At 43.4% G+C, this 72,089-nt stretch overlaps 5 protein-coding genes across 5 annotated transcripts; all 5 read right to left on the bottom strand.

The window, feature by feature from the left end:
• Nucleotides 1–12,550: 12,550 nt before the first annotated feature.
• Nucleotides 12,551–14,099, bottom strand: LOC106563812 (claudin-4). The gene has a single exon (XM_014129677.3). It carries the CDS (start codon nucleotides 13,952–13,954, stop codon nucleotides 13,319–13,321), a length of 636 nt encoding a protein of 211 aa, XP_013985152.1. The 5' UTR covers nucleotides 13,955–14,099; the 3' UTR covers nucleotides 12,551–13,318.
• A 6,046-nt stretch (nucleotides 14,100–20,145) lies between these two features.
• On the bottom strand, nucleotides 20,146–23,709 carry LOC106563813 (claudin-3). The gene is made up of 2 exons (XM_045690165.2): nucleotides 23,107–23,709; nucleotides 20,146–20,874 (listed from the first exon to the last, which is right to left on the bottom strand). The coding sequence occupies exons 1-2, from the start codon at nucleotides 23,578–23,580 to the stop codon at nucleotides 20,296–20,298; spliced, it is 1,053 nt and encodes a 350-aa protein (XP_045546121.1). The 5' UTR covers nucleotides 23,581–23,709; the 3' UTR covers nucleotides 20,146–20,295.
• A 5,039-nt stretch (nucleotides 23,710–28,748) lies between these two features.
• Nucleotides 28,749–29,670, bottom strand: LOC145859271 (claudin-4-like). Its single transcript, XM_082958290.1, has one exon. It carries the CDS (start codon nucleotides 29,524–29,526, stop codon nucleotides 28,882–28,884), a length of 645 nt encoding a protein of 214 aa, XP_082814416.1. The 5' UTR covers nucleotides 29,527–29,670; the 3' UTR covers nucleotides 28,749–28,881.
• A 13,554-nt stretch (nucleotides 29,671–43,224) lies between these two features.
• LOC106563809 (claudin-4) lies at nucleotides 43,225–44,293 on the bottom strand. The gene has a single exon (XM_045690164.2). The coding sequence runs from the start codon at nucleotides 44,122–44,124 to the stop codon at nucleotides 43,477–43,479; it is 648 nt and encodes a 215-aa protein (XP_045546120.2). The 5' UTR covers nucleotides 44,125–44,293; the 3' UTR covers nucleotides 43,225–43,476.
• Nucleotides 44,294–66,678: 22,385 nt separating this feature from the next.
• Nucleotides 66,679–69,100, bottom strand: LOC106563818 (uncharacterized). Its single transcript, XM_014129712.3, has one exon. The coding sequence runs from the start codon at nucleotides 68,987–68,989 to the stop codon at nucleotides 67,937–67,939; it is 1,053 nt and encodes a 350-aa protein (XP_013985187.3). The 5' UTR covers nucleotides 68,990–69,100; the 3' UTR covers nucleotides 66,679–67,936.
• Nucleotides 69,101–72,089: the final 2,989 nt, after the last annotated feature.

The following is a 72,089-nucleotide window of genomic DNA, read 5'->3' as shown; positions in this document are numbered from 1 at the left end:
TTTGGAAGCTACTTTATTAACCAGAAATGATAGAGCGAGGGAGAGCAGGTGGAGGAGGGGCCTTGCAGTGTGTGTACTGTGAGTGAGTGACACAAGAGCAAGGAGGAGGGAGGAAGAGACAGAGAGACAGCAACCAACCATATCAAGCCGACTCTCGCTAGAATACTAACTTATAGCTTGTCTTAGCTAGGTTATTAATGTGATTATTTAGTACCTGTCTTGACTACATCAAACCAAGAGAAGCTAGCTGTCTAAGATAGCTAGCTAAGTTAGCGAACCAGCTAGCTAGGCTAATTGGGTCACTGCATGCACTTTGTTCCTGTCTTACAGTTACAAATAACAACACCTCTATTCAGATGATTAAATAGCAGCCTACCTGTTGGCTCTTGGTCATTGTACCATATACTTCTCATTTAACTTTTATTTCCATCATTTTAATTCCATCTTCCGTTGATTAGTTCCCCGCTGCGCCTCACAAAAGGATCATTCAAAATCCGCCACTTAAGATTAGAATTTTGATTACACGGTGAGCTAGGCTGCAGTGGTTTTAACGGAATAGCCTTCAATATTTTTCAGCTCAGATTTACTCACGAAGCAATGGTATACAACGCATGCGTAGACATAGCCTATAAGCTTAGTGTTTTCATAAAAAATGTTAAATTATTGATATTAATTCGTGTTCACTGTGCGGACCAAACCGAAGTCCCTGTACCTAACGGTTCGGTACGAATACGTGTGTGCCGTTACAGTCCTAATACAGACACATTACAGAGATACAGACAAAAAAATGCTCAACCTCCAGATGAGCGTGAGGGGGGAGTTTACGTACAAATCTTACAAGCTTGTTTGGCTGGTCTGTAGCTATAGGCTATTCTTTCAATGTTTGGGGCTGCTGGTGAAGCATGGTGTGCAGGCCTATTCGCAGTGACACTGGACTAGCTAACTTGCCATGGTCTTTAGGGTGTCTATAGCTAGGTTTCCATCCAATTGGAAACCGATATTCGTGTGAATATTCCAAAATCTGCATAAAAACAATATGCGAATTTCGGATTTTCCTTTAGGATAATTTGCAGCAGGACAACGTGATTGTGAAGATTTTAATTTACCGGACATTTAGGAAATGTACTAGACATCCATATGCGTTCAGATCCGACTTGGCACAATTAGCGCCATTAATAAACAAGGGATATTTGCCAAATTAGCCACATTTACGTGTCCTTAAAAACAGCAAAATAAAATTGTTTGACAACTCTCCCCTATTTGGGATCACCCCTCCCCCAGTAAATTGTGATCTGTCCCTAAACAGACTCAACTCTAACTTTTAAGATAGTGATAACCATCTTGTGTCCAGAAAGCCCACCCGTATTTTACCTACACACAAACACTATGGTGGGGGTCAGTAAAAACATGGTGGTATCAACACTGTGGTGTGGGTCAGTAAAAACATGGTGGTATCAACACTGTGGTGTGGGTCAGTAAAAACATGGTGGTATCAACAGTGTGGTGTGGGTCAGTAAAAACATGGTGGTATCAACACTGTGGTGTGGGTCAGTAAAAACATGGTGGTATCAACACATACTATAGTGTATATACTATGGTAGGAATACTAGTGTTCACTGTAGTGTTTTTGCGGACTTTACTGTAATATTCAGTGTAGTGTTTTTGTCCACAAAAGTCCACAAAAACACTACAGTGAGTATGGTAGTATTTACTGTAGTATACTGTAATATTTACAGTTGATTATAGTATAAATACTGTAGTAAAAACAATTGTAGTATATATTAAAGTATTTACTGTTGTGTTTTTGAGGACATTACTGTTGTATTTACTAAAGTGTTTTTGTTTTATTACCTTTGACATAGAAGTGGGGGTCTTTCTCCTTGAGGAAACCTACTGGAGAAATACTAAAATATAACATTTTCCATAACCTCTAGGTAGGTAGGACATTTTCTACGATTTTTAAAGTCTTTATTAAGTTCAATGCAAGCATAACATAGATTCTCACGTCATACTATCCATACAATTTCATTACAGTCAAGGTCGACATTATCATAAACACTGGCATAAATCCTATATCACATTTTTTTGATGTGCTGTATTACGGATTTTCCATATAACTTGTTCAGATTTAATTTATCCAATGTAATCTCGTAAAGAATTAAAGCTGACTATTATGACCATTTTATGTGGGACACAGTATTTCTTGAAGGCCATTACATTTCTTGCTTTCCATAAACCCTCCTTAACGAAATGTACAACTGCCCACCATCTGTTCACATTGTCCAGTGACTTGCCCTGTAAATAACCATATACTATGTTTTCATAGCCTGAAGGAGCCCTGTACATAACCAATCAGCCACAAGGGACCATACTTCTTTAGAAAAAGGGCAATACCAGAACAAATGCTAGACTTTCAATACTTTCCGCAAAAGGGTCTTGGACACATGGCGCTATAGTGCCTTTTTTTAAGGGAGGTGTCTTTTGGACAAGCACTGATAGGCAGTTTGCCACGCTGAGTCTTGACATGTATTTAACAAAAAGTCACTATTTACATGAACCCATACTAATTTCAACTTTATTTCGGTAGGATGCTCCTTTGCAGAGAAAGGATAACACTTCTCTGTATATCTTAGAGCAGCACTCTGCTTGTGGTGGGCAAAAGGATAGTCTTCTGCCCCAGGTGGTAAAAATATTACGCCCCACCCAAAATTTGGCTAAATGGCAAACTTTCAAGGTTGGAGTAAAAAACATTGCCTTCAGCTTGGCCTCCTATGTCAGCAACAGCTTTCACCCCTTTATCAAATGGCCTGTACATAATGCCCCTTTTCAATTTCTCTTGTTGTCCACTCCAAATAAACTGAAAAATAATTAATCACATCCTCTTTCAACTTTGCAATTTTCACGCTCAACAGTTTCCCGTGTGTATGAAGAATGGTCCACCACTCAAAGGACATGGAGCCAACTTGACACAACTCTGGGAAGCATTGGAGTCAACATGGGCCAGCATACCTATAGAATGCCGTCAGCACCTTGTAGAGTCCATGCCCCAATGAATTGAGGCTGTTCTGAGAGCAAAGGGGGGGTGTACCTCAATATTAGGAAGATGTTCTTAATGTTTTGTACAACTCAGTGTATATCCATTCTCCTTTCAATCACTTTTTGAAGCTTTTGGATGTGAAGGAGCGACCTCTGAAGAGAATAGCTACCCCTGAGGACCTGGTTTTGATGTCACCTGACCAAACAGATCAGAGGATGTCGGAGGATGGTCTGACATCAGAGTTCCCAGAAGCTCCTGGGCAGAGGTCGCAGGTGGTCTTGTCTCAGTGCCATCTGACTGCTGTTAGCTGGTTGATTATCTCTGGTCGATCTCGGTGGCTGGGCTGGATGGTTGGGTGCAGAAGTCATGCAGGTCTCCTTTTTATCAACTGGGATGAGGGTTGGGTGAGCTCTCCAATCTGCTTGACCTTTGCTGGTTGTTGCAAGGCTGTGCTGTATGTCGTCAGCAGAAGTTCCGGGTGCACTCTGTTGGTCGGATTCATCCTGGTGAGGGGTGTGACTTGGTGGTTGTGGGGGAGGAGGTTGGTTGCTCTCAGGTGGAGCATCTGGCCTGTAGGGGTCATGCTGTCTTGTCCTGTTAGCATATTTTAGATGTATTTTATTTAACCTTTATTTAACTAGGCAAGTTCTTTAACTAACAAATTCTTATTTACAATGACAGTCTACCAAAAGGCCTCTGGCGTGGACGGGGGCTGGGATAATATATATATATATATATATATATACAGTGCTCAAAAAAATAAAGGGAACACATCCTAGATCTGAATGAATGAAATAATCTTTTAAATACTTTTTTCTTTACATAGTTGAATGTGCTGACAACAAAATCACACAAAAATAATCAATGGAAATCCAATTGATCAACCCATGGAGGTCTGGATTTGGAGTCACACTCAACATTAAAGTGTAAAACCACACTACAGGCTGATCCAACTTTGATGTAATGTCCTTAAAACAAGTCAAAATGAGGCTCAGTAGTGTGTGTGGCCTCCACGTGCCTGTATGACCTCCCTACAACGCCTGGGCATGCTCCTGATGAGGTGGCGGATGGTGTCCTGAGGGATCTCCTCCCAGACCTGGACTAAAGCATCCGCCAACTCCTGGACAGTCTGTGGTGCAACGTGGCGTTGGTGGATGGAGCGAGACATGATGTCCCAGATGTGCTCAATTGGATTCAGGTCTGGGGAACGGGCAGGCCAGTCCATAGCATCAATGCCTTCCTCTTGCAGGAACTGCTGACACACTCCAGCCACATGAGGTCTAGCATTGTCTTGCATTAGGAGGAACCCAGGGCCAACCGCACCAGCATATGGTCTCACAAGGGGTCTGAGGATCTCATCTCGGTACCTAATGGCAGTCAGGCTACCTCTGGCGAGCACATGGAGGGCTGTGCGGCCCCCCAAAGAAATGCCACCCCACACCATGACTGACACACCGCCAAACCGGTCATGCTGGAGGATGTTGCAGGCAGCAGAACGTTCTCCACGGCGTCTCCAGACTCTGTCACGTCTGTCACATGTGCTCAGTGTGAACCTGCTTTCATCTGTGAAGAGCACAGGGCGCCAGTGGCGAATTTGCCAATCTTGGTGTTCTCTGGCAAATGCCAAACGTCCTGCACGGTGTTGGGCTGTAAGCACAACCCCCACCTGTGGACGTCAGGCCCTCATACCACCCTCATGGAGTCTGTTTCAGACCGTTTGAGCAGACACATGCACATTTGTGGCCTGCTGGAGGTCATTTTGCAGGGCTCTGGCAGTGCTCCCCCTGCTCCTCCTTGCACAAAGGCGGAGGTAGCTGTCCTGCTGCTGGGTTGTTGCCCTCCTACGGCCTCCTCCACGTCTCCTGATGTACTGGCCTGTCTCCTGGTAGCGCCTCCATGCTCTGGACACTACGCTGACAGACACAGCAAACCTTCTTGCCACAGCTCGCATTGATGTGCCATCCTGGATGAGTTGCACTACCTGAGCCACTTGTGTGGGTTGTAGACTACGTCTCATGCTACCACTAGAGTGAAAGCACCGCCAGCATTCAAAAGTGACCAAAACATCAGCCAGGAAGCATAGGAACTGAGAAGTGGTCTGTGGTCACCACCTGCAGAACCACTCCTTTATTGGGGGTGTCTTGCTAATTGCCTATAATTTCCACCTGTTGTCTATTCCATTTGCACAACAGCATGTGAAATGTATTGTCAATCAGTGTTGCTTTCTAAGTGGACAGTTTGATTTCACAGAAGTGTGATTTGACTTGGAGTTACATTGTGTTGTTTAAGTGTTCCCTTTATTTTTTTGAGCAGTGCATATATATATATATATATATATATATATATATATATATATATATATATATATATATATATATATATATATGTATGTGACAAAACATACGTCAAGACAAGAGAGACACCACAATATTACATAAAGACAGACCTAAGACAACAGCATAGCATGGCAGCAATACATGAAAACACAGCTTGGTAGCAACACAAAACATGGTACAAACATTATTGGGCACAGACAACAGCACAAAGGGCAAGAAGGTAGAGACAACAATACATCATGCGAAGCAGCCACAACTGTCAGTAAAAGTGTCCATGATTGAGTCTTTGAATGAAGAGATGGAGATAAAACGGTCCAGTTTGAGTGTTTTTTCTAGCTCGTTCCAGTCGCTTGCTGCAGGGAACTGAAAAGAGGAGCGACCCAGGGATGTGTGTGCTTTGGGGACCTTCAACAGAATGTGAGTGGCGGAATGGGTGTTTATGTGAAGGATGAGGGCTGCAGTAAGTATCTCAGATAGGGGGGAGTGAGGCCTAAGAGGGTTCCCAGTGGGTCCTGTATGTGGGCAGGTTCTAAAGGAGTGGCTGGGCAGGTTCTGAAGGAGTAGTTGGGTAGGTTCTAAAGGAGTGGTTGGGCAGGTTCTGAAGGAGTATTTGGGCAGGTTCTAAAGGAGTGGCTGGGCAGGTTCTAAAGGAGTGGTTGGGCAGGTTCTGAAGGAGTGGTTGGGCAGGTTCTAAAGGAGTGGTTGGTGGCTCTACCCATGTTGCACTTAATTCCTTGGTCTCTCTAGGATATGTTCAGAGCTCCTGCAGAAGGTGAGTGTGTTTTCAGCTGCAACACAGCCTAGGGAACCACACTTGCTGCAGTCTTTGGGCTGGTTTGCATTGAAGATATGGCCCCTACAATGTCCTAATTGGATAATTGATGGCATGTACTGCAATCTTCCAAAGTTTTTTCTAAGGCAGACAACAAAGCGCATAGCACCTGTTCTAATAACATCCTAATCTCTTAATTAACTCTATGCCCAGTATCACAGTGCAATGGAAGGAAAGCCAAGTCTGGATGTCTTTGGTGCAGATCTTTTCTGAGTACATGATTACTGGGATTGTTCTTGTGTCTCTTTCAAAAAGTAATGTCGTGGAAATTCACCACTAAGGACTTAAACTCAATATAAATGAATCAATCTAAATTATTATGGCCGGAGAGGTTCACAAACTCAATACAAGCTTGATGAAAACCCTGAAGAGGGTGTTCTCTTTCAGTCCTTATATAAGTCTACACAAACAAGTCATATAAGCATGATTTATATTATTAATTATTAATGTTGGTTCCTGCATGTGACTGACGAGGCTTCTTCTCTCAAAGCTGAGACCTTGATACTGAGATACTCCTATTGGTTCCCAGAGCAATGTTCTGGGTGTACTGCCAATTGGTCTGAGGAGGTCGTCACAGTCACCTGCATGAACCAAGATAGAGTGAGAGGAGATGCTGTGTACAATTCAAGGTTATCTCTTCAGACAACAACATTTTCCCTCCTGTTCTCTCCTTTTATCACTCAGTGATAATTATTGTAAAATGTTAGGGTAAGCATTAGATTATGGCTTAAACTATCAAAGGATGTTCTATACTGCTATTAAAGTAAGCTAAATCAACACATAAAACCAGACACTTTATCCTTTCAAACCCTTCACTCTGGGTTGTACAATCTAAAATACACACACATACACAAGGGATCTGTAGACTCAGAGGTAAATACATCTCTCAATGTATATCCATTGTTTCCATAGTTCTTACCACAATCAGGTTGCTTTGACCTGTTCTGTACTAACTGTCCCTGGGACATCAACTAGTCAAAATACAAAACCTGTTGTTTAACAAATACAATAGGGCCTTCAAAAAGATTGGTCTACTTTTTATCTGTGGGTATTGCTGTATTAAAGATGTTGTCTCCCCTGAGGGGCGTCCCTATTGTGGCTGGTTAATTTAATGTAATTCTTGACGAAGCCTCTGATTTAACATGGCGATGATATTTTGCATTGGAAGTTGTTTTAAAAGCATAGAAAATGCACCAGTCTTTGTCTGAGGCTTTATTTCCCAGAACCTTTAGACAGTCATACTCATCAGAAAACTTGGTAGTGGCCATTCCATCAGTCCTCTTGAGGGCCCAGCAGGGCTTCTCCGATTACCAGCTACAGCTGAAGTCGGAAGTTTACATACACCTTAGCCAAATACATTTAAACTCAGTTTTTCACAATTCCTGATATTTTATCTTAGTAAAAATTCCCTGTTTTAGGTCAGTTAGGATTACCACTTTATTTTAAGATTGTGAAATGTCAGAATAATAGTGGAGAGAATGATTTATTTCAGCTTTTATTTCTTTCATCACATTCCCAGTGGGTCAGAAGTATACATACACTCAATTAGTATTTTGTAGCATTGCCTTTAAATTGTTTAACTTGGGTCAAACGTTTCTGGTAGCCTTCCACAAGCTTCCCACTAAGTTGGGTGAATTTTGGCCCATTCCTCCTGACAGAGCTGGTGTAACTGAGTCAGGTTTGTAGGCCTCCTTGCTCGCACACGCTTTTTCAGTTCTGCCCACACATTTTCTATGGGATTGAGGTCAGGGCTTTGTGATGGCCACTCCAATACCTTGACTTTGTTGTCCTTAAGCCATTTTGCCACAGCTTTGGAAGTATGCTTGGGGTTATTGTAAATTTGGAAGACCCATTTGCGACCAAGCTTTAACTTCCTGACTGATGTCTTGAGATGTTGCTTCAATATATCGACGTAATTTTCCTACCTCACGATGCCATCTATTTTGTGAAGTGCACCAGTCCCTCCTGCAGCAAAGCACCCCCACAACATGATGCTGCCACCCCCGTGCTTCACGGTTGGGATGGTGTTCTTTGGCTTGCAAGCCTCCCCCTTTTTCCTCCAAACATAACGATGGTCATTATGGCCAAACAGTTCTATTTTTGTGTCATCAGACCAGAGGACATTTTTCAAAAAAATTCCATGTTTGTCCCCATGTGCAGTTGCAAACCGTAGTGTGGATTTTTTATGGCGGTTTTGGAGCAGTGGCTTCTTCCTTGCTGAGCGGCCTTTCAGGTTATGTCGATATAGGACTCGTTTTACTGTGGGTATAGATACTTTTGTACCTGTTTCCTCCAGCATCTTCACAAGGTCCTTTGCTGTTGTTCTGGGATTGATTTGCACTTTTCGCACCAAAGTACGTTCATCTTTAGGATACAGAACGTGTCTCCTTCCTGAGCGGCATGATGGCTGCGTGGTCCCATGGTATTTATACTTGCGTACTGTTGTTTGTACAGATGAACATGGCACCTTCAGGCATTTGGAAATTGCTCCCAAGCATGAACCAGACTTGTGGAGTTCTACCATTTTTTTCTGAAGTCTTGGCTGATTTATTTTGATAGTCCAGCTGTTGTTTTCACAGCTGTCCTTCCTCTCTCTCCTTGGCTGCTAAGTGTGTGACTGTGAGTGAGTTGGCTCGGACCTCCCTCACACATCTTTGGTTCATTGGTTGACACTGCGTGTCTGATTGACAGGAGCAACAGATGAGGCTGTTAGTCTGAGCAGACAGTCAGAACGAATGTGTGCGCTTGAGCATTTAGGCCTATATTATTTTATTTCTTTTTTCCTTCTTTAAATTAGTTCATTCTATTCATTTAAATCTTTTGATTATTCATATCTTAATTTTTTATTTTTTTTATAAATAGATTCGGCTCTTCTGATATGCAAGCCAGCTCCCAACGTTCACCTACAAGAGCCGGCTCTTAGAGCCGACTCGTTCGCGAATGACCCATCACTAGCTGCCAGTTGTAAAGCTTTTGGAAAAAGTTAAAATAAGTGCATGTGACAGATGGGAGAAATAACAATAAAAAAATATATATTTTGCAATCAAAATTGTCTTTTTAACTTTCATTCAGAACCTAAAATGAACCTAACTTCAACGTCTGAAAAATATGTATTTTCAACATAATTTAGCTTACTGGGATGGCTCTCTGGGATGTGCATGCCAGAATCTAAAGAGGTGGCTTTAATGTGTTTTTTCTCAGGGCTGCTAACACTACTTGAAACCTCTTAACTCGCACCTCTCTGTTTCTACCTCTTCTACTTCATCTCCCCCTCTCTGTTTCTACCTCTTCTACTTCATCTCCCCCTCTGTTTCTACCTCTTCTTCATCTCCCCCTCTGTTTCTACCTCTTCTACTTCATCTCCCTCTCTGTTTCTACCTCTTCTTCATCTCCCCCTCTCTGTTTCTACCTCTTCTTCATCTCCCCCTCTGTTTCTACCTCTTCTACTTCATCTCCCTCTCTGTTTCTACCTCTTCTACTTCATCTCCCCTCTCTGTTTCTACCTCTTCTACTTCATCTCCCTCTCTGTTTCTACCTCTTCTTCATCTCCCCACTCTCTGTTTCTACCTCTTCTACTTCATCTCCCCCTCTGTTTCTACCTCTTCTACTTCATCTCCCTCTCTGTTTCTACCTCTTCTTCATCTCCCCCTCTGTTTCTACTTCTTCTTCATCTCCCTCTCTGTTTCTACCTATTCTTCATCTCCCTCTGTTTCTACTTCTTCTACTTCATCTCCCTCTGTTTCTACCTCTTCTTCATCTCCCTCTCTGTTTCTACCTCTTCTACTTCATCTCCCCCTCTGTTTCTACCTCTTCTTCATCTCCCTCTCTGTTTCTACCTCTTCTTCATCTCCCCCTCTCTGTTTCTACCTCTTCTTCATCTCCCCCTCTGTTTCTACCTCTTCTTCATCTCCCCCTCTGTTTCTACCTATTCTTCATCTCCCCCTCTGTTTCTACCTATTCTTCATCTCCCTCTCTGTTTCTACTTCTTCTTCATCTCCCTCTGTTTCTACCTCTTCTTCATCTCCCCCTCTCTGTTTCTACCTCTTCTACTTCATCTCCCCCTCTGTTTCTACCTATTCTTCATCTCCCCCTCTGTTTCTACCTCTTCTTCATCTCCCTCTGTTTCTACCTCTTCTTCATCTCCCCCTCTCTGTTTCTACCTCTTCTACTTCATCTCCCCCTCTGTTTCTACCTCTTCTTCATCTCCCCCTCTCTGTTTCTACCTCTTCTACTTCATCTCCCTCTGTTTCTACCTCTTCTACTTCATCTCCCCCTCTGTTTCTACCTTTTCCTCTTCTTCATCTCCCCCTCTGTTTCTACCTCTTCTTCATCTCCCCCTCTGTTTCTACCTCTTCTTCATCTCCCCCTCTGTTTCTACCTCTTCTTCATCTCCCCCTCTCTGTTTCTACCTCTTCTTCATCTCCCTCTCTGTTTACATTTTACATTTACATTTTAGTCATTTAGCAGACGCTCTTATCCAGAGCGACTTACAAATTGGTGCATTCACCTATAATATCCAGTGGAACAACCACTTTACAATAGTGCATCTAAATCTTTTAAGGGGGGGTTAGAAGGATTACTTTATCCTATCCCAGGTATTCCTTGAAGAGGTGGGGTTTCAGGTGTCTCCGGAAGGTGGTGATTGACTCCGCTGTCCTGGCGTCGTGAGGGAGCTTGTTCCACCATTGGGGTGCCAGAGCAGCGAACAGTTTTGACTGGGCTGAGCGGGAACTGTGCTTCCTCAGAGGTAGGGAGGCGAGCAGGCCAGAGGTGGATGAACGGAGTGCCCTTGTTTGGGTGTAGGGCCTGATCAGAGCCTGAAGGTACGGAGGTGCCGTTCCCCTCACAGCTCCGTAGGCAAGCACCATGGTCTTGTAGCGGATGCGAGCTTCGACTGGAAGCCAGTGGAGAGAGCGGAGGAGCGGGGTGACGTGAGAGAACTTGGGAAGGTTGAACACCAGACGGGCTGCGGCGTTCTGGATGAGTTGTAGGGGTTTAATGGCACAGGCAGGGAGCCCAGCCAACAGCGAGTTGCAGTAATCCAGACGGGAGATGACAAGTGCCTGGATTAGGACCTGCGCCGCTTCCTGTGTGAGGCAGGGTCGTACTCTGCGAATGTTGTAGAGCATGAACCTACAGGATCGGGTCACCGCCTTGATGTTGGTGGAGAACGACAGGGTGTTGTCCAGGGTCACGCCAAGGCTCTTAGCACTCTGGGAGGAGGACACAAGGGAGTTGTCAACCGTGATGGCGAGATCATGGAACGGGCAGTCCTTCCCCGGGAGGAAGAGCAGCTCCGTCTTGCCGAGGTTCAGCTTGAGGTGGTGATCCGTCATCCACACTGATATGTCTGCCAGACATGCAGAGATGCGATTCGCCACCTGGTTGTCAGAAGGGGGAAAGGAGAAGATTAATTGTGTGTCGTCTGCATAGCAATGATATGAGAGACCATGTGAGGATATGACAGAGCCAAGTGACTTGGTGTATAGCGAGAATAGGAGTGGGCCAAGAACAGAGCCCTGGGGGACACCAGTGGTGAGAGCACGTGGTGCGGAGACAGATTCTCGCCACGCCACCTGGTAGGAGCGACCTGTCAGGTAGGACGCAATCCAAGCGTGCGCGGTGCCGGAGATGCCCAGCTCGGAGAGGGTGGAGAGGAGGATCTGATGGTTCACGGTATCAAAGGCAGCAGATAGGTCTAGAAGGATGAGAGCAGAGGAGAGAGAGTTAGCTTTAGCAGTGCGGAGAGCCTCCGTGACACAGAGAAGAGCAGTCTCAGTTGAATGCCCAGTCTTGAAACCTGACTGATTAGGATCAAGAAGGTCATTCTGAGAGAGATAGCAAGAGAGCTGGCCAAGCACGGCGCGTTCAAGAGTTTTGGAGAGAAAGGAAAGAAGGGATACTGGCCTGTAGTTGTTGACATCGGAGGGATCGAGTGTGTTTCTACCTCTTCTACTTCATCTCCCCCTCTGTTTCTACCTCTTCTTCATCTCCCCCTCTGTTTCTACCTCTTCTTCATCTCCACCTCTGTTTCTACTTCTTCTTCATCTCCCCTATCTGTTTCTACTTCTTTTCCCTCTCTCTGTGTGTTGATTTGTAGCATTCCCTCTGAAGTAGGCCACATTGTCACATCTCTTAGTATCATACCTGTTTGCACAGATTCCTTCATGCACAAATATTTGAGTGCAGCACTGCCCAACAAGTTGTTTTCGGTGCGTCACACTACACATACTTTCGGTGTGTACGTATGTGTGTGACACACATACATACACATTGTGCTATTCCCCGCAGGAAAAGAAACAGCCATTATGAGTTCAAGTTTAAAAAAGGATCCAACAATAATAGTCTGACTTTGAAATATAATTGTTTATTAAAACATTTACTTGGAATAATAGAATACTAAATATATTGGTTTTAAATATGTCTTAGGATGTGGATAATATAGAATAATATTAATAATAATATATGGTAGTACTGAGTGATAAAAACAAAACAAATCCATGTGAGTCGGAAGGCGACATACAAAAACAGAAAACAATATTAATCAAACAGTTAAATCCAACCTTCCCTAATTCATGAACGTGCCAATTGTTTTACAACTAAAATTCTAGAAAGAGTCCAAAAACATGCTTTCAAATTAATGATAACAGTGTGTTCAAAAGTGAGTGGAATTCTGTTTTTACGATGCTTGATTGTAGACTTTTTGCTGAGGCCTTAGAGAAGGATTCTTCTACATTTGTCTAAATGGGTTGCACAGTAACTGACATCACATTTTACACTAACTAGAAAAGTACATACTTTCGCCAACACACTGTCAACACACTCATACATTGACTCTTATATTTCACTTTGGTACCACAGTCGAACATGACAGTAAAAGCAAAAAACTCCATCAGCAAATTCACACGAGAGAAACTTCATTACTGCAAAGAATGTGGCAAAAGCATCAGTAAAAACATGAAAACAGCAGAGTGAACAACCTGGAGAGTCCCATTTTCAACACCACCTCCCTTCAGTCCTCTCACCCAGGCAGGCTATTCATCCCCTCATCCCCTGGTGCTGGTCTGTGGTGGTCTGGTCTGTGGTGGTCTGGTCTGTGGTGTGTCAAACCCTCTAGACGTAGGCCTTGCTGCTGCCAGCCACGGAACTAGCAGCCTTGGAGTACTTGACATTGTGGTTCTCATCTTTGGGGGGGCAGGAGCAGCAGAGGAGCGCCCCGCCCAGGATCATCAGCCCCGCGGAGCCCCAGCCGATGTAGAGTGAGGCTCCCAGCTCCCTTCTCTGGGCCTCGACCAAAAGGGGGTTGTAGAAGTCTCGGATGATGGTGTTGGCCGACCAGCAGACAGGGACCAGAACCAGAAGGGCAGCAATGAGGAAGATGACTCCACTAGCGATGGCTACCTTGGCCTTGGACCTCTCGTTATCCACGAAGTTAGTGCACTTCCCGCCGGCGATGCCCAGCAGGATGGCGAACACGCCGGCAATTATGGCGATTATGATCAGAGCCCTGGCGGCCTGCAGGTCCTGGGGCAAGGCCAGGAGGGAGTCGTAGACCTTACACTGCATCTGTCCCGTGCTCTGGGTCACACAGTTCATCCATAACCCTTCCCAGATGACCTGAGCGGTGACGATGTTGGCTCCGATGAAAGCTGTCACCTTCCACATGGGCAGAGCACAGATGATGATGCTTCCCAGCCAGCCGATGATCGCCAGGGCCGTGCCCAGCATCTGTAGCCCAGCTGACACCATCCTGATGGAGCCCTGGTAGAATGGATGGATTGAGTTGATGGAGGGAGAGATAGAGAGAGAGAGACAGGAGAGTATAGTCTGAACAGGGTAGATGTTGACAATGAAGAACTCACCTACTCTACGTTTCTGACTTATAGGGTTTACTGTGAAAAAGTGACGGAATAGGGAGGAGTTTTTTCATTTCTCTTTCTTTCTTTCTTTCTTTCTTTCTTTCTTTCTTTCTTTCTTTCTTTCTTTCTCTCTCTCTCAACTACCAAGTGAAACTGGTTTCCTAAGGTATGTCACCTGACCCGAAACTCTCCTATTGTTTATACATCTATTTCTGTCCTAAATCCTGCCTTCGAAACTCCATGTTTGAAAATAAAACAATTCCTGATTTTTGTATTTAAGACTATTATTTTAATAGAACATATTGAGTTGTCTTACATTGAAAGACACTGATCTAATTAGTAGTTTTGTTTATTTTTAAGCATCTTCCCTCAAAAGAATGCAGTCCCACCTTGTGATGTCACCACCGAAACACACGGGCACACTCAGACACTCGTCTGAGTGTGCCAGAGCACAGAATAACTGACGAATTTACGAACGCTCAACACCTGTTGAATATGGCCGGTTCCAGTAAATGTCGGCAAAAAAGCATAATTAAATTGTTGCCAGCAGCAGTTACAGTCACCAACACTCTGGATAACATAAAAACAGTCTAACCAGCTCTGCTAGGGCAAGTAAAATGGTCAGAGTGATGTGTTCTCTCATTTGTGTCTGGAAGTACCTAGCCAACGTTAGCCAGTTAGCTTGGGTGCTTGACTGTCGCTGTGAGGCCAGCACGCTCGGATCAACCCTACTCCTCAGCCAGAGCGTCCAGTGTGCCCTCTGTCCGTTCGTAGGAGCGCTCAATCTGACAACGCTCTCAATTTACGAATGCCCCTTATTTCCCTCATTAAAATGCAAATCAATTTATAAAAATGTTCTGGATTTTTTTGTTGTTATTCTGTCTCTCACTGTTCAAATAAACCTACCATTCAAATTATAGACTGATCATTTCTTTGTCAGTGGGCAAATGTACAAAATCAGCAGGGGATCAAATACTTTTTTCCCTCACTGAAAGTTTGGGAAAAATAGAATACAAATTAGATTTTTTTTTTCCAAACCCCAATTTCCACAGCTTCTGTAGAATTGTATACTGTGTGTACAAAACACTAAGAACACCTTCCTACTATTGAGTTGCACCAAGGTTAAAAATCCTTCTTTAACCTGTCTCCTCTCATTCATCTACAACAGGGATCATCAACTATATTCTGATTTATTTTGTTGATCGGAGGGCCGGAACATAATTACAAATCATTTGTAGACTCCAAATGACTTCCAGAAGCCCAAACATATATAATGTTTAACAAAAACATAATAATTTCAAACCTTGATTACATTTATATATAATCACGTGTCTCTCTATTATGCATGGGAATACTTGGTAAAATATTTATTCAATAAAAATCCATTGGAGCTGATTTCCTGGTTTCTTTAGTCTTTTATGTCCAACAATGGAAAGAATATACACATACAGTATGTGTATATATATATTTATTTTTTTCTGAGCAAATGTTTTACTATATATATATATATATATATTATATATATATATATATATATATATATATATATATATATATATATATATATATTGTGGGGCCAAATAAAGCCACCCATGGGCTGCCAGTTGGGGAACCCTGGACTAAGATTGAAGTGGATTTAACAAGTGACATCAATAATGGATCATAGCTTTCACCTGGATTCACCTGGTCAGTCTATGTCATGGAAAGAGCAGGTGTTCTTAATGTACATACAAACATACATACAGATTTTTCCATATTTTGTTGTATTACAAAGTGAGATAATTGTCATTTTTGGTCAATGATCTACACAAAATGCTCTCATGTCAAAGTGGTAGAAAAATTCCAACATTTATAACAAATTAATAAAAAATAAAACACGTAATATATCTTCATTAGATAAGTATTGACCCCCCTGAGGCAATACATCTTAGAAACCGCTTTGGCAGCAATTACAGCTGTGAGATTTTTTGGGGGTGAGTCTATAAGTTCAAAGCACACCTGAATTGTACAATATTTGCCCATTATTATTTTTTTTATTATTCAAGCGCTGTCAAGTTGGTTGTTGATCATTGCCATTTTCAAGTCTTGCCATATATGTTCAAGCCGATTTAAGTCAAAACTGTAACTAGGCTACTCAGAAACATTCAATGTCATCTTGGTAAGCAACTCCAGTGTAGATTTTTTTGTGTCAGTGTCCGTCTTTGCGAGGCATTGAAAAACCTCCCTGGTCTTTGTGGTTGAATCTATGCTTGACAGTCAATACTCCAAAGTGGGTCGCGGACCTGCTAATGGTGGGTCGCGACGTGCAGTGTAAATGTAGAATTATTTCATTAATTACTGGAATTGATTTGGCCAAGTGTAACTGCGGTCTCTGTTCAGGGTGCTATCTGCTTAGGAGCGGTCTCTGCTCAGTTTGGCAGCTGTGCGAGAGGGAGATGCCTGTGTACTTTGCGGTTAACCGCATCTTTTTTATGCAGTTTTCTTGAAGATCACTCTAAGACACACGCTGCAGCGCTGTGGTTCAGCAGCAGATGATGCGCTGTGAGCCACTGACTTGTCATTCCCACTCGCCATCACTCACCGCTGTCATCAAATGGACTCATGCTAGCCACAAGTTCTGACTGAGCTCTACTGTCATGAAACGCATATTCACCGATCAGTTTCTCTCTCTTTCATACTAACTTTGAGAAATAACAAGGTGCGCTCACAATGTCTTTTGTGCGGGGATGTGCTAGGTAATGATTCAATCAAAATGAACAAATGAATATAACGACACGTCCTGACCAAACATCTACAGCATAACGGTAAACCCAGGGAGTTCTTTCAGAACAGGGCAGAATGCTTCTGGAAACAGGGCTTCAGGAAACAGTGGGAAAGTAGGTCAGCTAGCAAGGCATTGTTGTCATTTTATAACAGGTGATGGTAAGCAGAAATAAGGGAGGACTTTCTCTCATAGTATATGTGAGTTTCTCTTTCAAACAATCCCCTGGCCTTCGACACTGCTAATACCTAACATTAGCTAAGCTAGCTAGCTTCTGTCATCAAGGCACCGGGTGGCTACTTTGAAGAATCTCAAATATTAAATATATTTTATTTGTTTGACACTTTTTTGGTTACTACATGATTCCATGTGTTATTTAGTAGTTGTTATGTCTTCACTAGTATTCTACAATGTAAAGAATAGTAAAATAAAGAAAAACCCTTGAATGAGTAGGTGTGTCCAAACTTGACTGGTACTGTATAATTATGACATTGAATGTCAACACTGACCTTAATTTATATAAATATCATAATATTTACGCAAAATAAATGAAACAAAAATTGTACCTTCTTAAATGTGTCATTTTGTGTGTCTACACTTAATACAATCAGACAAATGCTCAGTTATGTAGGAAAGCAGTTTATTGATAATGTTGTTCATCACGACTCATCATTACAATCATTATTCGTTTCCTTAACATAATCTATATCAGATTTAGGTTTTGATCAAAGACAAAGTGCATTTTATTACTTCTGAACTAACCTGACCTAGTCTGTTCTAACCTGACCTAGCCTGATCTAACCTGACCTAGTCTGATCTAACCTGACCTAGCCTGTTCTAACCTGACCTAGTCTGTTCTAACCTGACCTAGTCTGTTCTAACCTGACCTAGCCTGATCTATCCTGAAATAGTCTGATCTATCCTGACATAGTCTGATCTAACCTGACATAGTCTGTTCTAACCTGACCTAGTCTGTTCTAACCTGACCTAGTCTGATCTATCCTGACATAGTCTGATCTAACCTGACCTAGTCTGTTCTAACCTGACCTAGTCTGTTCTAACCTGACCTAGCCTGATCTATCCTGACATAGTCTGATCTAACCTGAGTCTGATCTAACCTGACCTAGTCTGATCTATCCTGACCTAGTCTGTTCTAACCGGACCTAGCCTGATCTATCCTGAAATAGTCTGATCTAACCTGAGTCTGATCTAACCTGACCTAGCCTGATCTATCCTGACCTAGTCTGTTCTAACCTGACCTAGCCTGATCTATCCTGACCTAGTCTGTTCTAACCTGACCTAGTCTGATCTATCCTGACCTAGTCTGTTCTAACCTGACCTAGTCTGATCTATCCTGAAATAGTCTGATCTATCCTGACATAGTCTGATCTATCCTGACATAGTCTGATCTATCCTGACCTAGTCTGTTCTAACCTGACCTAGTCTGTTCTAACCTGACCTAGTCTGTTCTAACCTGACCTAGTCTGATCTAACCTGACCTAGTCTGATCTATCCTGACCTAGTCTGTTCTAACCTGACCTAGTCTGATCTATCCTGACCTAGTCTGTTCTAACCTGATATATCCTGACCTAGTCTGTTCTAACCTGACCTAGTCTGTTCTAACCTGACCTAGTCTGATCTAACCTGACCTAGTCTGTTCTAACCTGACCTAGTCTGTTCTAACCTGACCTAGTCTGATCTAACCTGACCTAGTCTGTTCTAACCTGACCTAGCCTGATCTAACCTGACCTAGTCTGTTCTAACCTGACCTAGCCTGATCTATCCTGAAATAGTCTGATCTATCCTGACATAGTCTGATCTAACCTGAGTCTGATCTAACCTGACCTAGTCTGTTCTAACCTGATATATCCTGACCTAGTCTGTTCTAACCTGACCTAGTCTGTTCTAACCTGACCTAGTCTGTTCTAACCTGACCTAGTCTGATCTAACCTGACCTAGTCTGATCTATCCTGACCTAGTCTGTTCTAACCTGATATATCCTGACCTAGTCTGTTCTAACCTGACCTAGTCTGTTCTAACCTGACCTAGTCTGTTCTAACCTGACCTAGTCTGATCTAACCTGACCTAGTCTGATCTATCCTGACCTAGTCTGTTCTAACCTGACCTAGTCTGTTCTGACCTGACCTAGTCTGATCTAACCTGACCTAGTCTGATCTAACCTGAACAAGTCTGTTCTATTCTGATCTAACCTGAGTCTGAGCTAACCTGAGTCTGATCTAACCTGAGTCTGACCTAGTCTGATCTAACCTGATTCTGATGTAACCTGACCTAGTCTGATCTAACCTGAGTCTGATCTAACCTAACCTCAGTCTGATCTAACCTGAGTCTGACCTAGTCTGATCTAACCTGATTCTGATCTAACCTGACCTAGTCTGATCTAACCGGAGTCTGATCTAACCTAACATGAGTCTGATCTAACCTGAGTCTTATCTAGCATGAGTCTGACCTAGTCTGATCTAACCTGATTCTGATCTAACCTGACCTAGTCTGATCGGACCTGAGTCTGATCTGACCTAGTCTGATCTAACTTGACCTATTCTGATCTAACCTAACCTGAGTCTGATCTAACCTGAGTCTGATCTAACCTGACCTAGTCTGATCGGACCTGAGTCTGATCTGACCTAGTCTGATCTAACTTGACCTATTCTGATCTAACCTAACCTGAGTCTGATCTAACCTGAGTCTGATCTAACCTGACCTAGTCTGATCTCCGTCACATATACTGTACAGTCATATACTGTATCTCAGGGGTACCGTCTCACTTTACCCTGCATGATTTTGCAGGGATTCAGTCATATAACAGTGTATCTATCTGTGTACTCTATGTTTAAAACGCTCTGATTAGGCTGGTGAATAAAGAGCTGTCCAGCAGATACAAGTCTCTCATTGCTTGACATTATTTTTTTTACAATCAATTAAGAAACATGTTAAAACATCACTCAGAACTATTTCTCTATCTGTCCTCCACAAACAACCATGATGGAACACTTTGCCTCTCTGATGCTGCAAACCCCTGTCTGGGGTGATGGAGGAGGTTGCATCCAAAATGGAATCCTATTTCCTATATAGTGCGCTACTTTTTACCAGGGCCCATAGGGCTCAGTTTAAAAGTTTGCACTATATTGGGTATAGGGTCCCATTTGGGAGGCAGTCACTGCACCTGTCCTGTGAATTTCACCATACAGTCACTACACAGTTAATCTACAGGCCTCACCTAATACATCTCCACACAAGAAAATCATCTAGGTGGGAGCAATGTGGACTAAATCATCCAAGACTTAGGCATGTCTTTAGGGGAGTGAGGAGAGAATGTGTTATCCTCTCTCTCCTCCCTTCCTCCCCTCATCCATTCCTCCCCTCATCCATTCCTCCCCTCATCCATCCAGGACAAGGCCAGCATCTCTTTTGGCATCCATAACTAATGTCCTCCTCTCCTCTCCTCCTCCTCCTCAGCACCTGTACGTGCTGCAGAGCATCCCCCCTCCGATCATGAGCAGTGCTCCAGACACCCACCCCACGTAGATGGACGCCCCCAGCTCCCCTCTCCTCTCCTGGGTGGCCAGAGGGTTGTAGAAGCCCTGGATGATGGTGTGAGCGGACCAGCTGACAGGGATAACACACAACACCCCCGCTGCCATGAACACCGCGCCTGCCGCAATGCCAACCTTCGACTTGGCCAGCCAGTCGTCATGGAGGAAGTTGGTGCAGCGTGCCCCAACTACAGTCAGCCCGATGGCGAGCACACTGACCCCAATGGAGACGCAGATGAGAGCCCTGGAAGCCTGCAGGTTCTGGGGTAAGGCCAGAAGGGAATCGTAGGCTTTACACTGCATGTGGCCCGTGCTCTGGATCACACAGTTCATCCATAACCCTTCCCAGAACACCTGGGCAGTGACAATGTTGGCTCCGACAAAGGCTGTTACCTTCCACATGGGCAGGGCACAGATCACGATGGTCCCCATGAACCCGATGAAGGCCAGGACAAAGGCAAGGATCTGTCGGCTCATTGTTCCACCCCGGAATAGTTGAAAGTGTCCAATAGAGGGTTCTGGAAGTATTCTAATGGTTAAGTTGTCGTTAGCTTGTTGGATCTGATGTGGGGTTGACTTTGCATAGTTTGTATTTCCTACACTACAAAATGAGACTGATCTTGGAAAATGGCTTGATAGTTCAGATGCAGACAAATCAAATTCTCCATTCTATCTATAAATGTCCATGAATCCAAACGTTGCAGCTAATCCAAGGCAGCTGTGAGAGCAGAGCAGACCATTGTATCCCCTTTGTCCTCTTTGAAACTAACAATGATTACAAGTCCACAGCTTGCAACTAAGCCAAGGCAGCCGTGAGAGGGGAGCAGTTTTTGTCGAATGAGAGCATATTTCCTTGTGTCAGTAACACTGGAGGTATTGTGAAAGGAAATAGAACAGGGAGGGGATTGAGCAAGTTTGTGGCTCAGGTTACCGGCTTGTCCTGATTCCCCATGCAGTATGGGAATGTGTGAGGGTGGACAGTGGTTACCATGGAAATACACTGAACAAAAATATAAATGCAACATGTAAAATGTTGGTCCCATGTTTCATGAGTTGAAATAAAAGATCCCAGAAATGTTCCATATGCACAAAAAGCTTATTTCTCTAAAATGTTGTGCAGAAATTAGTTTACATCCCTGTTAGTGAGCCTTTCAACTTTGTCAAGATAATCCATCTACCTGACAGGTGTGGCATATCAAAGAGCTGATTAAACAGCATTACACAGGTGCACCTTCTGCTTGAGACAATAAAAGGCCACTAAAATGTGCAGTTTGGTCACAAAATGCCACAGATGTCTCAAGTTTTGAGGGAACGTGCAATTGGCATGCTGACTGCAGGAATGTCCACCAGAGCTGTTGCCAGAGAATTGAATGGTCATTTCTCTACCATAAGCCAACTCCAACATTGTTCTAGAGAATTTGTCAGTACATCCATCTGGCCTCAACTGCACAACACATATGGCGTTGTGTAGGTGAGCGGTTTGCTGATGTCAACGTTGTGAACAGAGTGCCTCGTGGTGGTGGGGTTATGGGTAGGTATAAGCTACAGACAACGAACACAATTTAATTTTATTAATGGCAATTTGAGTGCACAGAGATATCGTGACGGGATCCTGAGGCCCATTGTGCCGTTCGTCTGCCGCCATCACCTCATGTTTCAGCATAATGTACAGCCCCATGTCGCAAGGATCTGTACACAATTCCTGGAAGCTGAAAATGTCCCAAATCTTCCATACTCACACATTACCCATTGAACATGTTTGGGATGCTCATAATTGACGTGTAGGGACAGCATTCCAGTTCTCTAAAATATCCAGCAACTTTGCACAGCCTGATCAACTTTATGCAAAGGACATGGCCACACCAGATACTGACTGGTTTTCTGATCCACGCCCCTACCTTTAAGGTATGGGACCAGATGCATATCTCTATTCCCAATCCATAGACTAGGGCCTAATTCATTTTTCCAATTGACGTTCCTTATGGACTAACTTTATGTTTTACCGTTCACTGTGTTCTAGCCTATTGAAGTTACTGATGGAAGAATTTTCAGCCATGGTTCTGTATACACCGCAAATAACTCCCCATGGAGAAATCATTAAAATAATTGACCTTAATAGTTTTGTGTCAGGGGAATATGAAGGGGGTACATAGAGTCGTGCTCACTACATGTACAATTGCGTAACCTGTACATTTAGGACATGGAATTGGGGGAAGAATGTAAGGCCGCCATTAAAGGCAACCCTGGAGCAATTAGTGTTAATTGCCTTGCTCAAGGGCAGATTAGTATATTCTAGCACAATATTGGAATTGACCTTCAAGAGATCGTGAAGACTCCGTTTTAAACCCTCTTCTATACCATAGCCTGCTTGAAACAAAACATGAATAACGAAAGAATAAAGTACAATAATTTATTAAAGCAATAAATCGTTAAAACATTTCATGAAGAAAATAAAATTCGAAGCCCCACTCGTATTTCCAGGTACATTGCAGTTAAGCGAAGAGATTCATTCATCATTTCTACTACATTAGTCTCATTTAAGACTACAGGTCAACTTCAGGGTTCATCTTGTCAGACGTAGGCCGCTCCACTGGCGGCAGAGCGCGGGGCGGAATATTTGGCAGAGTACCCACCCTCCTTGCGCTGGGGGCACTGGCAGCAGAGAAGTGCGCCCCCGATGAGCATCAGGCCAGCAGAGCCCCATCCGATGAACAGCGACGCGCCCAGCTCTCTCCTCTGCGCGTCAGTTAGAAGCGGGTTGTAGAAGTCCCTGATGACGGTGTTGGCGGACCAAGACACTGGGATCAGGCAGAGGATGCCGGCGACTTGGAAGAACACGCCGGATGCGATGGCCACCTTGGACTTGGCCGCCTCGTCGTCGATGCAGTTTGTGCACTTCCCCCCAGCCATGGAGAGCAGGATGCCGATCACGGCCACGAGGATGGAGATGACGACCAGAGCCCTGGCGGCCTGGAGGTCCTGAGGTAAGGCCAGCATGGAGTCGTAGACCTTACACTGCATCTGGCCCGTGCTCTGGATCACACAGTTCATCCACAGGCCCTCCCAGAAGATCTGCGCGGTTACGATGTTATTGCCGATGAAAGCAGTCACCTTCCACATGGGGAGCGCGCAGATTATGATGTCACCGATCCAACCGATGACAGCCAGGGAAATGCCCAGAATCTGGAGACCGGCGGAGGCCATTGCGTTCTATCTACTTCTATCTACTCAAACTCCCGTAAACCGGGCAGAACTAGTGTTTGGCTGTGGGAATGCTAGCTGTTCTGGTTAGGATACAGACTCCAACCTTTATACCCACCTACCAGGGTATGATTACTAATTGGGACGATTGAAAGCACCTGTTTGTTGGCCGATACACACCCACTGAACTAATAAACGTGCCCAATCTACCCACATGTCATGCTGCGTTCACACGCTAGTCGGTCTAGGAAACTCAGAAATGTCCGAAATTGTTGTAGCTCTGTACACGTGCCGCGTTAATCCAGTTAGCACACGTGTCAAACTCATTCCACGGAGGGCCGAGTGTCTGCGGGTTTTCCCTTCACCCTTGATTGATGAATTAAGGTCACTAATTAGTAAGTAACTCCCCTCACCTGGTTGTCTAGGTCTTAATTGAAAGGGAAAAACAAAAATCTGCAGACACTCGGCCCTCCGTGGAATGAGTTTGACACCCCTGACCTAGCAAGTCAGAAATGTCCGAGTTTCCTAGTTCCGACTAGCACTTGAATGAGGCATCGTTCCCATTTCCGCCACCATGTGCTGAACATAGCCTACGCAATTTACTGCCATTGATACCAGCTGTCAGTCTATTAGTCCCAGTCAGTTCATGTGCAGCATGTTAACTATACGCAGTTGTGTTCACTGATCTCCAAATAACCCGAATGGCTAAGCTTTCTGTGCGTAAAACATGTGCGTCAGTTTGGAGAGTATTGAAGGTTCGCCTCGCATGGGCTGATTCTTATGGATGCTTATGAATGAGCTGTTGGTTTCTGTGCTAAATTGTCCTTTAAACATCCAACAACAGATATCAAATTCCCACGTGGGCTATTGCCGCATTCAAGTGATACTCGAACTAGTAAACTGAAATGTTCCACTTGCTTGCTTGGTTGTAGTTCCGAGTTTCCTAGTTCCGACCAGTATTTGAACGCAGCAAAAGTCCCTGATATAATACTTCTCCTTCACACAGTTCCTTTCTTCATTCTTTCATTCATTCCCTACTTTCTTCCTTTTCTTTATAACGCGACTGGAGAAAAGCTTTTCAAAAGTAAAATATAAGCATTCAAAGCAATGCTTTTCTAGATCTCAAATAAAATGTGAGTAGCCTATTTGACTTTTTTGAGATCTTGGTTGTTTCCTATTTTGTGTTCTTATTTTGTTTACGTCACATTTAATTGGGAAGGTATATTTTATTCGATAACAACAGCATGCTTTACTGTATCATGATAAAGGCCTTTGCTGAGTTTCGACCATCTGGTCTGGCTCCAAAGTTAGTGTCCATCGCAGTGCATGGTAGTAAAAAAACAATTTGTGTTAACGGTGTCCTAATTATTCAATGTTACAAAAATCACGTTGATGGTTTTGGATGTAAAAAATACATAATTTATGTTTCACACACACCTCTCCACCTGTGGCATTGGGTAGGACAGCCAGTGCTAAACTGGAGAGACCATTCGAAGCCAAAACCCTCCCAAATAAACTGTTGCACAATAATTATTTCAAGTTTATTTCATCATTGAGTAGCCTACTTTTGCAGATTGGAGCTGTCTATTTTTTAGCTTTGAAATTATAAGAATATAAATGTGGTGCATCTTGGCAACGGCCCAAGACACATTCCTATGTAGGGTATTTTTCCAGGATTTTGTACACAGCTGGGCACATTGAGAGGCTTCCTGTGTGGAAAGAACATTCCTGAACTGCAGGACAGCGTGATAGATGTGTGGATCTCTTAGTAGCGGAGCCAAAGCCCACCCGAGGATGGAGGGGGATTGGTTGGTTCTCTATATAACCTTTTTCTGCTTCAGGGGTCACACAGCAGTAGCTGGCAACGGTGGTATCTTTGGGGCTGCAGATTCTGGGCGTCGGGATGGTGGTGCGTGGCCCTGTTCGGGCTCATGCTCTCGGTTGTCGGGGGGAAATGCACCACCTGCGTCGGGGACCAGTTGGCCAAGGCCCGGGTGGCCATCACTGCCGGGATGTTCTTCCTTGTAGCTGGGGCGCTGTGACTTCTACAACTCTGGTACCCGACTCGCAGAGGAGAGAGCTGGGCGAGTCCCACTGTACGTCGGCTGGGGCGCGTCAGGACTGCTCCTGATCGGGGGCGAGCTCCTTTGCTGTCAGTGCCGGTCGAGGGGAGACCGCTATAATGGAGCGAAGTACACCGCGCCCAAGTCCTCTGCGTCGGGGATATCATTTTTAGGAGTTTGTTAAGAAAAAGAAAATATATATATGGAAAGGGTGTTTTGATTTTTTTCGTTTTGTGAATTGTTTGTGTTGCTAATTTCTTTGATTCCTCTTTTTTGGAACGTTCGTTTCAAAGTAGACGTGTGCTTTAGCTCAGAGTTCCCAAACTGTGGGTGAAAGTCGTACTAGTAGAATGCACAAGGTGCAATTTCAAAATCAGTTCCTCCTCATGTTAGTCATTTCATACCTTAGAGCAGGACTGTCCAACCCTGTTCCTGGAGAGCTACCCTCCTGTAGGTTTTCACTCCAACCCTGTTCCTGGAGAGCTACTCTCCTGTAGGTTTTAACTCCAACCCTTTTCCTGGAGATCTACTCTCCTGTAGGTTTTCACTCCAACCCTGTTCCTGGAGAGCTACCCTCCTGTAGGTTTTAACTCCAACCCTGTTCCTGGAGAGCTACCCTCCTGTAGGTTTTAACTCCAACCCTGTTCCTGGAGATCTACTCTCCTGTAGGGTTTTACTCCAACCCTGTTCCTGGAGAGCTACCCTCCTGTAGGTTTTAACTCCAACCCTGTTCCTGGAGAGCTACCCTCCTGTAGGTTTTAACTCCAACCCTGTTCCTGGAGATCTACCCTCCTGTAGGTTTTCACTCCAACCCCAGTTGTAACTAACCTGATTCAGCTTTTCAACCAGCTAATTATTGGAATCAGGTGTGCTAGATGAGTGATGGATTGAAAACCTACAGGACGGTAGCTCTAAAGGAACAGGGTAGCTCTAAAGGAACAGGGTAGCTCTCCAGGAACAGGGTAGATCTCCAGGAACAGGGTAGCTCTCCAGGAACAGGGTAGCTCTCCAGGAACAGGGTAGCTCTCCAGGAACAGGGTAGCTCTCCAGGAACAGGGTAGCTCTCCAGGAACAGGGTAGATCTCCAGGAACAGGGTAGCTCTCCAGGAACAGGGTTGCTCTCCAGGAACAGGGTAGCTCTCCAGGAACAGGGTTGGACAGCCCTGCGTTAGAGTTATTTATAACTTTTCAGAAATGTCCAGATCAACCAGCCCATCTCAGCTAACGTTTTTGGCTGTTTTAAGCCCATAGATATTGTACTTTTTTAGTCACTTAAATATCACATGAATACACATTAGACATGGCAAAATATATAGAATTAGAAATATATAGCAACATTTTCTTTGCAACCCATTGAAAAAATGTGTAGAACTGCAAGAAATAAGCTTTAAACCTGCAAAATTATATCCACCAACAAGAGGGGTACGAACAGTTTGTCATGAACTGTGCTCGTGCCCATAGAAATAGACATGGCGAGCGCGCAGGGGGCGCGGGATGTTCCCCAATGCTGGAAGGGGGGACTGAGTGAAAAAGTTTAGGAACCTCTGGCTTAGCCTATGTATAGTTATAGCCTATATTTTGCCTTTTGTTTAGCTTCCGCATTTAGAAAACTATCGATGACATCAGGAGAGTAATTGAATAATAATTTCATCTTGTTGTTATGAATTTTGACTGAGTTTTGCTCGAACTGTAAACAGACAACATCGTGTTTTGGGGGGGATTTTCCCTGATTTCTATCCCTTTTGGGACATTAGCCTACTTTTCCGTAAAATCTGCAAGGACATTGCAAAACAGAAGCACTTCAGAAAACTAAAGGCACTTACTATTTGCTCTTAGAGTGTTGTTATTTAATATATATTTTTAAATGTATATTTTTTTCAAACGAATTGTGAGAACTGATTAATTAGTGATGCTCAGCACATAAATTATGTTAATGTTCCTTTTCAGAAACCCGTCTTGAGGGAAACTGGGCGGGGGATTATTTGTATTTTTATGTAGACATTTATTTTCACCTGAAAAGGAACTTGTAGATGTGCGGTCTGTAGCCTACTCTATGTGAAAAGAGGCGCGCTCTCTGTAGCCATTAAACAGTCATGGCTAGAAAGGAAACATCTTTTTTCAAATTAATGTCAAAAGTGGATTTTTTGTTGTTGTTGCATTTTAGCTAACCCTAACCCTAACCCTTTTCCTAACAACCTAATTTTCATAACCTTCTAAGTTAGTTCTCCTAAACTGCTGCTGCGTAAATTCTCTTAACCTGCTGCGAAAATTCTAATCAGACGTCAATTTGACAAAAAGCTGGATTCTTCGTCAATGTATTTCCAGGCGCGCTCAAACGGATTGTCTCGAGGTGTCGCCGACATCTGTTTTATTCAGGGGATTTTCTGTAAAATACTGTCACCCCACGTGGACAGTCAATTTAACAATGTCAAAAAGCCCAACGGAAGAAATGCACCAATAAATATTCCTCCTAATCAATCAATCTAGGTCTATGCGCCTACTTTGCGCAACTCGAATGAACAGAGAACAACAACGTCACTTAAACCATGATGCAACATATTTATATTCAAACAGAACATTTATTTCCGTTTTAAAATCTACTTTTATTTAAAATGTGAATATTTGTGAAATGAAGGGGTGAAAAAATGCACATACTGAAAAGCATACAAAAGAGAGTACTCTGATAATAGGATACAGACAGAATGTAACACTCTATTTGAGCAGAAAAAATAAATAAGTTGTCACAGGAGGACATTAATATAAAAACATTACAACTCCAAAGTCACCTAGCAACATTCAGAATATAGAAATATATCAAGCGGAGCAGACCCAACATCATATCATGTCATAAGATATAATATATATTTAGAACATAGAGCTGGCAATATGTAGAGTAGACAAAATGTCGTGTCGTCTGAAAAAGAGCATCGGACAGCTCAATAAGAGCATCAACATTTCATCTGTAACACTGAACACCCCATCCAGCTCCTATATCCCCAGTCCCATCTTCCAAAAGCACCTGAACCCCTCCCCTTACTAGCTCTGACTTTGCTGATAGCTACTTTATTGAGGAAAAGTGTACATACTATGCCTGTGATATGTGGTTGTCCCACCTAGCTATCTTAAGATGAATACATTAACTAGAAGTCACTCTGGATAAGAGTGTCTGCTAAATTACTAAAATGTAAAAATGTAAAAAATGTAAGATGTTCCCATATCAACCAGAGATTCTACTCCTCACTCACACATAGTTCATGGATGGAGATGTGGTCCGGACAGGGGCGAACTTAGCCGCCACATATGGCCTGCCCATGTTGCCCTCCTTGGGGGGGCAGTTGCAGCAGAGCAGACCCCCTCCCAACAGCAGCAGCCCTGCGGAGCCCCAGCCGATGTACAGAGCCGCCCCCAGCTCCCTCCTCTGGGCCTCTATCACCAGGGGGTTATAGAAGTCTCTGATCAGCGTATTGGCTGACCATGACACAGGGATGAAGATGAGGAGGCCGCAGATGATGAAGACGATCCCGGCGATGATGCAGGCTTTGGCTTTGGCAGCCTCGTCCTCCATGCAGTTGGTGCACTTCCCCCCGACGATGGCCATCATGACGCCGCAGACGCCCACAATCACTGCCACGATGACCATGGCTCTGGCGGCCTGAAGGTCCTGAGGTAAGGCCAGCATGGAGTCATAGACCTTACACTGCATCTGTCCCGTGCTCTGGACCACGCAGTTCATCCATAACCCTTCCCAGATGACCTGAGCGGTGACGATGTTGGCTCCGACGAAGGCAGTGACCCTCCACATGGGCATGGCACAAGTGAGGATGGTCCCCAGCCAGCCAATCATGGCCAGCATTACTCCCATAATCTGGAGGCCCTGGGAAGCCATGGCTGAAGTATACAAAGTTAGAAGTTCAAGGTATGCTAGTGCCACTGGTTACTACGGCTGGTACGCTAAATCTACTTTTGCTGTTGTACAGATGATCGACTTACACCCCTGCACACATTTTGCCTCTACACGGTTATTTGTTAATGATTCGGTCAAGTCAAACTGCTTCTGTCTAGACAATGCTGCACAGTCTCGAACACGGAAAGGTCGCAATGGAGGCTCTCCTCTCCTTCTTTGTCTGCCTCTTATTCCTTCAGACTGACCACTGGTGGTCTTCTTCCTTCTCTCTGATAGCCTGAATTCTGGGATGATGAGGAGTAAACAGGATCTTATTATATAGATCACACTTTGGAGGGAGGGAGGGAGGGAGGGTGGGGTTTGGGTTTCTATGCTCCCAAACAATAGAGGAAAGCCGACACTGGATATCCCTGGGCCTTGTTTCCTGCTCTTTGTGTGTTTTGTTCTGGTGATATGAGCTTTACTGAAGGACCTCAAGCAACGCTCCCAAACACAGGACAATGTCTCTCTCTCCAACCCCCACCCGAACACACATAGTATAAACTTCAGTATATTATTTCCCAGACTATCTTTACAGTGAGTGACATCCAACTGTGGATCTTGCTAAAAGACTGAAATGCAGTAGTGTAAAGTACTTAAGTAAAAGTACTAATTAAGTCGTTTTTTGAGGTATCTGCACTTTACTATTTATATTTTTTAACAACTTTTACTCCACTACATTCCTAAAGAAAATATGTACATTTTACACCCATACATTTTCCCTAACACCAAGGAGGTATTTGGACATAAATTATGGACTTTATCGAACAAAACAACATTTATTGTGGACCTGGGATTCCTGGGAGTGCATTCTGATGAAGATCATCAAAGGTAAGTGAATATTTATAATGCTATTTATGATTTTAGATGACTCCAAAATGGCAGGTTCTGAGCGCCGTACTCAGATTATTGCAAAGTGTGCTTTCCCCGTGAAGCTTTTTTGAAATCTGTCACAGCGGTTGCATTAAGGAGATGTTTATCTATAATTCTTTGAATAACAGTTTAATATTTTATCAACGTTTATGATGAGTATTTCTATAAATTGATGTGCTCATTCACCGGAAGTTTTTGAAGGAAAAACATTTCTGAACATTAAGGGTCAATGTAAAATGTTTTTTTTTTATATAAATATGAACTTTATCGAGCAAAACATACATGTATTGTGTAACATGAAGTCCTATGAGTGCCATCTGATGAACATCATCAAAGGTTAGTGCTTAATTTTAGCTGTATTTCTGGTTTTTGTGACGCCTCTCCTTGGTTGGAAAATGGCTGTGTGGCTTTTATTTTTTAGGCGCTGTCCTAACATAATCTAATGTTTTGCTTTCGCCGTAAAGCCTTTTTGAAATCGGACAATGTGGTTGGATTAACGAGAGTCTCATCTATAAAATATAAATAATATAATCTATAAAGCTCTCCTGCTATCTCTCTCAGAATGACCTTCTTGATCCTAATCAGTCAGGTTTCAAGACTGGGCATTCAACTGAGACTGCTCTTCTCTGTGTCACGGAGGCTCTCCGCACTGCTAAAGCTAACTCTCTCTCCTCTGCTCTCATACTTCTAGACCTATCTGCTGCCTTTGATACTGTGAACCATCAGATCCTCCTCTCCACCCTCTCCGAGTTGGGCATCTCCGGCGCGGCCCACGCTTGGATTGCGTCCTACCTGACAGGTCGCTCCTACCAGGTGGCGTGGCGAGAATCTGTCTCCGCACCATGCGCTCTCACCACTGGTGTCCCCCAGGGCTCTGTTCTAGGCCCTCTCCTATTCTCGCTATACACCAAGTCACTTGGCTCTGTCATATCCTCACATGGTCTCTCCTATCATTGCTATGCAGACGACACACAATTAATCTTCTCCTTTCCCCCTTCTGATAACCAGGCGGCGAATCGCATCTCTGCATGTCTGTCAGACATATCAGTGTGGATGACGGATCACCAGCTCAAGCTGAACCTCGGCAAGACGGAGCTGCTCTTCCTCCCGGGGAAGGACTGCCCGTTCCATGATCTCGCCATCACGGTTGACAACTCCCTTGTGTCCTCCTCCCAGAGTGCTAAGAACCTTGGCGTGATCCTGGACAACACCCTGTCGTTCTCCACTAACATCAAGGCGGTGACCCGATCCTGTAGGTTCATGCTCTACAACATTCGCAGAGTACGACCCTGCCTCACACAGGAAGCGGCGCAGGTCCTAATCCAGGCACTTGTCATCTCCCGTCTGGATTACTGTAACTCGCTGTTAGCTGGGCTCCCTGCTTGTGCCATTAAACCCCTACAACTCATCCAGAACGCCGCAGCCCGTCTGGTGTTCAACCTTCCCAAGTTCTCTCACGTCACCCCGCTCCTCCGCTCTCTCCACTGGCTTCCAGTTGAAGCTCGCATCCGCTACAAGACCATGGTGATTGCCTACGGAGCTGTGAAGGGAACGGCACCTCCATACCTTCAGGCTCTGATCAGGCCCTACACCCAAACAAGGGCACTGCGTTCATCCACCACTGGCCTGCTGGCCCCCCTACCTCTGAGGAAGCACAGTTCCAGCTCAGCCCAGTCAAAACTGTTCGCTGCTCTGGCACCCCAATGGTGGAACAAGCTCCCTCACGACGCCAGGACAGCGGAGTCAATCACCACCTTCCGGAGACACCTGAAACCCCACCTCTTTAAGGAATACCTAGGATAGGATAAAGTAATCCTTCCAACCCCCCCCCCCCCCTCTTCAAATATTTAGATGCACTATTGTAAAGTGGTTGTTCCACTGGATATCATAAGGTGAAGGCACCATTTTGTAAGTCGCTCTGGATAAGAGCGTCTGCTAAATGACTTAAATGTAAATGTAAAATGGTGTATAATACTTGTATGTGTGAGAAATTTGAATTATGAGATTTTTGTTGTTTTGAATTTGGCGCCCTGCTATTTCACTGGCTGTTGAATAGTGTGTCCCGCAGGTGGGACGGCCACGTCCCACGTACCCAAGAGAGGTTAAGGAGGAAATACACCTGTGACCTGTCTAAAGGGTCAAGAAGACCAACAGGTGTATTTCGTCACATGACAAAAATGGATACTACTCTTGTTATTTTGTAATGCATGATTTACTGGCAGAATAATGTTCTCTTTACGGCCCAACTTAGATTTTTTATTTGGTATTGAAAATGTGCACTTTTTGTTCTAAAAGTTAACTAAAACAGTGAATACCTATTCACTTTTGGAGTCTGGGGATAGGAAAGGAGCACTCACTTTTACTCTGCAAGAAAAGGCCCCATACACCGGTTGTATTAACCAATTAATTAACGATTGACTTCATTACAATCTCTCTCTCTCTCTCTCTCTCTCTCTCTCTCTCTCTCTCTCTCTCTCTCACTGAGAGAAAAAACTATATTTAAAAAAATACGAAATTACAACACACTGGTTGGCTTATCTTGAATACGCCAAACAATTTGAATTCTAGATAGCCAGTGGGTTGGAGTGAGTTTTGACTTCTCCAAACAGGCTTTGTTCAAAATGGTTCTCTGTTAAATCCTGCTCTCCTATTTCACAGGGGAAATAAATCCAATCAATCAAATACAATTTTATAGGTCACGTACACATGATTAGCAGATGTTATTGCGAGTGTAGCGAAATGCTTGTGCTTCTAGTTCCGACAGTGCAGCAATATCTAACAAGTAATCTAACAATTCCACAACAACTACCTAATACACACAAATCTAAGTAAAGGAATGGAATAAGAATATGTACATATAAATATATGGATGATCAATGACCGAGCGACATAGGCAAGGTGCAATAGATTGTATAAAATACAGTATATACATATGATATGAGTAATGCAAGATATGTAAACATTATTAAAGTGGCATTATTAAAGTGACTAGTGATCTATTTATTAAAGTGGCCAATGATTTCAAGTCTGTATGTAGGCAGCAGCCTCACTGTGTTAGTGATGGCTATTTAGCAGTCTGATGGCCTTGAGATAGAAGCTATTTTTCATTCTCTCAGTCCCAGCTTTGATGCACCTGTACTGACCTCGCCTCCTGGATGGTAGCAGGGTGATCAGGCAGTGGCTCGGGTGGTTGTTGTCCTTGATGATCTTTTTGGCCTTCCTGAGACATCGGGTGCTGTAGGTTTCCTGGAGGGCAAGTAGTTTTCCCCCGGTGATGTGTTGTGCAGACCGCACCACCCTCTGGAGAGCCCTGCGGTTATGCGTGGTGCAGTTGCCGTGCCAGACGGTGATGCAGCCCGACAGGATGCTCTTAATTGTGCACTTGTAAAAGTTTGTGAGGGTTTTAGGTCACAAGCCACATTTCTTCAGCCTCCTGAGGTATGGTGGAGGTGATTCTATCCTTGATTAGTCTCTCAAAGCACTTCATGATGACAGAAGTGAGTGCTATGGGGTGATAGTCATTTAGTTCAGATACCTTTGCCTTCTTGGGTACAGGAACAATGGTGGCCATCTTGAAGCATGTGGGGACAGCAGACTGGGATAGGGAGAGATTGAATATGTCCGTAAACACACCAGCCAGCTGGTTTGCGCATGCTCTCAGGACGCGGCTAGGGATGCCGTCTTGGTCGGCAGCCTTGCAAGGGTTAATGTCTTACTCACGTCGGCCACGGAGAAGGAGAGCCCACAGTCCTTGGTAGCGGGCCGCGTCGGTGGCAAAGTATTATCCTCAAAGTGGGCAAAGAAGGTGTTAAGTTTGTCTGGAAGAAAGACGTCGGTGTTCGTGAAGTGGCTGGTATTCTTTTTGTAGTCTGTGATTGTCTGTAGACCCTGCCACATATGTCTCGTGTCTGAGCCGTTGAATTGTAACTCCGCTTTATCTCTATATTGACCTTTCACTTGTTTGATTGTCTTGCGGAGGGAATAACTACACTGTATTCGGTCATATTCCCAGTCAACTTTCCTTGGTTATATTCGGTTGTTCGCACTTTCAGTTTTGCGTAAATGCTGCCATCTATCCACGGTTTCTGGTTAGGGTAGGTTTTAATAGTGACAGTGGGTACAACATCTCCTATGCACTTCCTTATAAACTCAGCATATAAATACATATTATTCTGAGGCTACCCAGTCCGCGTGATGAAAACAATCTTGAAGCGTGGATTCCGATTGGTCAGACCAGCGTCGAAGAGTCCTCGTCACAGGTACATCCTGTTTGAGTTTCTGCCTATAGGAAGGAAGGAGCAAAATAGATTTGTGGTCAGATTTGCCGAAGGGAGGGTGGGGGAGGGCCTTGTATGCATCGCAGAAGTTAGAGTAGCAGTGATCCAGAGTTTTGCCAGCACGCGTGCTACAATTAATATGCTGATAGAATTTAGGTAGCCTTGTTCTCAAATTTGCTTTGTTAACTTTTTATGGATAGGGGGCAGTATTTTCACGGCCGGATAAAAAACGTACCCGATTTAATCTGGTTATTACTCCTGCCCAGAAACTAGAATATGCATATAATTAATAGCTTTGGATAGAAACTACTCCAAAGTTTCTAAAACTGTTGGAATGGTGTCTGTGAGTATAACAGAACTCAAATGGCAGGCCAAAACCTGAGAAGATTCTGTACAGGAAGTACCCTGTCTGACCATTTCTTGGCCTTCTTTGTCATCTCTATCCAAAACAGAGGATCTCTGCTGTAACGTGACACTTTCTAAGGCTCCCATAGGCTCTCAGAAGGCGCCAGAACATTAAATGATGACTCTGCAGTCTCTGGCTGAAAAACAGTAGTGCATTTGGATAGTGGTCGATCTGAGAACAATGAGACGGGTGCGCGCGTGCACGTGAAGAGTCCATTTTACATTTTCAGTCTTTGAAAGAAAACAACGACCCCGGTCGGAATATTATCGCTATTTTATGAGAAAAATCGCATAAAAATTGATTTTAAACAGCGTTTGACATGCTTCGAAGTACGGTAATGGAGTATTTTGAATTTATTTGTCACGAAACGCGCCGGCGCGTCACCCTTCGTTACCCTTCGGATAGTGTCTTGAACGCACGAACAAAACACCGCTATTTGGATATAACTATGGATTATTTGGAACCAAACCAACATTTGTTGAGCTGGGAGTCCTGGGAGTGCATTCTGACAAAGAACAGCAAAGGTAATCCAATTTTTCTTATAGTAAATCTGAGTTTGGTGAGTACCAAACTTGGTGGGTGTCAAAATAGCTAGCCTGTGATGGCCGGGCTATCTACTCAGAATATTGCAAAATGTGCTTTCACCGAAAAGCTATTTTAAAATCGGACACCGCGATTGCAAAAAGGAGTTCTGTATCTATAATTCTTAAAATAATTGTTATGTTTTTTGTGAACGTTTATCGTGAGTAATTTAGTAAATTCACCGGAAGTGTTCGGTGGGAATGCTAGTTCTGAACGTCACATGCTAATGTAAAAAAGCTGTTTATTGATATAAATATGAACTTGATTGAACAAAACATGCATGTATTGTATAACATAATGTCCTAGGAGTGTCATCTGATGAAGATCATCAAAGGTTAGTGCTGCATTTAGCTGTGGTTATGGTTTTTGTGACATCATATGCTAGCTTGAAAAATGGGTGTCTGATTATTTCTGGCTGGGTACTCTCCTGACATAATCTAATGTTTTGCTTTCGTTGTAAAGCCTTTTTGAAATCGGACAGTGTGGTTAGATAAAGGAGAGTCTTGTCTTTAAAATGGTGTAAAATAGTCATATGTTTGAAAAATTGAAGTTTTCGGATTTTCGAGGAGTTTGTATTTCGCGCTACGCCCTATCATTGGATATTGGAGCGGTGTTCCGCTAGTGGAACGTCTAGATGTAAGAGGTTAAAATCCCCAGCTACAATAATACAGCCTCAGGATATATGGTTTCCAGTTTGCATAAAGTCCAGTAAAGTTCCTTGAGGGCCGTCGTGATATCGGCTTAAGGGGGGATATACATGGCTGTGACAATAACCAACGAGAATTCTCTTGGGAGATAAAAACGATCGGCATTTGATTGTGAGGAATTCTAGTTCAGGTGAACAAAAGGACTTGAGTTCCTGTATGTTGTTACAATTACTACACCATGAGTCGTTAATCGTGAAACATACACCCCCATCCTTCTTCTTCCCGGAGAGATGTTTAATTCTGTCGGTTCGACGCACAAGAATCCTGGTGGCTGTACTGACTCCAACAGCATATCCCGAGAGAGCCATGTTTCTGTGAAACAGAGTATGTTACAATCCCTGATGTCTCTCTGGAAAACAACCCTTGCCCTTATTTTGTCTACCTTGTTATCTAGAGACTGGACATTACCGGGTAACATACTCGGAAGCGGTGGGGGGGGGGGGGGGGGGGGGCGCGCCGCCGAAGTCTGACCAGAAGGCCATTCTGTCTACCTCTTCTGCGGCGATGTTGTTTTGGGTCAGCCTCTGTAATCAGCAGTTCAGATGCCCTGGGTGGTTCGGACAAAGGATCCGGAAAATAGTTGTATTCCTGGTCGTAGTACTGGTAAGTTGATGTCGCTCTGATATCCAATAGTTCTTCCCGGCTGTATGTAATAACACTTAAGATTTTCTGGGCTAACAATGTAAGAAATAATACATAAAAAAACGAAATACTGCAAAGTTTCCTAAGGACTAGAAGCGAGGCGGCACTCTCTGGCGGTAATATCTTGTTTATACCATGCAAAGCAACTTATCTTAGGTTATAACTGAAGCTGGAGACTCTTACCTCCCTCACTAGCTTTAAGCACCAGCTGTCAGAGCAGCTTACAGATCACTGCACCTGTACATAGCTCATCTGTAAATAGCCCATCCAATCTATCTCATCCCCATACTGTATTTATTTATCTTGCTCCTTTGCACCCCAGTATCTCAACTTGCACATTCATCTTCTGCACATCCTACCATTGTCACGCCCTGACCTTAGAGAGCCTTTTTATTTCTCTATTTGGTTAGGTCAGGGTGTGATTTGGGTGGGCATTCTAGTTTTTCTATTTCTTTGTTTGCCGGGTATGGTTCCCAATCAGAGGCAGCTTTCTATCATTGTCTCTGATTGGGGATCATACTTAGGCAGCCTTTTTCCCACCTTTGTTTGTGGGATCTTGTTTTTGTATAGTTGCTGTGTAGCCTGCAGAACTTTACGTTCGTTTTGTATTTTGTTGTTTTGTCGCCGTTCATTTTAAATAAATGTAAAATGTTCGCCTACCACGCTGCACTTTGGTCCAATTCCATCAACGAACGTAACAACCATTCCAGTGTTTAATTGCTATATTGTAATTAATTTGCCACCATAGCTTATTTATTGCCTTACCTCTCTTATCCTACCTCATTTACACATGCTGTATATAGATTTTTCTACTGTATTATTGATTGTATGTTTGTTTATTTCATGTGTAACTCTGTTGTTGTATATGTTGAACTGCTTTGCTTTATCTTGGCCAGGTCGCAGTTGCAAATGAGAACTTGTTCTCAACTAACCTACCTGGTTAAATAAAGGTGAAATAAAAACTAATAGCCAGTAATTTAGGGCCTGATTCAGACTTAGGAAATGTATGGCTTTCCTACACACGCCTTTCCTACGCACTTCTCAGTAGTTGGTATTCAGAATTACCTTATGCGTAACAGGCTTTCCAGGCGTGGTTCCCTTGCACACACTGAATAAATGATATTAAACTGCTGCAAACCCTCGGTGGCCAACACATTTTCTTGTGGAGTTTCATTCAATAGGGTTTACAGTACATGTATCAAAAGCCATCCACTTAAATTCGGTGTACCTTTTAACTTGAATTATCTCGACAGACTCACTAGAACATTGATGACCAACCTTTTCTGAGTCAAAATGCATGCCGAGATCTACCTCAGATTTTTTTTTATTAACATGACTTAAAAAATGTAAGCCTATGCAACATTAACCAATTAAAAACATTACTGTAGCAATGAGGTTACTGCAGTAAGCTATAGGCCCAATACATTATGACCACATACTGGCTTTGCTTGAATTTATCTGCCAATGCATTGTTGTTCATTTTCCGCACCAATTGGTAGATTTTAAAATACTCTGATCTTGTATATTATTTAGGGTTAGGAAAGTAATTTTGAATTATAATTTAAAAAATGGTTTGTAGAGCTTTTATGTACAACATATATTGGTGAATCACAAATACAGTGGTTTGATTCATCCTGGAATTTGCCAAATTCAATTGTTTAATCCATGAAATATTGGAAGGTGAGAAAGTGTACAATAGGGGTTAAATAGTAGTCCTATAAATCTATCCTAATAATCTTCACTAATCATGGAACTGTGATAAAAACGGTCCAGTGGTCTTAAACCGTGTGCCAGGATCCAGGTTTAAAACAGCTACGTATGGGTTCCATAATGACTAAAATAGGCTGCATGTCCCAAATTATTCACAACTTGTAATTCGTTAGCCTAATATGATCCACTATTGCTAGCGATCCTGAGGAACAACCAGAAGAACGAGACAGAGCAAAGAAAGGTAAACTAATTATGTAATGGAGTGATGCAAAATGTAAGGATACTAACACTAAAGTCACAGTTATAAATGTGAGGAAACTAACATTAAAGTGACAGTTATAAATGTAAGGAAACTAACACTAAAGAGACAGTTATAAATGTGAGGAAACACTAAAGTGACAGTTATAAATGTAAGGAAACTAACACTAAAGTGACAGTTATAAATGTAAGGAAACTAACACTAAAGTGACAGTTATAAGTGTATGGAAACTAACACTAAAGTGACAGTTATAAATGTAAGGAAACTAACACTAAAGTGACAGTTATAAATGTAAGGAAACTAACACTAAAGTGACAGTTATAAATGTGAGGAAACACTAAAGTGACAGTTATAAATGTAAGGAAACTAACACTAAAGAGACAGTTATAAATGTTAGGAAACTAACACTAAAGTGACAGTTATAAATGTAAGGAAACTAACACTAAAGTGACAGTTATAAATGTGAGGAAACTAACACTAAAGAGACAGTTATAAATGTGAGGAAACTAACACTAAAGTGACAGTTATAAGTGTATGGAAACTAACACTAAAGTGACAGTTATAAATGTAAGGAAACTAACACTAAAGAGACAGTTATAAATGTGAGGAAACACTAAAGTGACAGTTATAAATGTAAGGAAACTAACACTAAAGTGACAGTTATAAATGTAAGGAAACTAACACTAAAGAGACAGTTATAAATGTGAGGAAACACTAAAGTGACAGTTATAAATGTAAGGAAACTAACACTAAAGAGACAGTTATAAATGTAAGGAAACTAACACTAAAGTGACAGTTATAAATGTAAGGAAACTAACACTAAAGTGACAGTTATAAATGTAAGGAAACTAACACTAAAGTGACAGTTATAAATGTGAGGAAACTAACACTAAAGAGACAGTTATAAATGTGAGGAAACTAACACTAAAGTGACAGTTATAAGTGTATGGAAACTAACACTAAAGAGACAGTTATAAATGTGAGGAAACACTAAAGTGACAGTTATAAATGTAAGGAAACTAACACTAAAGTGACAGTTATAAATGTAAGGAAACTAACATTAAAGTGACAGTTATAAATGTAAGGAAACTAACACTAAAGTGACAGTTATAAGTGTAAGGAAACTAACATTAAAGTGACAGTTATAAATGTGAGGAAACTAACACTAAAGAGACAGTTATAAATGTTAGGAAACACTAAAGTGACAGTTATAAATGTAAGGAAACTAACACTAAAGTGACAGTTATAAATGTGAGGAAACACTAAAGTGACAGTTATAAATGTAAGGAAACTAACACTAAAGTGACAGTTATAAATGTAAGGAAACTAACACTAAAGACACAGTTATAAGTGTATGGAAACTAACACTAAAGAGACAGTTATAAATGTGAGGAAACTAACACTAAAGAGACAGTTATAAATGTAAGGAAACTAACACTAAAGAGACAGTTATAAATGTGAGGAAACACTAAAGTGACAGTTATAAATGTAAGGAAACTAACACTAAAGTGACAGTTATAAATGTAAGGAAACTAACACTAAAGTGACAGTTATAAATGTAAGGAAACTAACACTAAAGTGACAGTTATAAATGTAAGGAAACTAACACTAAAGTGACAGTTATAAGTGTATGGAAACTAACACTAAAGAGACAGTTATAAATGTGAGGAAACACTAAAGTGACAGTTATAAATGTAAGGAAACTAACACTAAAGTGACAGTTATAAATGTGAGGAAACACTAAAGTGACAGTTATAAATGTAAGGAAACTAACACTAAAGTGACAGTTATAAATGTAAGGAAACTAACACTAAAGTGACAGTTATAAGTGTATGGAAACTAACACTAAAGTGACAGTTATAAATGTGAGGAAACACTAAAGTGACAGTTATAAATGTAAGGAAACTAACACTAAAGTGACAGTTATAAATGACTGTGGGTGTAATGGCAGGTAGCCTAGTGGTTAGAACATTGGGCCAGTAACTGAAAGGTTGCTAGATCGAATCCCCGAGCTGGCAAGGTAAAAATCTGTCATTCTACCCATGAACAAGACAGTTAACCACTGTTCCTAGGCTGTCATTGTAAATAAGAATTTGTTCTTAACTGACTTGCCTAGTTAAATAAAATAAAAACTCATGGTGGCTACTGATATATATTTTTAAATACAGTGAACAGTCAGGGCATATAAATAATGAAAACATTCTAGAAATCATAAACCAACTCAGTAGGTTTGGCGCTGTACTGTCATTGCTACAGAAGCCTATAGTTTGGGTCTTCAAATTTCATCCCGTCAAGTTATAAGGCCAGCATTTCATAAACTTCACTGTGGAAAAGGTGATATGTTGATATGCTTCAGTTTGCTGCCGTATGACAGGTTTCACATTGGTCTCCAGTGATCGTAAGGTCAAATATATCTAAAACAATTGATTTCTCATTTACCTAGCTCTTATCAAAAGCTCTTATCAATAGCTCTTATCAATATCTCTTATCAATAGCTCTTATCAATAGCACTTATCAATTTGTAAATTACAGTGCATGTAGAATGGTGTTACTTCTATCTGAAATAAATAAAGTACATGTCGTTCCACTTGGAACCGACAGGATGCTCGACCTTATTCATCGTTTCATCGCCCGTAAAGGTGGTGGAATTATGAGGGAATTAAGTCAATGTCAAAATATCTGTATACACACCGCCGCCAGACCTTCATTTATTTGATCTCCACCCCAAACGAATAGCGGGTGAATGGCATGCTATTTTCATGCTTAAGTTCAAGGTCCGAATACGTGCGGAGAGAAACGTGCATACTTGCATAAAAATGTAATTACCACACTGGGCAAAAACGGTTGAATCAATGTTGTTTCCACCTCATTTCAATCAATAAAATCTATGTGATGACATTGAATCAATGTGGAAAACTGATTGGATTTACAAAAAGTCCTCAACATAAGGGCATTTAGTTGTTTTTGAACCCAACTTTGAACCTAAATCTAATGATATAGTGAAATGTTTTGTTGTTGATTTCACATGGAATTTACGTTAGTTGACAACTCAACCAATTGTAAATCAAAACTAGATGTTGAACTGATGTCTATGCCCAGTGGGACGTTCAATTTACAAGTGCTTAACTCAAATCAAATCAAATTGTATTTGTCACATAAGCCGAATACAACAGGAAAGTAATACTGTGAAATGCTTACTGACAAACCCTTAACCAACAATGCAGTTCAAGAAATAGAGTTAAGAAAATATTTACTAAATATACTAAAGTAAATTTTTTTAAATATAATTATTAAAGGAACAACAATAAAATAACAATAACGAGGCTATATACAGTGGGTACCTGTACCGAGTCAATGTGCAGTGGTACAGGTTAGTAGTGGTAATTGAGGTAAAATGTACATGTAAAACAATTCTGACTATGCATAGATAATTAACAGCGAATAGCAGCAGGGTCAATGCAAACAGTCTGGGTGGTCATTTGATTAGCTGTTCAGCAGTCTTATGGCTTGGGGTAGAAGCTGTTAAGTAGCCTTTTGGACCTAGACTTGGCACTCCGGTACCGCTTGCTGTGCGGTAGCAGAGAGAACAGTCTGACTAGGGTAGAAATTCCCCCCTTAGATAGTACAACTGCAGGGAAAAATACCTGAGAAATATTTTGTTTTATGGACATAGTTTAATATTTACTTGCTATTTAGTTGAATGAAAGTTATTGCAGTTATTGCATCTGATAGAAATAAAGGGCTGAAATACTTCTCATGTTGAATATGGTGTTGATGAAATGACATCAAAACATACATTCAAATACATAGGGAAAATATTTATTTACAGTTTCAGAACTATATACTGTAACTCATACACTTTAAGAAAAGCTACACATGACAATATTAACAATAACATGTACACACACACACACACACACACACACACACACACACACACACACACACACACACACACACACACACACACACACACACACACACACACACACACACACCCAGCCAAACCAGCCCAGGACAATGTTGCAGACTGCATGGGGTTGTTTTTAAGGAATTCAGTTCCTTCTTCAAGGTTAAGTAAAAAATATACAGGTTAGGACAATATTTATGCAAAGACTTATGGGATAGAATCCTCTTGTTCTAAAGTATATTTTATACCTAGCTTCAGCTGTGGTTCACTTTCAACTGTAACTTCCATGAAATCTTTAGTCACTGTAGTCTTCCTCTTTGCTCATCACCTTCAAATATCCTCATTATCAAACCTTCCTAATACAGCAGCACCATAGTGACCATAGTGCCAGAATAGAGTCCATATATACACAACTGGATCTCAGCTACAGACAGACAGTCTCTCATGACAGACAGACCTCGCTCTCTTCTCTTCCATTCCTGTTCTTCCATTCTTCTCTCTCTCCCTCTCTTCCCTCTCTTCCTTTCTCAGACGTAGTCTTTTCCAGAGGCTGGTCCCAAGGTCTCGGAGCGAGGGGACTTGTTGTACCTGGCGGTGTACGATACCTTGTCCTTCTCGGGGCAGTTGAAGCAGAGCAGGCCTCCTCCAATCAGCAGCAGGGCAGCTGCCCCCCAGCCCACGTAGAGTGCGCCCCCCAGCTCCCTCTTCTTAGCGCTTATCAGGTGCGGGTTGTAGAAGTCCTGGATGATGCTGTGGGCCGTCCAGCAGACAGGGATCAGACACAGAACCCCGGCAATGATGAACACCACCCCAGACGTCACGCCCATTTTAGCCTTGGACGCCTCGTCCTCCACGCAGTTGGTGCACTTTCCCCCAGCTACAGCCAATAGGATGGCGATGATGCCGGAGAGGATGGCGATGACAATCATGGCTCTGGCAACCTGAAGGTCCTGGGGCAGGGCCAACATGGAGTCATAGATCTTACACTGCATCTGGCCCGTGCTCTGGACCACGCAGCTCATCCAGATACCATCCCAGATGACCTGAGAGGTGATGATGTTGCTGTCAATGAAGGCGGAGACCCTCCACATGGGCATGGCGCATACGATGATAGTCCCGATCCAGCCTATGACTCCCAGGGCCGTGCCCATCATCTGTAACCCAGCTGACACCATATTGGATCCGGTTGGCGTTGGTTTCTCTGTTTGTCTGTGTGTCTGAGTGAAACTGGATGGCCTTTTGTTTTCGTCTGTGTCTCCTCTATCTCTATGTGGCGTAGAGGTTCTTTGTCTTCTCTCTGTGTAATCTGAATACAGTGGGTGGTCGTCTCCATGTGCTGCTCTAGGTCTGAGTCCGAGTGGAGGAGGACTACCAAGAGTACAGGTACTTATAACCTCCACCTCAGGGTTGAGGGAGGGAGGAGGGGGAGGGGAGGGGGAGGGAGGGAGGAAGGGGAAGGAGAGAAGGGGCCATGCTTGAAATCACCTAACAACCAACCTGCTCTATTGTCTCGCTCTCTCTCTCCAACTTTCCCCCTTCCCCTCTCCTAGTTCACTCTCTTTCCTCCTCTCTCTCTGACAACAATAGTATGTACAATTTAATCTATAATTCACTTCCTAGAGCATCATAAGACAATATAGTCAACAGTATCCCCTAACAAAAAAAACACGTCAAATTTGCAGTTTCACATTTGAAATATTTGTTTTCACATCTATACAATTTAGAGTTCACAAGTTAACATCACCTTTTCACAAGTGAGGAGAATAACATGTTTTCACCTCACATGTGAAAATCTCACTTTCACATGTGCAATTGCAAGTTCACGTGAAAAATAATTTACATATGAAAATCAATCACATGTGAAAATCAAATTTGCAGGTTCACATGTAAGAAAAGACTTGATTGTTTTTCACATGTGAATTTGCAATTCCAAATGTGAAAGTGAGTTTTTCAAATGTGACAGTTTTTCACATATGAAACTGCAAATGTCATTATTTCATGTGATTGTTTTTCACATGTGAACTTGCAATTCCACGCCACTCCCACTTTAGCCAAGGATGCCTCGTTTAAACACCTCGTCTAAATCTGATTTACAGTTTCACATTCAAGAAAACTCCATGGGGTTGAAATAATGTTATTCTCCTCACATGTGAAAAGAGGGTGTTAACATGTTGCAGTAGAAATGTTTCCACCAGTGGAATTAGGTCTAAAAAGCCCAAATTCAGGACAAGGGAACACTTTTGCGGGACATTCGTGGAGCACAGTGGACAGAAAACATTTTGGGGGGCAGGTTAGTGATCACGTTCAAATGGTGAAATAGTTCTGCTGTATGAAGGTCACTGCCTGTTAAGGGGCAATCCTTGGCTTCTACATCCATTTTTAGACGTATAAATTAATGATACTATGTACCCATTGATTTTTTTAAAGAACGTAAGGTCAACTGTGTCATGACCTTAGTTCAACTGTTGTCAGAACTCAAACTATAAGATGGCTTTACGCCAATGTTTCTAGGGCCGCCAGAAAACGTGTGGTGAGACCGCATTTGCCCCAGTCATTTTCAATCGACCAGGACTGTTACTTCTCAGCGCATTTTTGCATTCCAGTTCAACATTTACCTGCTCGCAGTCTACCATTGAAATCCATTGAAGACTACACGCAGAAAAGTTGCGCTATTTGTATTTGAGCAATATGATTTGTCGTTCATTCAAGCTCCACTATGCTCCCGCGAGTCACAACTTCTCGAGCACACAAGCAGTACATAGGTTGATAGCTATGTGTGTGGGTATCACTATAAATGTAACAGCTTTCAAATTGTAATAAGAATGCTGTACTGCAGGAAATCAGTAGGAATGAGAATTCTTTGACAAATTAAAAGTTTGCTCACCCAACAGAAAATCAGTGACTGTTAGACAGTGAGAGAGAGCGTGGGGTTCTTCCTAGATAGTGGAGGGCTTTAGAACTTCTTCGGGATTGGTGTCCCTTCCACGGGACGGTTGAGCTAATGGAAGGCTAATGTAAATAGCATGAGGTTGTAAGTAACAAGAAAATCTCCCAGGACATAGACATATCTGATATTGGCAGAAAGCTTAAATTCTTGTTAGTCTAACTGCACTGTCCAATTTACAGTAGCTATTACAGTGAAATAATACCATGCTATTGTTTGAGGAGAGTGCACAATTTTGAACATGAAAAGTTATTAATAAACAAATTAGGCACATTTGTGAAGTCTTGATACAAAATTCTGAACAGAAATACAATGGTTCATTGGATCAGTCTAAAACTTTGCACATACACTGATGCCATCTAGTGGCCAAAATCTAAATTGCACCTGGGCTGGAATAATACATTGTGGCCTTTCTCTTGCATTTCAAAGATCATGGTACAAAAAAACTTCCATAAATTTCCAAGTGTTTCCTTTCAAATGGTGCCAAGAATATGCATATCCTTGCATCAGGGCCTGAGCTACAGGCAGTTAGATTTAGGTATGTTAATTTTAGGTGAAAATTGAGAGAGAGAGAGATTAGTATAACCTTCCAAATAAAGGACTGCCTTTCTCTGCCTCTCTGTCTGTCTACACACACAGAAGGTCAGTAGAAATAGAACAGTTGTTTACTCTCTATGGGGAGATCTGCAAAGGGCAGATCAACACACAGAGAGTCAGTGTATAGCCAAATACATTTCCTTAAACCCCATGGATCCTGCTGAGGAATATGAGACACCAACACCATGGATCCTGCTGAGGATCATGAGACACCAACACCATGGATCCTGCTGAGGATCATGAGACACCAACACCATGGATCCTGCTGAGGATCATGAGACACCAACACCATGGATCCTGCTGAGGATCATGTGACACCAACACCATGGATCCTGCTGAGGATCATGAGACACCAACACCATGGATCCTGCTGAGGATCATGAGACACCAACACCATGGATCCTGCTGAGGATCATGTGACACCAACACCATGGATCCTGCTGAGGATCATGAGACACCAACACCATGGATCCTGCTGAGGATCATGAGACACCAACACCATGGATCCTGCTGAGGATCATGAGACACCAACACCATGGATCCTGCTGAGGATCATGTGACACCAACACCATGGATCCTGCTGAGGATCATGAGACACCAACACCATGGATCCTGCTGAGGATCATGAGACACCAACACCATGGATCCTGCTGAGGATCATGAGACACCAACACCATGGATCCTGCTGAGGACCATGAGACACCAACACCATGGATCCTGCTGAGGACCATGAGACACCAACACCATGGATCCTGCTGAGGATCATGAGACACCAACACCATGGATCCTGCTGAGGATCATGAGACACCAACACCATGGATCCTGCTGAGGATCATGAGACACCAACACTAACTACACTGAACAAAAATATAAACACAACCTGTAAAGTGTTTCTCTTTTGCCAAGACAATCCCAAAACCTGACAGGTGTGGCATATCAAGGAGCTAATTAAACAGCATGATCATTACACAGGTGCAACTTGTGCTGGGGACAATAAAAAGCCACTCTAAAATGTGCAATTTTGTCACACAATGCCACAGATGTCTCAAGTTGTGATGGCGCGTGCAATTGGAATGCTGATGGCAGGAACGTCGACCAGAGCTGTTTACAGAGAATTTAATGTTAATTTCTCTACAATAATTCTCCTCCAACTTCGTTTTAGAGAATTTGGCAGTTCGTCCAACCGGCCTCACAACCGCAGACCACGTGTAACCACGCCAGACCAGGACCTCCACATCTTCACCTACGGGATCATCAGAGGGGGGAGGGCAAGGGTGCTGAGGAGTATTTATGTCTGTAATAAAGCCCATTTTGGGGAAAAACTCATTCTGATTGGCTGGGCCTGGCTTGTCAGTGGGTGGGCGTATGCCCTCCCAGGCCCCCCCTTGGCTGCGCCCCTGCCCAGTCATGTGAAATCCATAGATTAGGACTTGGCTGATAAATTGGCTGATATCCTTATATGAACTGTAACTCAGCAAGATATTTGAAATTGTCGCATGTTGCGTTTATATTTTTGTTCAGTATATTTCATAAGATTCCTGGGTGACCATACTGTAAAAAAGGTGCTTTAGAAAAATACAACACTGTATGTCATTCGTCCCTGACTTAATAATTTCTACTGAAATTGACTCCACTAAGATCAACCCAACGTCAGAATTACCATCAAATATGACGAAGAAGTCATAGTTCTGTCTGCTGCTGTGACCAAATGTGGAAAAAACAGTTAGGTTTAAATCTAAATCAGTTGGTATAAACAGACCAAGTTATTTTGCCCTTTTACAGGAAACCATAGTTATATATGAATGAAGCAGAAGGGAAGTTGACATTTTATGGTAAATATGTCAGGCTGGTGTCTGCATTCGATAAGAGATGTCAGGTGTAAACTAGGCCTAGGGTTGGCAGGACAGACACGAAGAGGAAGTGAAGGGTATGAAAACAAGAAGTAACTGGCATGCAGCTGTACAGGGGCCATTATCGACTGATTCTGACTGTTGTTTTTACCCAAATGTGTTGGCCAAAGCTTTATAGGGCATTTATATTTCATAATTGCCTGAAAAAAATATTTAAAACATGAAAGAAAGATGTATTTTAATTGTGTGACGTTAATAATAATTATAGCAGTTAATTTACAGGTGAAATGTCAGTTTTAGGGGGTACGGATTCCCCTCAAAGTCATTTTGAAATGGGCTCCCAAATCTCTAATCTCAGTTTACATGGGTGATCTCAGCTTACATGGGTGATGAAAGAATCTAACATTTGACCCACTAACATCTGGTTATCAACTCAGAAAACCATTGTACTACTTACACCATGATAAGACCTTGGCCCTGTCCAGAAACAACCCCGTGGTAGGAAGAAGAACGAGCTTCTACCATATGAAGTTAGGAGACAGCACAACAGTTGCAATTTAATAAGAGTTGCATTTTATTGTAAATAATAATGGAAAATCAGTTTACCTATAAAAACATCTACTTCAACCCCAGCCCTTAGACAGCATGCTTACATCTCTCTCTCAAGTGTGAGTCTATGCTGTGCATCACTCAGTCAACACTTGGCAATATTTTTTGGTGTGGCCATTTTGAGTAAGTCTTACTGATTAAAATAACATCAGTCCTGAAAAGAGCCAGTGTGGATGTAGGCTTTTACTCCAGCCAGGCAGTAACACACCTGATTCAACTGATTTCTAAGTGTAGCCATTATCAATCATCATATTGCTTACGACTATACTGTCTGTATTGCTTACAACCTATTTCTTACAGTGGTAGAATGGCTAAGATAAATTCAGGTTGTGCAAGACAAGACTTAGGGAATCAGAGTCAGTTATCAACTCAGGTTTTTTTTCATGTTTTTTCTTCCTGTCTGGGTTGGTGCCCCCCCTTGGGCTGTGCCATGGCGGAGATCTTTGTGGGCTATACTCGGCCTTGTCCCGGGATGGTATGTTGGTGGTTGGAGATATCCCTCCAGTGGTGTGGAGGCTGTGCTTTGGCAAAGTGGGTGGGGTTATATCCTACCTGTTTGGCCCTGTCCGGGGGTTTCATCGGATGGGGCCACAGTGTCTCCTGACCCCTCCTGTCTCAGCCTCCAGTATTTATGCTGCAGTAGTTTATGTGTCGGGGGGCTAGGGTCAGTCTGTCACATCTGGAATATTTCTCTTGTCTTTTCCGGTGTCCTGTGTGAATTTAAATATGCTCTCTCTAATTCTCTCTTTCTCTTTCTTTCTTTCTCTCTCTCGGAGGACCTGAGCCCTAGGACCATGCCTCAGGACTACCTGGCTTGATGACTCCTTGCTGTCCCCAGTTCACCTGGCCGTGCTGCTGCTCCAGTTCAAACTGTTCTGCCTGCAGCTATGGAACCTTGACCTGTTCACCGGACGTGCTACCTGTCCCAGACCTGTTGTCCCAGACCTGCTGGAACCCTGACCTATTCACCGGACGTGCTACCTGTCCCAGACCTGCTGTTTTCAACTCTCTAGAGACAGCAGGAGCGGTAGAGATGCTCTCAAAGATCGGCTATGAAAAAGCCAACTGACACTTACTCTTGTGTTACTGACTTGTTGCACCCTCAACAACTACTATGATTATTATTATTTGACAATGCTGGTCATTTATGAACATTTGAACATCTAGGCCATGTGCTGTTATAATCTCCACCCGGCACAGCCAGAAGAGGACTGGCCAACCCTCATAGCCTGGTTCCTCTCTAGGTTTCTTCCTAGGTTTTGGCCTTTCTAGGGAGTTTTTCCTAGCCACCGTGCTTCTACACCTGCATTGCTTGCTGTTTGGGGTTTTAGGCTGGGTTTCTGTACAGCACTTTGAGATATCAGCTGATGTAAGAAGGGCTATATAAATACATTTGATTTGAAGCAGCAGCAGCAGCAGAGTATAGTTCCTCCTATCAGAAGCAGAGAAGCGGCCCACCTATTAAATTCAGCTGAGAACGTAAGGTTATTACTCCGCAGGAAGTTCTCAGGGTCCGAGTTTTGTGTCATGTCAAGGACAACCAAGAAGATCAAGATCAGGTGGATGAGACCGGCCAGGATGAAGAATATTCCGCCAAAGATAATCACTTCAGCTTTAGACGTCTTCGTATTCCTCTGGGTACAGTTGGTGAACTTTGTTCCTGAGATGGAGAATATCATCCCTAGCAACCCTATGAAAATGGAGAAGTAGGTGATCTGAACCAGATTGACCTCTCTGTACTGTGGAAAGTCCATCACTCCCGATGTAAACAAAGCACAGGGCACTACGGAGACAATCCATCCTATGACTCCCATAGTGATGCCCATGGTCTCCATGCACATTAGCATGCTGGCTCCCTGTGAGCATCTCTCTCTCCTACACCTGCACTTCCTGGAAGAACGAGGATGTGACTCAGAAAATAGAATCCAGAACAGAGGAGATGTTACACTTCCAGAGAAGATCCTGGATTCTACAGGCCTACAGCTTCAGTCTTTGCAGGTAAAGTTCTACAACAGTAGATTGTTCAACATTATTTTCTCACAGACATTTGTTGCAGAGATCTTCTGTGTGTCTCGAGATGCCGGCCAATCAGAAGCCCTCTAGGGGTGCTTGACATAATCTGCTGCCATGGAAACACAACCTGTACAGATGTGGTGAAGTCTGTGGTTGTTCGTTTCAAGATGACTTTCTGTGGTTGTGAGTTTCTTAGTCAAGCCTGTTTCTACCCCAGCTGTTTTGTTGTTGCCCTGGCAAAACTATGCAATATGGCTATATTGCACAAGATCCCCTGAAATTCTTTGAAGGCTATGAAGCTTAATTCAATTCTGTGCATTTATATTGAAAAACACTGGTCTATGGTAACAAGATCATATAAGACACTAGTGATGGAATTTCAGTGAGTTGTTAAGTTGGGAATGTCTCTCTTAAAGTAGTAGTAGCAGCTGCATCAGACTATGGTCCCACCACAATATGACATAAACTCATCTATGACCTGTTGAAGACAGAGCTGTTAGCGGGAGGTTGATGTAGTTGTCGTTGAGTCTGGCTGATTCCTCTTGAAGATGCAACAGCAGAGTTTGGTCCCTCCTATCAGGAGCATGGAGCCAGACCACCTATTAAATTCAGTCAAGTAACCCAAAACACCAAAATGATCCAGCAGGTATGGGATATTCTGTATCATGTATTGGTCAACCAAGAAGAGAGTGGTGAGCTGGAGAATACCAGCCAGGATAAAGAATGTTCCACTGATAAACTTGACTTTGACCCTGGTCCTGTTACTCTTGATGAAGATACAGCACTTGGTCCCAAAGATGGACCCCATCAGTCCTAGAGTTCCCAGGATGGAGGAGATGGAGGTGATCGTCATCAGAGCCCATATGACCCCACTGGTGGGTCCATAAGAAACTATTATACAGACAACACAGGGCACTAGGGAGACTATCCATCCAAAGGCTCCCAGAAACATGACTCAATCTCACTAGGTAGGCAGGAGCTGCACAGTATGACCCCCATAACCAGGAGCATGGCCGCTGCCTCCCAGCAGATGTAGAGCGAGACCCCCAACTCCCCCAAATGGTGCTGGCCGTCCAGGAGACAGGAACGAGCACCAGGATTACAGCCAGGATGAAGATCATTCTGGAGATGGTCATTACTTTGGTCTTGGACTTTTTGTTATTGATGTACTTGTGCACTTGGCCTTGACTATGGAGACTCCCAGAACCCAGAAGATGATGGTGATGATGGCCATGGCTCTGACGGCCTGCAGGTTCTGGGGTAAGGCCAGCATGGAGTCGTTGACCTTACACTGCATCAGGTCCCAGGTCAGGTCCCAGGTTACATGAGAGGTGACAATGTTGTAAGGTCTACACCTGTTGTATTCGGCACATGTGACAAATGAAATTTGATTTGATTTGAAGGTGGCCACTCTGCACACTGGCTCAATTAAATTCTATCACTAGTGCCTTATATGATCTTATGTTTCCATAGCCCAGTGTTTTTCAATATTAATGCACAGAACTGAATTAAGCTTGATAGTTTTCAAAAAGTCTTAGGGGATCTTGTGCAATATTGCCATATTGCTAACTTCTGCCAGGGAAACAACCAATTCATTCAGATGTGGGGCAGTATGAGGTTGACACACACTTAACAGAGATACTAGTGACATTCAGTTAGATTGAAACTACATGCTGAGAAACCCTTGAGTGTGAAATAAGTAATTATAAGGTCGGATTCATGGACTGAAATAAACTATACAATAGACTAAATAGACTAATGATAACAGTTTCATAAACATGGTTGAAATAATTCTACACTACAGTATGATATATGTTTAGGTCAGAGGATCCCAGTCACTGACTGTAGGCTTGTGGTTAACGTGGTGAACATAAACAGGAAATGCACAGCAGCAACCAGGAAACACTTTGCAGCCAGATACGTTTTTATTTGAACATCTTTAACAGGGTTAAACAATCAACCTCTGATTAAATTCTTTCTCTACTTAAATTCATCCCATTATAAAGAAACATACAGAGGTATCAATACGGGTATAGGAAATCAGTGAGGAAAGAGTGAGAATATGTCCCTTCACTGCAGTCTCCTCAATTTCTCCCAGTCTAAATTAACTGAATATTTGAACACAATATGTCATAAACTCCCCTTTGACGTGTTAAAAACAAGATGGAACAATAACTATGTTGCTTTCACACCTATCTGGTCCCTTACAATATTCTAACATTGAACACAGTGCAGGCTCCTCAGATTAGGAAGTGGAGGACCATCCTCCTCAGTGAAATGTCATAAAAATTAAAATAGTGAAACATTAAAAAAGTTAACCTTTTTAGATTGAACTGTTTTAAATACACTGCTCAAAAAATAAAGGGAACACTAAAATAACACATCCTAGATCTGAATGAATGAAATAATCTTATTAAATACTTTTTTCTTTACATAGTTGAATGTGCTGACAACAAAATCACACACAAATAATCAATGGAAATCCAATTTATCAACCCATGGAGGTCTGGATTTGGAGTCACACTCAAAATTAAAGTGGAAAACCACACTACAGGCTGATCCAACTTTGATGTAATGTCCTTTAAAACAAGTCAAAATGAGTCTCAGTAGTGTGTGTGGCCTCCACGTGCCTGTATGACCTCCCTACAACGCCTGGGCATGCTCCTGATGAGGTGGCGGATGGTGTCCTGAGGGATCTCCTCCCAGACCTGGACTAAAGCATCCGCCAACTCCTGGACAGTCTGTGGTACAACGTGGCATTGGTGGATGGAGCGAGACATGATGTCCCAGATGTGCTCAATTGGATTCAGGTCTGGGGAACGGGCGGGCCAGTCCATAGCATGTCACAGCTGTCTTCTGTGGAAATGGACCAAGGTGCAGCAGGTACGTGAATGCTCATCTTGATTTTTAATTAATCTCAACAATGAACATACAAAACACAAAAAAACGAACAATCGACAAAAACAGTCTGGTAAGGCACAAGGCTATACACAGAATAATCACCCACAAATCACACATACAAACACACCCTAATATATGGGACTCTCAATCAAAGGCAGATAGACAACACCTGCCTTCAACTGAGAGTCCCAACCCCAATCAACCAAACATAGAAACACACAACCTAGACTAACCATAGAATTAACTAAACATAAACCAAAACCCGGAATTACTAAATCAAACACCCTTTACACAAACACACCACCCCGAACCACATAAAACAAATACCCCCTGCCACGCCCTGACCAAACTACAAAACAATTAACCTTATATACTGGCCAGGACGTGACAGTACCCCCCCTTTAAAGGTGCTACCCCAGAAGCACCTTAACAAAAAATAACCCCAAGCAACACCAACAAAAAGTCCCCTTTTCTAAAGGGAGGGAAGGGAGGGTGGCTGCCGTCAACGACGGCACTGTGCTACACCCCCCCTCCCCAACCCACCTATTTCTGGAGGTGGCTCTGGTTCCGGCCGTTCCAGGCTGTCGGGCCACTCTGGCATCGCCGAGGGGCAGTCGGGCCAGTCTGGCATCGCCGGGGGGCAGTCTGGGCAGTCTGGCAATTCGGGAGAGTCTGGGCAGTCTGGCAATTCGGGACAGTCTGGGCAGTCTGGCAATTCGGGAGAGTCTGGGCAGTCTGGCAATTCGGGACAGTCTGGGCAGTCTGGCAATTCGGGACAGTCTGGGCAGTCTGGCAATTCGGGACAGTCTGGGCAGTCTGGCAATTCGGGACAGTCTGGCAATTCGGGACAGTCTGGCAATTCGGGACAGTCTGGGCAGTCTGGCAATTCGGGACAGTCTGGACAGTCTGGGCAGTCTGGCAATTCGGGACAGTCTGGACAGTCTGGGCAGTCTGGCAATTCGGGACAGTCTGGACAGTCTGGGCAGTCTGGCAATTCGGGACAGTCTGGACAGTCTGGGCAGTCTGGCAATTCGGGACAGTCTGGCCACTCCGGCAGTTCAGGGCAGTCTGGCCACTCCGGCAGTTCAGGGCAGTCTGGCCACTCCGGCAGTTCAGCGCAGTCTGGCCACTCCGGCAGTTCAGCGCAGTCTGGCCACTCCGGCAGTTCAGCGCAGTCTGGCCACTCCGGCAGTTCAGCGCAGTCTGGCCACTCCGGCAGTTCAGCGCAGTCTGACCACTCCGGCAGTTCAGCGCAGTCTGACAGCTCTGACGATGACTGTTGACTGGCGGGCAGCTCTGACGATGACTGTTGACTGGCGGGCAGCTCTGACGATGACTGTTGACTGGCGGGCAGCTCTGACGATGACTGTTGACTGGCGGGCAGCTCTGACGATGACTGTTGACTGGCGGGCAGCTCTGACGATGACTGTTGACTGGCGGGCAGCTCTGACGATGACTGTTGACTGGCGGGCAGCTCTGACGATGACTGTTGACTGGCGGGCAGCTCTGACGATGACTGTTGACTGGCGGGCAGATCTGATGAAGACTGTTGACTGGCGAGGCTGGGTTGACGCACTTGTAGCCTGGTGCGTGGTGCTGGTACTGGGCTTACCAGATTATGTACACGCACCTCCAGGCTAGTGCGGGGAGCGGGAACAGGACGAGTCGGACTGGGTTGACGCACTTCCGGGTCCGCACGAGAGACAGGAGCTGGAAACCCAGGGCTATGGAGGCGCACAGCCGGTCTAGATCTTACCTCCTGCACAACCCGCCTTGGCTGGATGGAACTAGTAGCCCTGTACGAGCGGGGTGCTCGTACAGGGCAGACTGGGCTGTGCAGGGGCCTGATGGTAGCCGTGCGTAGAGCGGGAGTTGGGTAGCCTGGTCCTCGGAGGCGTACCGGCGACCAGATGCGCTGCGCAGGCATCCTCCTACCAGGCTGGATGCCCGCTCTAGCACGGCACCTGCGAGGGGCTGGAATAACGCGCACCGGACTGTGCGTGCGTATGGGTGAGATAGTGCGCTCCTCAGCGAAACATAGCGCTCTCCACCCCATACGCTCCTCCATATAACCACGAGTAGCTGGCTTCCGGCTCTTCTTACGCCTAGCCAAACTACCCGTGTGCCCCCCAAAAATTTTTTCTTGGGGGTGCCTCTCGTGCTTCTCCTTCAGCGCGTACTTGGCCTCGTACCACCGCCTCTCTGCCTTGGCTGCCTCAATTTCCCACTGCGGGCGTCGATAATGCCCAGCCTGATGCCAGGGTCCGGCCCCGTCCAGAACTTCCTCCCAAGTCCACTTCTCCCGCCAGTCCAACTCGAACTCCGTCTGCTCCTTCCTCTGCTGCTTGGTCCTTTGGTGGTGGGTGATTCTGTCACAATTGTCTTCGTCTTCTGACGATAATGCGAAATCGTCATCAGAAAATGTGGACCAAAACGCAGCAGGTACGTGAATGCTCATCTTGATTTTTAATTAATCTCAACAATGAACATACAAAACACAAAAAAACGAACAATCGACAAAAACAGTCTGGTAAGGCACAAGGCTATACACAGAATAATCACCCACAAATCACACATACAAACACACCCTAATATATGGGACTCTCAATCAAAGGCAGATAGACAACACCTGCCTTCAACTGAGAGTCCCAACCCCAATCAACCAAACATAGAAACACACAACCTAGACTAACCATAGAATTAACTAAACATAAACCAAAACCCGGAATTACTAAATCAAACACCCTTTACACAAACACACCACCCCGAACCACATAAAACAAATACCCCCTGCCACGCCCTGACCAAACTACAAAACAATTAACCTTATATACTGGCCAGGACGTGACATAGCATCAATGCCTTCCTCTTGCAGAAACTGCTGACACACTCCAGCCACATGAGGTCTAGCATTGTCTTGCATTAGGAGGAACCCAGGGCCAACCGCACCAGCATATGGTCTCACAAGGGGTCTGAGGATCTCATCTCGGTACCTAATGGCAGTCAGGCTACCTCTGGCGAGCACATGGAGGGCTGTGCGGCCCCCCAAAGAAATGCCACCCCACACCATGACTGACCCACCGCCAAACCGGTTATGCTGGAGGATGTTGCAGGCAGCAGAACGTTCTCCACGGTGTCTTCAGACTGTCACGTCTGTCACATGTGCTCAGTATGAACCTACTTTCATCTGTGAAGAGTACAGGGCGCCAGTGGCGAATTTGCCAATCTTGGTGTTCTCTGGCAAATGCCAAACGCCTGCACGGTGTTGGGCTTTAAGCACAACCCCCACCTGTGGACGTCGGGCCCTCATACCACCCTCATGGAGTCTGTTTCTGACCGTTTGAGCAGACACATGCACATATGTGGCCTGCTGGAGGTCATTTTGCAGGGCTCTGGCAGTGCTCCTCCTGCTCCTCCTTGCAGAAAGGCGGAGGTAGCGGTCCTGCTGCTGGGTTGTTGCCCTCCTACCGCCTCCTCCACGTCTCCTGATGTACTGGCCTGTCTCCTGGTAGCGCCTCCATGCTCTGGACACTACGCTGACAGACACAGCAAACCTTCTTGCCACAGCTCGCCATCCTGGATGAGCCATCCTGGATGAGCTGCACTACCTGAGCCACTTGTGTGGGTTGTAGACTCCATCTCATGCTACCACTAGAGTGAAAGCACCACCAGCATTCAAAAGTGACCAAAACATCAGCCAGGAAGCATAGGAACTGAGAAGTGGTCTGTGGTTACCACCTGCAGAACCACTCCTTTATTGGGGGTGTCTTGCTAATTGCCTATAATTTCCACCTGTTGTCTATTCCATTTGCACAACAGCATGTGAAATTTATTGTCAATCAGTGTTGCTTCCTAAGTGGACAGTTTGATTTCACAGAAGTGTGATTGACTTGGAGTTACATTGTGTTGTTTAAGTGTTCCCTTTATTTTTTTGAGCAGTGCATATATATATATATATATATATGTATGTGACAAAACATACGTCAAGACAAGAGAGACACCACAATATTACATAAAGACATAAAATACACTGTTTTGCAATGAAGGTCGACAGTAACTTCAACTGTACTGTTTGGGGTAGCACCATGGTGTAGCCGGAGGACAGCTAGCTTCCATCCTCCTCTGGCTACATTGACTTCAATACGAAACCTCGTAGGCCTCACCCCCTTCCATAGACATAAATGGTAGTTATGACCTCTTCCGGAGGACATCATCCATCCAATCAAAACTTTTGCTGTATGAATAGACATGTTGTCCATCCAATCATAGAATTAGGATCAGAGAATGAACCTTGTGAGTTGTATTGGGATTGTGCCACAGAGCATTATGGGGCTTTTATGTGTTGAGAAGCTTGGTGACATTGTTGAATAGAGATTAAGAGTGAAAAGTGATAGTTGAGCATTTTTTGGATATTATTCAATTCAAAAGATTTTTTTCAATTTACAGGAGACAGAGGAAGTATATTATAAATTGTTTTCTTGGTTTTAGAACTTTATTTTTGTGTCCAGTTTGTGCAATTTATTTAAATTTCCCTTGTTAACTTCAGTAGCTAGCTAGCTTCCAGCATGAGTGTGCAGTTTTCTCCGCCATAATGGTAGAATGGCCACCGCTGCCGAAATGTTGATGACTTTTTGTTGAAGAACCCCTTTCATTCTCTGGGGTACACGGTGCGAATTAAAAGTGAGGGTCGACCTCTGCCTGAGATCAGTTTCATGAAGAAGGATGAAAAGGTGAGGGCGTTCAATAACAACTGGTATCAAAAGTATAGCTGGTTAACAAGGAGCCTTTCATCAAGCTGCCTGTATTGCTGGCCTTGCCTGCTATTTGGAAAGTCTGAGCCTTGGTCGAAAGGTGGGTACAGTGACCAAAAGAACATCGATCGTTCAGCAGACAGCAAGTAAATGCACACATCAGATTCAGGATTCTGAGAAAAAGCTGCATCGATCAATACGAAGGTCTGTATATTCAGACTGCGCGACACAACAAGAAAGCAAGAAGAAACAGGGATGTTCTCAAAGAGTGAAAGAATTTTCTTTTAGAGGACACTACGAGAGGGAAGGTTCCGCCGACAAGGGAAACTACAATGAGCTTGCAGAGGTAACTGCACGTAACAATATTTTACTTGCTGAACTTATCGAACTTTCGACTGTCTTTTCTGGGATGTAGAAATCAATTCTGAATGATTTGATATCTTCCATCACCTCATCCATTAAAGGATTAAAGAGAGAGGTTGACGCAGCGCATTTTTTCGCGTGCGCTGCTGTAGGCTTTCCACTATCCTCTGGTATTTATTTTTGCAAAGATTAAAACACATAATCACTCCGGACAGAGACAATCAAAAACACCTAAACATTAGAAATCTGCTGTATGGGATGAAAACTAGACCATTTTTCATTCTGATCAACTGTAGGCTACTAATATTAGCAGATGCATCCAGCCTACAGTGTATGTGCTGTCCATTTAGTCAAAGTAAACTAATGTTATGTATTCATAGTCCATTTGTATGTCAGGAGAAAATGTGAATGTGATCAAATTTGGTTTATTCAAAATTGGACTGGCTAGGGTGCCAATATGTTTTCAATCCAAAAAGTATTAACTGGAATTAATCAATCAACATAATAGTGATGACAGATGTGAGTTCATTTTTTATAAGGCCTACAGTTGCATAGAACTGCATGATGCAAACATTCATAAAGCTTAGCCCTGTGAGTTCTATTGTCTATCAGTTGTTGTCTCTGTGTCTGGGCAGAGGAAATCCCCTTCCTAATCTAGTCTAAATATAATTAATATGGATAAGTATAAGGTTGCTGCAGTTTGACAGGGTTTTCATCCCACCTAGGGCCAGGAGTTTTTTTTCATCCGTGTTTTAAAACTATGTGACCTGATTTAGGAAAAACTGGTCCCATCATTGCCCTTATAAAAAGCTTTTTACAACTGATTAATCACTGGCATAGCTTATAGTGTCCAGAGTTTTCCTGGTTAGGTTAACAGATAAGGAAAAACTCTGGGCCCCAGAGGGTAAAAATTGCCCCAGCGCTCTGGGACCTATGGTGCCACCAGTCTGCTTGCAGTTGTCAGTACGGCCGGTGCCTGCTTTGAGCACGCGGTCCTCAGTGTGTCTCCCCAGTCTGGTGAGACCGGGTCCAGCTCCCCGTAGGAAGCCTCCAGTGATGATCAATGGTCCGAAGCCCCCAGTAATAATCCATGGCACGAAGCTTCCAGTGATGATCCATGGCCTGGAGCCTGTAGGGATGATCCATGGCACGAAGCCTCCAGTGATGATCCATGGCACAAAGCCTCCAGTGATGATCCATGGCGCGGAACCAGTAGTGAATATCCATGGCACGGAGCCTGCAGCGAAGATCCCCAGTCCGGAACCTACAGAGATGCTCTCCAGTCCAGAGCCTCCAGCGACGCTCCGCAGTCGGGAGCCTCCAGCGACGCTCCTCAGCCCGGAGCCTCCAGCGACGCTCCTCAGCCCGGAGCCTCCAGCGACGCTCCTCAGCCCGGAGCCTCCAGCGACGGTCTGCAGCCCGGAGTCTTCAGCGGCGGTCTGCAGCCCGGAGCCTTCAGCGGCGGCCTGCAGCCCAGAGCCTTCAGCGGTGGCCTGCAGCCCAGATCCTCTAGCGGCGGCCTGCAACCCAGATCCTCCTGCGGCGGCCAGTAGGTCAGAACCTCCAGTGGTGGTCTGTAGGTCAGAACCTCCAGCGGTGGTCTACAGCACAGAGCTTCCGGTAATGATCTACAGTCAAATTCCTCCGATAATGATCCACAGGCCTTTGTTACAAAAGTGGAGGGATCTGCGGGCGGAACGGGGGTTACGTCCTGAGCCGGAGCCACCTCCGTTGCTGGAGGATCGGAGGGAGAGGAAGGGTCAGGGTGTAGCACATGAGCCGCCATAGACGTTTGTCACCCTCCCTTCCCTCCCTTTGTGTTTGGGGTTGTTTTTGTTGGTTTTTGTTTGGGGGCAGTCGGGGTCTGCACCTTTGGGGGGGGGGGTACTGTCACGTCCTGACCCTTGGAAGAGGTCATTTTCCATAGTAGAGTGGTCAGGGCGTGACAGGTGGTTGTTTTGGGTTTTCTGTTTATATGTGGGCTTTTTCTAAATTTCTATTTCTATGTTTTGTTTTCTATGTTTTGGCCGGGTATGGTTTCAAATCAGAGGCAGGTGTCTATCGTTGGCTCTGATTGGAAGCCATACTTAGGCAGCCTGTTTTTCCTTTGGGTTTTGTGGGTAGTTGTTTTCCGTTTTGTCAGTGTACCTTACGGAACTGTTGGCTGTCGTTTTTGTTATTTTGGTTTAAGTGTTTTCATTAATAAAGGAAATATGAGCACTTTACATGCTGCACCTTGGTCCCCTTTTGATGACCCTTGTGACAGTCGGACAATAACATTGATGAATACGCTGATTCGGTGAGCGAGTTTATTAGCAAGTGCATCAATGATGTTGTACCCACAGCGTCTACTAAAACATCCCCCAACCAGAAACCATGGATTGATGGCAGCATTCGCGCAAAACTGAAAGCGCGAACCACTGCTTTTAATCAGGGCAAGGTGACCGGGAACATGACCGAATACAAACAGTGTAGCTATTACCTCCGCAAGACAATCAAACAAGCTAAGCATCAGTATAGAGACAAAGTAGAGTCGCAATTCAACGGCTCAGACACGAGAGGTATGTGGCAGGGTCTACAGTCAATCACGGACTACAAATGGAAAACCAGCCCCGTCGCGGACCACGATGTCTTGCTCCCAGACAATCTAAACAACTTCTTTGCTCGCTTTGAGGAAAACACAGTGCCACTGACACATTGATGCACTTGCTACCAAAACCTGTGGGCTCTCCTTCACTGCAGCCAACGTGAGTAAAACATTTAAATGTGTTAACCCTCGCAAGGCTGCCAGCCCAGACGGCATCCCCAGCCGCGTTCTCAGAGCATGCGCAGACCAGCTGGCTGGTGTGTTTACGGACATATTCAATCAATCCTTATCCCAGTCTGCTTATCCCAGTCTGCTGTGGAAGTGAGTGCCCCATAGCACTCAAGTGCTTTGAGAGACTAGTCAAGGACCATATCACCTCCACCCTACCTGACACACTAGACCCACTCCAATTTGCTTACCGCCCCAATAGGTCCACAGACAACACAATCACAATCACACTGCACACTGCCCTAACCCATCTGGACAAGAGGAATACCTATGTAAGAATGCTGTTCATCGACTACAGCTCAGCATTTAACACCATAGTACCCTCCAAACTCGTCATTAACCTCGAGACCCTGGGTCTCGACCCCGCCCTGTGCAACTTGGTCCTGGACTTCCTGACGGGCCGCCCCCAGGTGGTGAGGGCAGGTAACAACATCTCCACCCCGTTGATCCTCAACACTGGGGCCCCTCAAGGGTGCGTTCTCAGCCCTTTCCTGTACTCTCAGTTTACCCATGGCTGTGTGGCCATGCACGCCTCCAACTCAATCATCAAGTTTGCAGACGACACTACAGTGGTAGGCTTGATTACCAACAACGACGAGACAACCTACAGGGAGGAGGTGAGGGCCAACGGAGTGTGGTGTCAGGAAAATAACCTCACACTCAATGTCAACAAAACAAAGGAGATGATCGTGGACTTCAGGAAACAGTTGAGGGAGCAGCCTCCTATCCACATTGATGGGACAGTATTGGAGAAGGTGGATAGTTTTAAGTTCCTCTGCGTACACATCACGGACAAATTGAAATAGTCCACCCACACAGACAGCGTGGTGAAGAAGGCGCAGCAGCACCTCTTCAACCTCAGGAGGCTGAACAAATTCGGCTTGTCACCAAAAACACTCACAAACTTTTACAGATGCACAATCGAGAGCATCCTGTCGGGCTGTATCACCGCCTGGTACGGAAATTGCTCCACCCACAACCGCAAGGCTCTCCAGAGGGTAGTGAGGTCTGCACAATGCATCACCGGGGGCAAACTACCTGCTCTCCAGGACACCTACACCACCCGATGTCACAGGAAGGCCAAAAAGATCATCGAGGACAACAACCACCCGAGCTGCTGCCTGTTCACCCCGTTATCATCCAGAAGGTAAGGTCAGTACAGGTGCATCAAAGCTCGGACCGAGAGACTGAAAAACAGCTTCTATCTCAAGGCCATTAGACTGTTAAATAGTCATTACTAACATTGAGTGGCTGCTGCCAACATACTGACTCATCTCTAGCCACTTTAATAATGAAAAAATGTATGTAATACATGTATCACTTGCCACTTTCAACAATGCCACTTTATATAATGTTTACATACCCTACTTTACTCATCTCATATATATATATATACTGTACTCTATACCATCTACTGCATCTTGCCTATGCCGTTCGGCCATCGCTCATTCATATATTTTTATGTACATATTCTTATTAATTCCTTAACACTTGTGTGTATAAGGTAGTTGTTGTGAAATTGTTAGGTTAGATTACTTGTTAGATATTACTGCATGGTCGGATCTAGAAGCACAAGCATTTCGCTACACTCACATTAACATCTGTTAACCACGTGTATGTGACAAATAACATTTGATTTGATTTGACCTCAGTCATAAGTGGGGAAAATTCTAAACTGACCCATGATCAGCAACTAGGGTCAACATCACCCTACACCCCAAAGCCTGTTCTGAGGGGCAATGAAAAAAGGACTGGGCCTCAAAGTACACATCAATAGATTGAAACTACATGCTGAAAAACCCTTGAGTGTGAAATAAATAATTGTAAGGTTGGATTCATGGACTGAAATTAAATATGTAATACACTAAATAGACTAATGCTACCTGTTTCATGGACTTGGCTTGAAATACTTCTACACTCTGATACAGTTGAAGTCAGAAGTTTACGTACACTTAGGTTGGAGTCATTAAAACCTGTTAGGGCTAGGGGGCAGTATTGACACGGCTGGATAAAAAAACATACCCGATTTAATCTGGTTACCACTCCTACCCAGTAACTAGAATATGCATATACTTATTACATATGGATAGAAAACACCCTCAATTTTCTAAAACTGTTTGAATGGTGTCTGTGAGTATAACAGAACTCACTTGGCAGGCAAAACCCTGAGACATTTTCTGACAGGAAGTGGATACCTGATGTGTTGTATTACCTTTAAACCTATCCCATTGAAAAACACAGGGGCTGAGGAATATTTTGGCACTTCCTATTGCTTCCACTAGATGTCACCAGCCTTTACAAAGTGTTTTGAGTCTTCTGGAGGGAGATCTGACCGAACAAGAGCCATGGAACGATGATGGCCCATTAGACACCTGGCGCGCGAGTTCATGTTGGGTACCCTCGTTCCAATACGTTATAAAAGAGTATGCATTCGTCCACCTTGAATATTATTCATGTTCTGGTTAAAAAAGGCCCTAATGATTTATGCTATACAACGTTAGACATGTTTGAACGAACGTAAATATATTTTTTCCCCTCGTTCATGACGAGAAGTCCGGCTGGCTTAGATCATGTGCTAACAAGACGGAGATTTTTGGACATAAATGATGAGCTTTTTTGAACAAAACTACATTCGTTATGGACCTGTGATACCTGGAAGTGACATCTGATGAAGAGAATCAAAGGTAATGGATTATTTACATAGTATTTTCGATTTTAGATCTCCCCAACATGACGTCTAGTCTGTATCGCAACGCGTATTTTTCTGGGCGCAGTGCTCAGATTATTGCAAAGTGTGATTTCCCAGTAAGGTTATTTTTAAATCTGGCAAGTTGATTGCGTTCAAGAGATGTAAATCTATAATTCTTTAAATGACAATATAATATTTTACCAATGTTTTCTAATTTTAATTATTTAATTTGTGACGCTGACTTGACTGCCGGTTATTGGAGGGAAACGATTTCCTCAACATCAATGCCATAGTAAAACGCTGTTTTTGGATATAAATATGAACTTGATAGAACTAAAAATGCATGCATTGTCTAACATAATGTCCTAGGAGTGTCATCTGATGGAGATTGTAAAAGGTTAGTGCATCATTTTAGCTGGTTTTATGGTTTTGGTGACCCTGTCTTTGAATTGACAAAACATTACACACAACTCTTGTAAATGTACTGTCCTAACATACTCTAAATTTATGCTTTCGCCGTAAAACCTTTTTGAAATCGTAAAACGTGGTTAGATTAAGGAGATGTTTATCTTTCAAAGGGTGTAAAATAGTTGTATGTTTGAAAAATTTGAATTTTGACATTTATTTGGATTCAAATTTGCCGCTCTTGAAATGCACCTGCTGTTGATGGAGTGCACCACGGGTGGGACGCTTGCGTCCCACCTAGCCCATAGAGGTTAAAACTCATTTTTAAACCATTCCACAGTTTCTTGTCAACAAGCTATAGTTTTGGCAAGTCGGTTAGGACATCTACTTTGTGCATGACACAAGTAATTTTTCCTACAATTGTTTACAGACTGATTATTTCAATTATATTTAATTGTATCACAACTCCAGTGGGTCAGAAATGTACATACATTAAGTTGACTGTGCCTTTGACTGTGCCTTTAAACAGCTTGGAAAATTCTAGAAAATAATGTCATGGCTTTAGAAGCTTCTGATAGGCTAATTGACATCATTTGAGTCAATTGGAGTTGTACCTGTGGATGTATTTCAAGGCCTACCTTCAAACTCAGTTCCTCCTTGCTTGACATAATGGGAAAATCTAAGGAAATCACCCATGGCATCAGAAAAAAATTGTGGAACTCCACAAGTCTGGTTCATCCTTGGGAGCAATTTCCAAACGCCTGAAGGTACCACGTTCAGCTGTACAAACAATAGTATGCAAGTAAAAAAAGCCACTGCTCCAAAACCGCCATAAAAAAGCCAGACTACGATTTGCAACTGCAGATGGGGACAAAGATCGTACTTTTTGGAGAAATGTCCTCTGGTCTGATGAAACAAAAACAGAACTGTTTGGCCATAATGACCATCGTTATGTTTGGAGGAAAAAGGGGGAGGCTTGCAAGCTGAAGAACACCATCCCGAACGTGAATGACAGGGTGGCAGCATCATGATGTGGGGGTGCTTCGCTGCAGGAGGAACTGGTGCACTTCACAAAATAGATGGCTGCATGAGGAAGGAAATTTACGTTGATATATTGAAGCAACATCTCAAGACATCAGTCAGGAAGTTAAAGCTTGGTCGCAAATGTCTTCTAAATGGACAATGACCCCAAGCATACTTCAAAAGTTCTGGCAAAATGGTTTAAGGACAACAAAGTCAAGGTATTGGAGTTGCCATCACAAAGCCCTGACCTCAATCCTATAGAAAATGTGTAGGAAAAACTGAAAAAGCATGTGCGAGCAAGGAGGCCTACAAACCTGACTCAGTTACACCAGCTCTGTCAGGAGGAATGGGCCAAAATTCACCCAACGTATTGTGGGAAGCTTGTGGAAGGCTACCTAAACGTTTGACCCAAGTTAAACAATTTAAAGGCAATGTTACCAAGTACTAACTGAGTGTGTGTAAACTTCTGACCCACTGGGAAAGTGAAGAAAGATAATAAAAGCTGAAATAAATTATTCTCTCTACTGACATTTCACATTCTTAAAATAAAGTGGTGATCCTAACTGACCTAATACAGGGAATTTTTACTTGGATTAAATGTCGGGAATTGTGAAAAACTGAATTTAAATGTATTTGGCTAAGGTGTATGTAAACGTCCGACTTCAACTGTATATATGTGTGTTTCAGTCAGAAGTTCCCAGTCATTGACTGTAGGCTTGTTGGTGATGTAGTGAACATAAACAGGAAATGCACAACTGCAACCAGGAAATGTTTTTCAGTCAGATACAATTATTTTATTTGAACATATTTAACAGGGTTAAACAATCAACTACTGATTCAATTCTTTCTCTACTTAATAAATTCATCCCATTTTAAAGAAACATAAAGAGATATATCAATACTGGTAAATGACATCAGAGAGGAAAAAGTCAGAATATGTCCCTTCATTGCAGTCTCCTCAGGAACTTCTCCTCCCAGTCTAAATTAACTGAATATTTGAACACAATATGTCATAAACTCCTCTTTGACTGATTGTTACGGATACAAGTGTGTATCCTGTGTATTTCTTTTCTCTCCTTCTCCCCTCACAGGTGACAATCATCACTCCCCAATCAGTCATCAATCAGTCCCCAATCAGAAGACACCTGTTCCTTTTCCCTCAACCTATCACAGTCCCTTTCCCTTGGTTTAAAACCCCAGTCAGTTGTAATCTCTCGCTAGCTCATTCTCACTCTGTGATCAATCTTTGTGCTCATTCTCTCTCAATCTCGCTCTATGTTCCCAGCTCGCTTTCTGTATTGATCTCTCTTTTGGTTTGCAACTACATGTCACTTTGTCCATCCCACCTGTGAGTATTGTTTTTGTTAAAGTGTTGACTGTTTGTTTGTTGGTGAGAAAAGGGGGTACCAAGACAAGTCGCCCATGGGCATACATTACCCGTAGGAATATTTTGTCTAAGTACCCTAGTTAGAACTGGGTGGACCACCCACTGTATTTTTGGTTAGTTAGCTAGCTGTTATTGAGGTAGGCTAGTCTACCTTAGGGGTGTTTTTGGATTATTGTTTCTTTGCTTGGGTCCAGTTCAGCCCCTTTTCTCACACCCCATTACCGTGTGTTTATAAATAAACCATTAGAGTTTGACGGTAGATTGTAGTTGTCTGTGGTTATTGGTTCTCACTGTTTCTTATCACTATTATAATTTGCATGATTTATGTTACGGTCTGGTTGCCATCCCCCCTAGACTGCAGGGCCAAAGGGATTCGTAACACTTATTAAAGACAAAGTGGAACAATAACTATGTTGCTTTCACACCTATCTGGTCCCTTCCGATATTCTAACATTGAACAGAAAGTATAGAGGTTATTTTATCATATAATTACATATAGAATCACAATTATATTATCTCCATTGTTTTCATTTAAAGAAAGTACAGCCTCTCTGTTAAAGCCGTAGCAGCAGCTACACCAGACTATGATCCCACCACAATATGACATAAACTCCTCTATGACCTGTTGCAGACAGAGCTGTTAGCGGGAGGTTGATTGAGTCATCGATGAGTCTGACTGGTTCCTCTTGAATATGGAACAGCAGAGTATGGTCCCTCCTATCAGGAGCATGGAGGCGGACCACCTACAGACTTCAGCTAAAATAACCAGGTCATGTTGGGTAAACAGGACGAAAGGGTAGAGCAGCAGGTGGAAATCCGTTCTTAAGTAATGGTCAACCAAAAACAGAGTGGTGAGCTGCAGGATACCAGCCAGGATGAAGAATGTTCCAACGATAAACCTGGCCTTGACCCTGGTCCTGTTACTGCTGATGCAGTTACAGCATTTGGTCCCAAAGATGGACCCCATCACTCCTAGAGCTCCCAGGATGGAGGAGATGGAGGTCGTCATCAGAATCTTCCATATGTTCCTATATTGGGGCTCAGGATAATGATTGTATGGGAACCATACAGAGATAACACAGAGCACTAGGGAGACTATCCATCCAAAGATTCCCATTATCCATCCAAAGACTCCCTCTTTGATGCACAGTGTGACCCCTCCAATCAGGAGCAGGGAGGCTGCCACCCAGCCGAGGTACAGTGAGTTCCCCAGCTCAGGCTTCTCTTCGATCCGCGTGGAGGAGTCGTTGATAATTGGTATGGCTACCAAGGAAACGGGGATGAGGATGAGAATTCCAGCCAGGATGAAAAGTATTCCAGCGATAATTATCATCTTGGCCTGAGACGTTTTGTCTTTGATGCAGTTGGTACACTTGGCTCCGACCATGGAGACCATGACCCCCAGAACCACCAGGATGATGGCAGTGAGGATCATGGCTCTGGCAGGCTGCAGATTATATCTCCAATGCCACATGGAGTTGTCACACTGTGTCTGTCCTGTGCCTTGGGTCACACATCTCATCCACAGGCCGTACCAGACCACCTCTGTGGTGGCAACGTTACCTGTTATAATGGTTGTCACCCTCCAGGTGGGGAGTGCACAGATCACAATGGTCAGTATTAATCCTATGACTCCAAGGGCGACGCACACGACCTCCACCATTGCCACGGTTAACACGATATCCATGCCCATCAAAATGCTGTCTCCCTGACTGCGTCTCGTTCAGCACATTCGTTCAATCCGAAGTTTGTTCCTGAGGTCTTCTGTAAGAATGGAGAGCTGATCCACTCAGAAGACCTCTATAACTACTCGCTGCTGTGATGTCACTGAAATATGTTGTCATGGAAACTTAAATCCTATCAAGACGTATGTGGGGCAGGATGTGGTTGCGACTCAAATGTGTGAAACTCTACTCAGTTTCAAACTTATCAAACAGCCTTGTGTAACAATATGGAATGTTGAGAACCAACCTAGAATAAAACAATTACCAAGTAGGGATAATTGATAATTATAATATAATAATTACCAAGACATGTTATAGGAATCTGATGAAAATGAAAGCTTCCCAATCTGATTTGTGCTATAAAACCTGTTTCAGTCTTCCCTCAACCCAATCCTAACCTTAACCATTAGTGGGGAAAATGCTAAACTGACCCAAGATCAGCACTCAAGACGTGCTCCTCCAAACTATTCAGTCCTTCTGTAATGCCATATCAACGACAGATGTTTTTGAGAATGTGTCTCGCACGTAGGCCACAATACAACTGACTGGAGCCTAGTATTTTGTACAGAAGTGTAAATGTTGTGTTAAGACATGAAGGCCCACGTGAGCACCAGTACCATGGAACAAGAGATGACATGTATTATATTGTGCTTCTGACCCCGTCCTATTTAGAAATATTATTTTGGTTTTAAAAATCAGATTGCTTATTTTTCATTTAATTTGATTAAACACCAAGCATAGCCACCACTCCCCTCAATGAAAGCTTTTTTTGTTCTTCCCAATGGAGTCGCTAAAATTTACCATTGTGTTAGATTTGTTAAAATGGAGCCCCAGGATATGTACAGCCCTTTGAGGTGAAGAGAAGTGCTTTACAAATGCAAATGTTTGTCTTATGGTTTAGCAAAACTTACAGTTAAAATCTCCTGCAAAGACAGATGAACAGACAGGGGGAGTAACAGACAGGGGGAGTAACAGACAGGGGGAGTAACAGACAGGGGGAGTAACAGACAGGGGGAGTAACAGACAGGGGGAGTAACAGACAGGGGGAGTAACAGACAGGGGGAGTAACAGACAGGGGGAGTAACAGACAGGGGGAGTAACAGACAGGGGGAGTAACAGACAGGGGGAGTAACAGACAGGGGGAGTAGTAACAGGCAGGGGAGTAGTAACAGGCAGGGGAGTTCTAGGGATTACCCTTTTACTGATGTCGTGTCTTTGGCATCATTTAAACTGAAGAAGTATTTATCAAATAATTCTCTGTAATTATTATTACGTGATTAAACTGATTAATTGTGTAACTGTAATTAACTAGGAAGTCGGGGCACCAAGGAAAATATTCAGATTAGTTATAATTTTCCTAATATAACTTTCAGATATTTAATATCTGATCAATTAGTCTTCTGATTAATGACGTGTTCTTTACCTCATGTCAGTCTCATTCCAAACGTCGTAAATTGTTGGTTATCTGCACGAACCCAGTCTTCACTATGAGTCATCCATACATCAATTGTCTTAAAATCATTTATTTACTAATTAAGTAATTCACAGAAATGCATAACAAACAGTAGATATAGTTACAAAGAAATGATAGAGGAATGTTCCCTAGTGGGCTAAACCGGCATGGCGGCTTGTTATACAAAAGGGGGGTGGGGTCAGCTGAGAAGGCACTACAGAGTTGATAATTATAACAATTGAAATGCTAACCCTTTGCACATGAACGCCTACTCATTCGGGAATAATTGCAATCAATCTATATATTTACTCTCAGTGTGTCGTCGGGATCTCTGTTGAAAAGTTAGTTTCTGTTGGAGAGTCTGTCTGCTCTCTCTCTCTCTCTCTCTCTCTCTCTCGTGGTTAGAGTGGATAGTTCAGAGTGACATTCATTCATGTCGTTATAGAATAGTTGTTTTCGGCGGTTGTCGGTCTTCGCGTTCAATGATACTGAATTCCTAGCTGCAGACTAGTACTTAATATCAAACACTTGTTCTTATTCTGTCGGTATCAATAGTCTAAGAGTTTAACCATGTGGTATGGTTAAAAGTTCAGCCAGAGAAATGCGTGGTCAAACCTTGGCCCTCTTATTATCGAGGTAAGCTGGTCTCGAACCTTTAGCCATCTCGTAATTGAGGTAAGCTCGGTCTGGTGATAGAAAACCTAGGTGGGGGTTTTATTCGGAAGAGCGGATGTCCCATGACGCCAGACCATAACTGTGCTCATGGAATTGGAGTTTCCTTCATTAAACAGTCCAAAATCACATTACACAATTTCACAAACAGTTTAATCCTTATTCATTCATTTTATACAACCATTTGATGTAAGTGTCATAGCTGAGGCTATTGTATAAACATGATTATGGTAGTGTGGCCGTATTGTCTCATGAGTTTCACAATTGTACCAAACGGACCAGTTCGTAGCTGGATTCTTCACAAATCTTTTATAACTTCTTCAGAACATAAATGTCATTTGATTCTCCAGTTCTGTGAGGTGGAAACTCACTCTCTCGCTATACTGTGAGAGGGTCTCCTCATAGGAATTTATGACCTCTTCTGACCACAGCAGCCTGGGTGTGGGAGACAGAGGTAGGGGGATGGTACATAGAAAAGGCTGGTGCAGAGGGAGGGGTCAACTGTGCTCGCTGTACCCAAAGAGGGCAACGTCATGACACTGATGAACCAAACTGAATCCAAAGGCATCTATGTGATCAACATGATACCGGCACATGGACTCAGTACTGGTACCCTGTGTATGTAGCCACGTTATTGTTAATCATTGTGTATTTATTCCTTGTGTTATTATTTTTCTATGAAACATTTTTTTTATGCATTGTTTATCAAAGCACGTGACAAATACAATTTTATTTTGTTTCATTTGAATGAGCTGGATGTGTCACGTTCTGACCAGTAAAGGGGTTATTTGTTATTGTAGTTTGGTCAGGACGTGGCAGGGGGGTATTTGTTTTATGTGGTTTGGGGTTTGTTAGTATATGTGTTTATGTAGAGGGGGGGTTTTTTGGGTTATGTTCTTTATGTCGTATTTCTATGTTGTGTATTTCTCTGTTGGCCTGGTATG

Source organism: Salmo salar, chromosome 11 (assembly GCF_965601325.2).
Source record: "Salmo salar chromosome 11, fSalSal1, whole genome shotgun sequence".
Lineage (NCBI taxonomy): Eukaryota > Metazoa > Chordata > Actinopteri > Salmoniformes > Salmonidae > Salmo > Salmo salar.
This window is presented reverse-complemented; position numbering and strand designations above follow the sequence as displayed.

What these genes read in the sequence shown, in the direction of transcription:
- LOC106563812 (XM_014129677.3), bottom strand. Translation starts at nt 13,954, where the DNA reads ATGGTGTCAGCTGGGCTACAGATGCTGGGCACGGCCCTGGCGATCATC.
- LOC145859271 (XM_082958290.1), bottom strand. Translation starts at nt 29,526, where the DNA reads ATGGCTTCCCAGGGCCTCCAGATTATGGGAGTAATGCTGGCCATGATT.
- LOC106563818 (XM_014129712.3), bottom strand. Translation starts at nt 68,989, where the DNA reads ATGGGCATGGATATCGTGTTAACCGTGGCAATGGTGGAGGTCGTGTGC.
- LOC106563809 (XM_045690164.2), bottom strand. Translation starts at nt 44,124, where the DNA reads ATGGTGTCAGCTGGGTTACAGATGATGGGCACGGCCCTGGGAGTCATA.
- LOC106563813 (XM_045690165.2), bottom strand. Translation starts at nt 23,580, where the DNA reads ATGGCCTCCGCCGGTCTCCAGATTCTGGGCATTTCCCTGGCTGTCATC. An exon ending in TAACTGACGCGCAGAGGAGA is followed by an intron (nt 20,875 to 23,106) that starts GAGCTGGGCGCG and finishes ATTGGACACTTT; the next exon opens with CAACTATTCCGGGGTGGAAC.